This window comes from Hetaerina americana, unplaced genomic scaffold, assembly GCF_022747635.1.
Source record: "Hetaerina americana unplaced genomic scaffold, ioHetAmer1.1.p SCAF_10, whole genome shotgun sequence".
NCBI classification, from domain to species: Eukaryota; Metazoa; Arthropoda; class Insecta; order Odonata; family Calopterygidae; genus Hetaerina; species Hetaerina americana.
In genome coordinates this window covers 36,875,138-36,947,226 of record NW_027286070.1, presented here as the reverse complement: position 1 = coordinate 36,947,226, position 72,089 = coordinate 36,875,138, and the positions used below count along the sequence as shown (strand labels likewise).

Below are 72,089 nucleotides of genomic sequence, written 5' to 3'. Positions count from 1 at the left end.
CTCCCTGTCTATTTAAGCTTTTCCATGTGTACCCACCCCTGAGTAAGAGACTATTCGCACCATGAGTTACTCATTATCAAAACCTGCTTCTTAATTAGACCAAATGTTCCATCTTCCAGTTAGAATTTTTGAAGCGATCTTTCCTCGACCACATAATCCATGTAACAGCCACCACGGTGTGGATGAGGCGGTATGGGATTATGGTGTTAGAGCCATTTATCCTGATTTTGGGATTTCGGGAATGAAAAAACATTAGCTCTTGAAAACTTTTCTAAATTATTATTATTATTCGCTAATTAAGTTTTCATCTTCGAGAAACGATTTCAAGCATCATAAATTGAAATACTCAAATATTTTTCAACGCAACGGGAACGCATCTGTCTTGGATCTGCCTGAAGTTACCGATACCCTTCCTTTAGCCTCAACTCTACTTGAAACGATGTGAGCTCTCTTTTACTCTACTAGTACTGACACTTACATTGACATGAGGAAGACTTTTTTCGTAAGGATAGGATATAATGTAACGTAAGGTGCAATGTTTTCAAGCAGCTCATTCCGTATGCTACAAGGCATTCCTTTTATAGGGGAAGATTAAGGGAAAGGGGGTTGCATTACGATTGGGGGAGTGGGATCAAAAACCGGTGGTGAGGTAAAAGTTAGTCTGGTTAGTTACCGGAATTGTGAGAGGAATATTTTTGCATAAAAACTTCTTTGGGAAAATTTATTCCCGCCATTTACGTTGATTTGTAGCAATGATTGGGTGTTATTTAGTCAGACCGTTACCGGCTATCATCTATCATTTTGTTGTTCCGAACCATCCCGGAGGAAGACACTATAGGCATGTACCCCTGCAGTGTATTTAATATAATTCTGTTTTTAATGTGCTCTATCATAGAGGAGGAAGCCATTGGTTGGTTTACTAGGAAATGAAAGACTGCTAATTTTTTTATGTGTGGCGTGCATTGAATCCACTGAAGTTGCTCCCCGGCTTAGGTCTATTATTTTTCCATTGCTGGCAGAATGTTGTTCATTTTATTTCCTGGTGATCATAAATAATTATGTCATAAAATTAATGGCAACTCTGTCTTGTCTGTTATAATAAAATGAATATTTTCACATTGATTGTAAGGAATGGAAAATATTTGATTTCCGTTGACTAACAGTCCAAAATCATAAATATTGTATGCTTATCTAAATTGGTAAAATATGTACATTTCTTAATAAAGCATTGTAACGGGAGAAAAATTTTCCCTTTTAGCCGTTCATAATAAATTTTGCTTGCCTTGGAGAGGGAAGCAGGCTATTGCTGACCAGTCCATCTGTTGATAACATTTACGGTTGTATGCGAAATAATTTTCACCTGGGCAAACTTTCGACAAGAAGATTTCATTTTATAGCACTGAAAAACAGCCGATTTCCATGAGATATCTTCAATTATTTTTAAGTTTTCTTCAACAGGAACTGACATGGACAAGTTATGCGAAGAATAACAAAGGTTATCTAAGGATTTGTGGCTCAGCTTCTACTGGAAGTGGGCCTTTAAACCAATCGGCAAAAACTTTTCTGTTGATAATGTTGAAATTTGTGGCAAATGTAGTAATATATCATTAAATGAAGTCCAGTTTAGAAGCCAGTTTGAGGGCTGACATATGAAAGTACATAAGGAGTGGACATGTTGATTTAATGGTGTTCAGAGTATAACCTGGGAGTGGTTTTTTCGCAATAGTAGCAAGCCGTTTCCGGAGTCGAATAGGACTGGACAGAAAGAGCTCGTGTAATTACATTTTACATTTTTAGAATATGCTGGTAGGTTTCATCGTGGAAGTTCTGAATTACAGTTGAGTCGAGTTAAACATTTTTTCTTTTTAGTCACCTATCAATACAGGGATGCACCCAAAAGTGGTAGGACTGATTTTTTTACAAGAATTTTATTGACGATATACTTACATCGACTTAATAATCTTCAAAGTATGCTCCTTGAGCTGCTACACACTTAGTATAACGTTGCTCCCATTCCCCGTACGCCCGCTGGAAATTTTCTTTGGGGATGCCGTTGATGACCCTCGTCGAAGCCTCTTGAACGGCCTTTATCGAGTCAAAACGTCGTCCCTTGAGCTGTCCTTTCATCAGGGGGAAGAAGAAGAAGTCCGGTGGTGCCAGATCGGGAGAATAGGGCGGGTGTGGCAACGTGGCAACGCCGTATTTGGCCAGGAGCTGTCGGTCGACACTCAGAATTTTCGGCACCATCTTGGCGCACACCCTGCGCATGGCCAAATCCTGTGAAATAATGCGTTGGACGTTGGATGCAGACAGACCAACTGGTCTGCAATTTCTTCACTGGTTAAGCGTCGGTCTGTGTTCAGCAGTGTCCTCACTCTGTCCACATTCGTGTCGGTTCTTGCCGTCGACGGCCGTCCGGAGCGATGGCCGTCTTCAACGAGCTCCCTACCCTCTTTAAACAACTTGTGCCACTCAAATACTGTGGAACGGCTTAAGGCAGTGTCCCCATAAGCCTGCTTGACCATATCGAGGGTCTCAGTTACCGTCTTTCCGAGTTTCGCACAAAACTTCACGGAATAATGTTGCTCTAAATTCAGATCCATTTTGTTTTTCGACGTGGACAAAAAACTTGCTTCACTAAAAACGGTGTCCTCACTCAACGACAGCCCGCAGGCGGCTGAGGTTGGCGTCGGTCTCTTGCTAAGAGCCCCCTCCACCTTACCCTGCCAGGCAGACCCCCCTCACCGCTCCGTTCGCACCAGAGAAAATCAGTCCTACCACTTTTGGGTGCGACCCTGTATGTACATATCGGTATGTCATGGCCAAAGTGCGACTAAGTACATGCGGTTCCTGGTTTTTAATTATTAGTTTTATGCACTATATGAATTTTGGTGAAGCGCGTTATTGTCACTTTTTATCGATCTACTGAATATCTGTATTTAACACATGTGATCTAATTATTACAACACATTCCTATGCGTGTATAAGTGGATGAAGTGAACCAGAACGTCTCTGCTGCACCGCCACCAACACTTAAACTTATTTCTGTCTGAATCTAAGTCCTGTTGGCTGCTCTGATGCCTTTGAAAGTTGTGGTTTTACTCATTTTGGTCTTCAAGCAAACTTAATCCTTTGAAATTCTAGTTATTATGGAAGATTCTTGTACAAACTGTTTGATTTTTTGTTTTAAAATTTATTTGTTTATAAAGCTTTGATTTTGTTAAGATTTGTTTATAAAGTGACCTAATTATATTGATGAAAGTTTGTTTTTTAATTTTCATGGTTAATTTTAAAATTGAATGTTCGCTCCTGTGTAATGAGATGTTTTTTTCTGATTGGGGCATCAATCCGCGTCTCAAGTTTTGACTTTTGAACCGATTATTAACTGGTTTTTCGGTGCTTAATCATCAAAGTGTGGTGAAATTCGGCGTACAATGCGTGTGTAACATAAAAAAATTTACATATAAACGTACTCTTTTCATAATCTTTTAGCTGAAAAGATTTTCCACAATTGAAATCCATAATATCTACTTATGCAACTAAAAGGACGTGTAAGCTAAATAGAAGGGAGGGGGGATGGAACAGCAGTATTGTCATGACACATATGGATTAGATACATAGGTAATAGACAAGTGCGAAAGAGGTGTGCTACGTTAGCTCGATCATGTTTATTTATTTATTTTATTTATTTATCGACTTAATTGGGCGAGGTTGTGCCTTATAGTCCCTTTTTCCACCTAACCTTTACATTAAAGACATTACATTGAATTTCAATTACATACAGCCAAGCCCTAAATAGAGGAAAATCCACCTAGGCAGGAATCGAACCCGCTACCTCCAGGTTGCTTGTCGAGGAAGTTACCCCGCCGCCGACGAGGCCGGCTTTAGTTAAGTGTTAGTTAGTTAGATGTTTAGAAAATGGAAAAAATTCGAGTCGTCAAATAGATATGCGAGGGAAGGGTAAATGGCCTGAGAGGGAGTGGTAAAGAGAGATATTGAGAAATTCATGGATGGGTGCACAAGTAATCGAAAAGACTATAAAGATGAGGAAAATTTCAAATCTCAGGAACAGAAGAGCATGTATGAGACGAGGCATGAATTAGATAAGGGCAAAAGGGCAAGGATAGAGCACCTAGTACGGAAGAAATATTTGAAACAGTTATTTTTCTGAAATGACTTGAAAGGAGGCCTATATTATTATGTGATAGTGATAAACTTGAGGGTATATAGATATGGAGTATTTTTTTAACGGGTGTGGTACGGGAGACATCCAAACCAACCCTTCCTTGTTTATTCAAGTAGCAACAGACATAGTTATACAGCACTGCTATATGTTGATTAAGGGGATATCTGCTCACGCTTAAATTCCCCTTTTGCCTTCAATCACCTAAGTTATCTGATATGAGATTTTTTAACAGTCATTTACATAAACTCTCAAGTATCCAATAGATACATTATAACACATTTAAAATTACGCACTTAACTATTTACAGAATACACAGAACAATAGAATTCAGGCACTTCAAGTACAATTAGTACATATTTTCACAGTATTCAGCACAAGTACAGAAACATAGAGCATAATATACCTGTATAAACAGATACAAATAGTTTGTATCGTGCATGTATGATATATTTTGGTTTTTCGCCTAGTGGAGAGCACGTTAAATAGGAGAATTTACACTGACAATAAAATGTGTTAGATGTGTCTGCTTATATTACTTAATTACAACTTATGTGACGAAATCAAGTAGAATTTTACAATTAGTATTTAAACAGAGTAATACTATTTCGCGCAATGCAATTTTATTTTCCGCCATGTTATGCTATATGTCTAGTCTTGTTCTTTCATAACGGATACATTCTTCTATTCTGTGTTTGGCGGTGTCCTCTGTTATGCAGATATTACATAGGTTAGTTCTCGAGTTCCCAATTTTGGGGAGGTAATTTTAAAAATTACCATGGCCTGATAGCATTTGGGTAGATTTATGTGATAGGTTAATTTTTGGTTTTAATATATCGCAAATAACAGGGAAAATTTCATTTGTGTATGAGCCTTTATCACTATTATCCCAGTCAGATTGCCACTGAATGATGGATTCTTCCCTCAATCTCTTTTTTCAGACGTTTTTCCTTATTTATTGATTTTCATCAAGTTCAAGATTGAAATTTTTAGTCCTTTGTCCAGATTGTAAGTTAATTATAGTATTTCTTTCCAGGATCTCGTATTTTAAGGGTGGTAGCCCGCAAATTATACACAACGCGTCAGTGCTGACCGTAGAGTAGCTCCTACATAATAATAACAGGCAGGGCCTTTGAGCTTCTTTTAGTTTACGGTCGGTTCTACTTAGATGAACCCAAATATCGCAACCATAGGTGGCGATGGGAATTGTTACTCCTTTATAAGATATGGAGTATGCATGAGTAGCTACGTTTTCATCTCAAAGGCCCATCGAAGACTTCTGCTGCAACAGAATGGTCTCAGAGTCTAAATTGAATCGCCATGTATTCATTTGCTTCTGCACTAATAATTTTTTCGTTGAGAAGATAATTATTATTTAGGCATAGCTGATAGTTATTAAAAGCATTTATAATTGTACGAAGTCACTTTTTGGAATTGTCTAATTATAAATTTATTTTTGATTGGTTCTAAAAAGAGTTGAAATGTAAGCAATTAGGCACCATAAGGACGATTTCACTAGTCATCTGAGACACTATTTCTTGGTCACACGATCATTCGCACATTTTTACCGTTGATATAACATTTACTTATTTGTTAGTCCCCCCCGACTTTTTCCTAACCCTTTCAGGAGTCATTCCTGAATAATTGCGGAGATAAAAGGTTAAATGCCCCTCAAACGATTAAAAACCTGTTAAAGGCATTTTTATATTAAAGTTAATTGAGTGTCCCGTTTGCCAGTTCAATCAATAGCTCTTTCAATTAGCACATTCTTGCATACGAATGAAGACAGTCATTCATGCATTAGGCCGATGGAGCTTCACATTTTTGAAGGATTGTCGTGAAAAAGGGAGCCAGGTTATTTTAAATGGTCGTGAGAAAGTTTTAGAAATTAAGCATCAGCGTCAGCCTTCTAATTCTAATCTTTACGTGTATTCATGCCGTAACTTTTGCGCACAGCCTTTTGTTCCTCATGAAAATATAAAATCGATACGTTGATATATCACCATCATCATCTTATACTACATTCCTCTCTTTGAATTGATTTTCTTCCATTCCTCTTAACTTGGATTTTTCTCTGAATTGGAGCAAATCATTACAGGCGTAATTTATCCATGCACCAAAATTGTACGCTTATTTACAAGAGAATCTACACTCTAAGTACATTTTACATGATTCGTTCTATAAATGAATGTTATGAAATGTGTTCGCCAGGGCCTAAGTTACTGTGGAAATTTGGTAATAGTTTCACGATAAAAAATATGGAGCATTCGTAAATAGAGTTGATAAAGTTTACTTTTTGAACTCTACTCGCTGGATTATTTAAGAATTTTTAATAGCGATTTTTTTATAATAGGCTATGAAAATGAGGTTATTTACCCAATGTTTTCGCATTGTATATTTACTATCTTTTACTGTATGCATACATCTGTATGAAATATTGTTATGAGTGGACAAGAGTTTTTCATACAGTCTTAATGAGGAGACCCTCAGACACTTCACATTTTCTCCACCGAAGGTTTCCCACTCCAACTCAAAAAGACTCAGCTCGCCTTAAATGAACGCGGAAAAAGGGAATATGATTTTTTTCGAGCATCTAAATGCCACCTTTCAGTCTTCCTTAAAGACTGATATCGCATTTTTTCTTATTTATATTAGGACTTATATCTATCATCAATCACCCGTTAGACTGCTACTAACGATATGTTAGTAACAGTCTAGCGGGTGGAGATCTAGGCTACTGATCGGAGGGCACAGGTTTTATGTATTTATTTTGCATTGGTCCAAAAATAGCACTGCGGCCTTTATATTGGACTTTGAACATTGATATATCAATTTGACAATTACATACAGCCAAGGCCTGGGTGAAGACCACCTACGATGCGGCCTCTGGGTTGGCAGACGAGGACGTTAACCGGCCGCCACTGGGGCCGGTTTGATTACATGTGATGCCTCTGCGTAACCTCAGCTTCTCTCAAGGTGTGTGATTTTTGGATATCAGATCTTTCTGGGGAACCATATGCGACACAGTTAAAAGGAAGTGCCTCCCCTACACTGACGTGTGAATTTCACACGCCTTTGGGCTTAATATTGGTGAGTAAATTATAATTTTGTCATAGTCAACGTCTAAAATCTTTAAAATTCTCAGTTAACTCCTTCCGATATTTCAGTTTTAGACTTCTATTGTTTGCACACTCGGAGAAACTTTGAATGATTAGCTACTTAGCGTTGCAGTCACGATTTTAGCTCGAATTTTTGAGGCAGAAAAATGTTAAATAAGATTTAATTTGATTTCATAAATAGTAAATAGAATTCTTATAGACTATAAACATGAAAGAGGAATTTCACGAACACCAAAGTAAGATTTTTTAAGGCCATTCAAAAATTAATTTCGACTAATTGAGTGAATAATACTCAAATTTAATTATATCCCGTTATTGAAATTAAATTGAAGTGAACATTCCAATAGTGTAATATCTGTCTTGATTTCCAGATAAAATATTGCGTTGCCACAAATAGTTTTAAAAAAATCTCAACCCTAAAAAGTATCCAGCAAAAGAAAAGAAACCATGAAATTTCAGTCCTGACGCGGTAGACTCAAGACTATTCTGTAAAGCATATTTATTTATTAAAGTATGTTTATTTTGTGAAGTAAATTAAACCTCTGATTACAGAGACAAAAACTATGACAATTTTCCACTTAATGAAGATTTATTTCCGACTAGTTTCGATACTACATCATTTTCAACTTGGAAATGATGCAATACAGTCACAAACTTGTCGGAAATAAATATTTATTATGAGGAAAATTGCAGTATTTTTCGTCTCTGTTATCATTGAGCAGTTCCACCACATCACACCTGAATCTGTAATTTATAAACTTCTGATGATAAAAGCAATTGGAGTATCCCAGATTCTCGACCACCATTGAGATACATTTCCGGAAACAATCAAATTATGTGACACCTATTATTTCACTAAAAAGGATTTTGAGGATTCGATTAAAAAAACTATACTCAAATATGTTTCAATATGTCGTCCGATTTGATTCTAAATTTGTTAAAATTACTTTAGTTCGTGAAGGATTAGATTGAAGAATAAAATTTTAGATACGCCTAAGACTAGTTTCCTGTATGAATTTTGACCTATTGTCCTGTGTTCTAGTTTTTTAGTTTTCACATCACTAAAAGATAATGTCCTTTAACGTTTTTTCTGTTACCTGCGTCCATTTTTTCCACTATGAGCTGTGACATGATTTTACTCAGATAGAAATTTTATATCATTTCAAATCCCTCGTTTAAATCGGACATGGCTAATCAGGAGTTTATAATTATGTGGGTCCTCTCAAGTCTAAAAAGTCTTATGTTCGATAAATCTGCATAGGTACGTTGTAAATGTGCACTTGAAACGACCTAAGAATCCCACATTTATGACGAGTGCAATGAAATCAGCCTCAACAAGAAACATGATATCTGGTCGTGAGATACAGCGGCGAGGTTCGCCCTCATGAGAGGACACGGTCGTTGATTACGGTTGAGTGAGTGCCTTCTTCCCTTACCTCCCCTCCATTCAAACGGTGAATCCATGTGACAACGGTCACATTTCAAATGGGAATCGGTGAAAATAGCCGAGATATCGGCTAAATGGTGGCTGTGAAGGATGTCCTCTCCATAGAATGCCAGAGTTTAGTTTTGAATTCTATACTCCCAGTCAGGTTTTAAGGCTTTCGGCGTAATGTTTTACTCGGGGACAAGGGGAAGCAACAAATGTGGGCCGCGTGAGGCGCCATCCAACCACTTTTCTTTATTTACTATGTTAGTTTACTGATGAAAACGTTCAGTGGTGCCCTTCATTCAACGATTTCTATCTTCACTATATTCTAGCAAGTTTATTAGAAATGGTATACATCCTGCTGCAGAATTTAAGTTATTCCAGTAATTTCTTAGCAAGAAGAGCGAATGCTCATAAGAATGAAGTATCTCAAATGAAATGGGATTGAAATGACGAAGCAGCAATATTTGAGACTGTGCAAGCTCCACGATGAGGATTCAATACTACGCCATCTCTTGAGCATATACCTGAACTAACTGGTTGCGGTCGGCGCAGAGTCGCCCTCTGTTGTGAGATAACTCTACTTGGCGGACGGGCGAAAATGCGCCAATTCATGACTATTGCAGCTATTAATAATAAACGAGCATGTTTGTTAATTTAACATGAAAGTTTATTAAAGAAATGAAAATTTATGTGATAGTACTTCCTGAATGCTGTAACTCAATTTATCATACAACTATCTGCCTGTATCCTGTCCAGCGGCTTCATTTAAACAAATAAGAATACAAATATATCCTGATAACTCTACAATATCGATGCATTACAATGTCTAGAGGTTTCTTTTAGCCTGTGTGAAAACGCCAGTAAAATTTAAATGTTAGACCTAGATATCTTCAGTTCGAAACAAAATTTCAGAAAATTCAGAAAAACTTCATGGGATCAACTTTTTGTTTGTTAGTGGAAGCTTTCAGGGGTTCGATAAGCTCACAGTTTATGTAAAAACCATATCTTGCTTAGTTTTCTAGACGGTACATAATTAAACATGTGTTTACGTAGAAAAAATTCAGAATTTGTTTGCAGCAATTTCGTTCGGACAAATCATTTATCTGCCAAACGGACATACTATACATACTCGTATATGACTTAGTAAAGAATGTATTCCCATTCGTATTAGAAATAATCCATCCCTAATAAAACACCGTGGAATAGGTAAGTAGGTTTTTTCACGGCCATTTACGAGAAATTTAATCCTCTTAAAAGTTTCATGATCAAGAAAAACTTGGCTTAATATTTCCGTCATGCGAGGCTCAGTCAACCAGCGATATATGTCGGAAGGCAGTTGCTATTAGCATGGGATTTTCTTTGGATTATTTAAAAGAGATGTAAGAATTCTGACCGAGTTACTCGAAGGTTGTTGCATTGTCTTGTGAATTCTGAGTAACGCAGGTGTTAGAAATTAACTTTGTCCCATTCGTCTTTAAAATAATGTTTAAAAGAAATCGGAGATGCCAAGCCCCCTATCCAAACAAATCATATTGTAGATGTACCGTCTGAATCATTTCCTAAAACTTTATCAGTTTCGTTCTCGGAATTGTGTACTTACGAATGGAGGTAGCGACCTATTTGGTCAAGGTAGACATCAATGGAATAAATCCCCCAGCACCTGCTCGAGAGACCTCCAATCTCCTTATTGGCTTTCTTTCCGGATAGATGGAGGAAAACATGCAGAGAACATTTCAAAAGGTTGTAAACATCCTCTCGCAAAGCATCGGGGCTGAAATACTCCCAGAAAGGAAGTGACAAGTCGAGCTGTAGGTGATCTTAGAATGAAATAACGTTATCCAGGCATGAGCGACTTTAATTTCTGTTCTACTTTACTAAGAAACTAGTCTTTATTTAAGAGGTCGTCAGCTCCACGTAGCAACTTCCTGTGGGTGATTCTTTCCAGGACCTTTGAAGCTGTCTGACGTGTGGTCCGAAAGTTTTCATTTTTCGGTCCTCTTTTTTTTGGGGGGGCGGGTTAACTATCTTTTTCTTGAATCCAATTTTTATTGTTCGGTTGAATATATGTCCCAAATGACTTTGAAGTTCCTTTATTTTTGCCTCTAGCTTTTTCAGTGAGCATAACCAATGCTCTTGCTAAAAATCAGCCAATAAAAACCTACCCACATCCTTGCCTATCCCACTGCCACAAATATTCCACTGTGGGATGAGACTCATCCCTGCCACATTCGTAACCACGTTGAGACTACCTTTCCTAGCTCCTACCCTTGTATCAATCTGCATTGGATCCCACCTGCACCCTACCTGCTCTTTTGCTATTGCATCTCGAGAGTCCAACGTAAAGGTGGAACTCTTTTCACCACGTCGAGGCTGTATTCCATTAGTAGGAAATTATTTCACTAACGATGATAAATGACTGATCCATAACTTTCCTCGCGGTGGTAGTTATGGAAAGGTGCTGGCAAATCAACTCCAGTGAAATTACTAGGCACTATGATGTGTGAATAATTATTAAATAGTAGTTTAGATTAGACAGCAGAGGTCATTTTATGATAGTAATTATTTATATAATAGCTTTGAAAGTATCAAATTATTGTTTAATGATTTGAACTACTTTTTCTCGTTACAAATTTTCCAGGTTGATGCCTAAGCATAACTTTTCTTTTATTTGTTTCATAATGAAGAGTTTTAATCGCGGCAAATACTTAAACGTTTACATAGGGGAAGATGTTCAATTTAAAATTGAAATCAGTTAATTTAATGATATGGCTTTGGATCTCAAGTCTAATGGAACACGTACCTATCTGAATTTCATAGTTGGCTGTTCTTTCACTGACGTTTGAAGACTCCTTGCAGTTCATTATGCATGAATAGCGGTCGTATGCCTGACGAAAGCGCCAGCTCTTCACCGAAAAGGAGCCTCCTATGGAAGCGTAGGATATACAAGTATACTTGTATGTTTTGTTCGAGAGAGTTACACCGAGATTTTGAGTATAAATAATTTTCATAAAATATTCTGATATATATATATATATATATATACATATATATATATATATATATATATATATATATATATATATATATATATATATATATATATATATAGGCTGCTTACTAGGATGCCTCTTAAACATGCCCCCTTTGGCGAACGGCCTTTAAATCATACATCCATAAAATAGATGAACGGAAACATAATTTACGGTGGCCGGCAACCAGCGAAGTGTTCGTCGTTAGTGGTTACATGCTAGTCCTTATGCATCTAAATAAAATAAATACAAAACATACCAATGAATTTCATCTCTTTGCTCATATTTAATTCTTTGGGTAAATATATTTATTTTTATGGGTATAGTCACAACACTATACAATCTACATCACAATATACAATATGACGTTTTGAATCTGTAATGATTTGAGGAAGAGATCGCCATCGTTCCTGCTATTCTTTCGATATGCTCGCTTTTCGAGATACATCGCGTTGTTGACAGGCCCTAGGTAAATCAGAAGATATTGTCAGCGAAACATAACATTTAGACATGGTTTTTGTTACCAATGCTAATTATATAATAATCTTAATCTATTTTTACTATGTGTGTAAAAATGTCCTCAATCATCGATTTGCCTTAGACACATTTTTTTATATTCATGACCATTTTTTTTGTAAAATACTGTCTTGTCGGAAAGATTTCAACAGAATCAATGGTTTAATATTGACATATTAGTTCGATTTTTATATGAAAATTGGCTTATATTGAAATAAATAATCTTCATGGCCAGAAAACCCTTTTTTCCACTCAGGATTGCAGAAAAAAAGGTTTTCCAAATTCTCCAAAGACGATTTTTATCCGCATCGCTCAGGAATACTAAAATTTTTGACATACAATATTTAGTTTCAGGTCGTCGTGCATATGGAAGAACTGGAAGTAAGTACGAGTAAAATCGAAAAATAAACCTGATCCAAAACTCCTGATTTAGGTATGAAATAGGCACTAAACTTTAGAAATTGATATCATACTTTGCACACCCGAGCTATACTCGAATGAAGTGATTCAATGCTATGACGGTAGGCTGAAAAGTAATGCACACATGCTTTCAGAGCGCGAACGAAATGACTTTCAGAAGTGCGCAAGGTTGCACGTGGAAGTAACATTACCCATTAATGCGCATACGCACGTTTGAGGTCGTGTTCATCCAGTGTATTTCGAGAAGAGGAAGTATGGAGACGTGTTCTAGTGCTATGTCAACGCGAGTTAAACAGGATGATGTTATCGAATTTTTAACTGCTGATATATTGACTTCATCGTCGTTTAAAGCTGTTAATGATAACGATGATATTGATATGTCTACTGTAAATCGATGGGTAGTAAAATTCGTGGTTGCGAGCCTGGGAAAGCCATAGTTGTTGATGAAACACGCAGAGGACGTCCGATCACTGCCACAGACGATGAACATCGCAAACTCGTCGAAGATTTGTTTCAAAATGAGTGGCGAATAGTTCAAAAGCGTATCGCAAACCTTATTGGAATATCCAAGGAAGGATTTTTGTCGTGTTAAAGTTAGCCTGGCGCCAATGACCTTGCAACATGACAACGCTCGTCCACACACCTCGCGCGCAACTGGAGAGGCTCTGCGAAACCTGAAATTTAAACCGATTCCACACCCTCCTTATTCCCCTGATCTTGCGCCTTGCGATTTTAATTTTTTCCTCAACTCAAGAGAAACCTCATGGGCAATAATTACACCTCGGATGATGAGGTGAAGCCAGCTGTTAAGTCCTGGATTCTAAAAACGTCGGAAGAGTTTTTCAGTGACGGAATGAAAATACTTGTTACACTTTGGGAAAAATGTGTTAGCCTTAACGGTAACTATGTTGAAAAATTAATATATAGTTTTGAAACTTAAGAATTGCGCTTTAATGTACTGTTTCCCCGATCTTGCCATTTATTTTTGTTCGCACTCTACAAGCATGTGTGCATTACTTTTCAGCCTACCCTCGTAAATATCGTGATCACTGGTCAAAGAAATAATATCATCACTCCCAATGACATTATGAATGATGAAGACGATGTTTAGTCACCCAAAACGTGTACTAAATTCAAGGTATTCGTCACTAGCAAAATGGGACAAGGAAGTAGAGGACACGGACGAGAAGACAATTTTCAGGACCTCGCTAGCAGGAAGGTACTCGAAGCCCTGTTACGTGTATGACCTTGTAATAATACTATGATCGGCAGCATTGCTCTGGAGGCCACGGAAGAAATTTCCATTTGTGTCTGAACTCTGTCTTACCGGCCCCGCCGATATTATCCAGGATAGAAAATCACATAAACGGGATCGTTGCCGCATTTTTTGGGGAAGCTTAATCTCTAAAAGCGTAGTCAACTGACTGAAAGCTCGGCGAAGGTCAAACTTGATGAGCCCCACTGCTCTTCTGAAATGAACAAAGCTTCAAGTGATACAACTTCCTTGCCCTAATCGGGAATTTTGACTGAGGGGAGAGGCGGTTCGGAGCCCCCACTCCTCTTTCTATGGGACCCCTGCTACTGACTTAGCAGGAAATGTTTGCTCCCCTGTATCGGAAAATCATTATAACCTTCGACCATGCTTCGCTTCGCTTAAGTAGATAAAATAGTAAGAACGTTACGTCGGCTCAAAAACAACTTATTCCGTGAGCTCTTGGGAAGAGAGCGAACGCGTTCATCATCTGCTTTCCAGGACGTAAGTACCTGCTCATTATATTCGTTCAATACTACCTTGAATACATGACAATTCTTATAGCTTTCTGTTGACCTGAAACTCGCACATCTTCCTTGACTGCTTGCGCTCAAGCACCACGAGAAGATACAAACAGTTAAACATACAAGATTACGGGCGTTACTCACCAAACCATTCTTACTTATTATACTTTTCTACGCAGAAGAATTTGAGAATATAGCCAATGCATGAAGCGGAGCACACCCACGTTTAAGGGAATTAAAAAAGACCACTTTTTTTCTCGAGAATTTGATGTTATTTTAACTTGCCCTAGTAATGGTGCTTCTGCTATGTTAGAATGTAATACCAAATTTACTGTCACTTAATGAGTAGAAACTTGCATATGCATGACACAAGAGTGTAAGGTATGGAAACTCATGAAAATAAATTTCTAGTCAGGAAGTTGGAAACTAGCTCTAGATTTTTAACGGGAAATCATCTGTGTGTATTCTTAATACCACTCTACTCAGTATCATGTTATTCAGCAACCAAAAATATGATTATTTTTACTGATTCTATTTATCCTTATCATTTGTTTGACCACAGAAAACGCCACTTGTATATCAACCTTGACCATATGTCACCATCACAAAAATCACATTTAGTTTCTTTTCACACATGGGAAGGTGATGAGGGATAATTTGTTTTATTTTCCAAACGTTTCAAAATTGCATTATCTTAGCCTTACTACATAAGCTCTTAATTTCAATTTTTTTGACTTATGCCTTACCCTAGAAAATCAATATGACAGTTGAATACTATAGTTTGATCTCTCACATTATTCTCCCTCATCTCTATCTTATAATTGATGCAAAATGACAAATGAGGCAATCAAGACCTAATACTCCTACTAAAAGTTATTTACCTGGTCACTGATGAACTTTTCCAATGAACCCTAATCAATCTTCTGTGGAGAAAAATTCTATTAGCTGTGAAATAGTTTTCAAGTTCTGCCCTTCAAAGCCTTCCCAAGCTGAGAATAAATGTCTCTTCTGATTTTCTATGATGCCATTGTTTTAGGCCAGCAGTATGTTGAAAGAATAAGTGCAATCTGAGGGGTTGTTTTATTTCTGCATAATTTTGGAAATTTTTAATGATTGGGTATTCAAACTGAATCACTGTGTTGATGAAATTTACTGGAGCATTGAAAATCTTTGGGAGCTGTGCACCTCAGTGAACCATCTTTACTCATTTTTTTAAATTCAATGTGGAAAACTGTGATCTTTCAAGGGCAGACCATTATCACTTAAACGTTTTTCACTTGAAATGGGTGCAGTAGCATAACTTGCTTTTTTGAAAGGAATTAGGATTCAAATTAGCAATTAGGCTCCCTGTATGACTAAATCTTAGACATATTTGCTTGTGGCTAAAACCACTGGTGAATCCCATTATAATAATCCCCATCGAAATGTCCATCAATTGACTTTTGTTATAAAACTTAAGCTTTTCAACAAATTTTGCAAAACTTTTGCATTATTTTCTAATGGTTCTCAAGAGCTATATACCTTAGGAAATCTATTTAGCTTTCCCTTTATTGAAAGTTATCAACATTTTTCTAATGTACATATTATCTCCTTTTGTTCATCTGAGAATTTCAATTAGACTGCTATGATAACTAGAAAGTTAGATTGAACGGATTTATCAATGAGACAATTAAGGTAAAACATTATTGCTTTATGCCCATGAAAGCAGTCAGTAGTTAAGGAGGAATTGTTAGTATCCCGGACTATTGTATAACTATTTGGAGAACCTCTTAGGTACTTTCTGAATATTTCCTGCTTTTGTGTACTGTCTCTAATGTTGGAAATCCCAATTTTCCCTAGTGATAAAAGGATGACTTGATTTTTACTCACTAATAATCAGCAACAATGATACAACCCAATTTTACCCAGGTAATTGTACTTAAGGACTACCAAAGCTTCCATGTGAAATAATAAAATTGTAACTTTCCATGAGTGTTAATTTTTTATCACTTCTGTATAATGGTTATACCAAATCATCAGGTTCATTCATGCTTATTGTAACTTTTGGTGATGCTTGGCCATTAAAATGCCTTGTATAGAATGAATAACAGTATAAAATTAAAATGTTATCATTTTACAATTTAGCTCATTTCCACAAATTAGGCATTGCCTCTTCTTGTACCTTCATTCTTACTTGAAGGGATTAGTTAGCAGAGACAATTATTACAATACTAGTGTAATTGGGTTCCCATTTACTAAAATGTACCTAATCAATATTCCTCCTCCCTATAAAGACTCTTCGAGAAGTAGGACCTTATAAAATTGCATATGGGTAAATTCCTTTTATAACTTCTATCACAACACATGACAAATTTAACTTGATTGTAAATTGTTGATTGATGGTAAAGGCTTAGGTTTTTATGAATCAAGTTAAATTTGTCAGGTGTTGTGATAGAAGTTTCTTATAGAAGCTCGGGGTATAGACATGGGAAGGATGGGGAATTGTAGCATTTATTTATTGCCATATTGTTTTATTTGTGATAGATTTAAAAAAATATTAAAATTTACATGAGTCACATGAAGTTGAGCACAGAATAGCTTGCTTCTCAGAAAAGAAACACATTCTGATCGTAATGTGCTATTTAAAAATCTCTCCTTTTTAAAAAGTATAAATATTATCATAATGGATAATAAATACTATTATCATAATATATTCATAATACTGTTTATTTATCTACCATTAATTTGTTTGATGTGTAAGCATAGGGCATAAAAAGCAAATGCACAGTAAAAAGATTGACCGTAGTTAGAGCTCTATATCAAATCCATTATTGTTAGCCAATTATCCTTGGTTGGAAACTTTTAATTAGTAGGAGTAGGTACGTATGGTCTTAGGCAGTCAACTGATAAAATCCCTCTGTGAGTATTATAATTTGGAATAATGCGTTTCTTTCCAGGGATTGGAAAAATGCATTGCAGAATCATTCTGGTTCTCCTGATTTGGACTTTAGGAGAGTTGCAGTCTACATTGGCCTCAAGAGTTCTCTTCCTTTGCCCATTTACTTCAGCGAGTCATGGCATTTTTTATAAAAAGCTTCTTTCAGGATTGGTAAAAAATAACCATTCTGTGAGAATAGTGTCCTATGCAAAGATACTGGGAAATGATTATGGAGATTTGGTCAATGAAACACTGATCTCAGATTTCAGTTATGCAAAATTTCCAAATTTTTTTGAGGAAAAGAAACTAAAAAGAGAGCAGATGTTAGCATTCCAATTGCATGAAATGGGGTTTGATGTGTGTGAGAATTTTTTAAAATCACCAGCTACAATGAGTATTCTCACTGAGGCTAAGGAAAAGCCTTTTGATGTTTTGCTGACTGGAACTCTACTGTATGAATGTGCTGTTCCATTCGCACACATTCTTTCAATTCCTAGAATATTAATATCTTCAGCTAGTCTTCTTCCCTGGATTGATTATGCTGTAAGAAATCCACCACAGTGGTCATATGCACCAAATATATATTTGCCTTACACTACAAATATGAAGTTTCAGGAGAGACTATATAATGCATTATATTCGCTGGCTATTATATTCCATCGCGAATGGACATATTACCCAAAGTTAGACTCAATCATCCATAAGTACCTTGGTTCAGATATTCCAAGTATGTCAGATTTGGATCCCAAAGTTAATTTAGTTTTGGTAAACTCTGATCCAAGTATTGATTATCCCAGAGCAAGCCAGTCAAATGTGATTCAATTAGGTGGATTGCATATCAACACTTCTCAGACTATTCCCAAGGTAAGTGAAAAGATTGTAGCAGTTAATATTTTTGACATGCATACATGCATGTATTTTCTATTAATATCTCTTGTGGAGAATCTTTTATGCATGAATGTAGTATGCATATGATATATTTCTGTTAGATATAAAACCATAATAATACTAATCCATTCAATTCAATTAGTATTTGGGAGGGTTGAATATACTGTGAATGGTTTTTTACTGAAATAATAAATTTAACACTAAATTTCCTGTATTACTTACCTATTCATTTTAACAGAGTTGTCATTTTGGTTACAAGATACTTCTCCTATGGTCTTTTATTCTTATCAAATTTGATTCTCATCTTATCTGGTCCCCAATCTCCTTTGTTCAGCTTACTCATCTATAACTGACTGCCCAATACTGGTAGAATACTTGATGTTCATTCAGTCAAGGAAATGAAGTCATTGCTGAGAACAAATTATTATTGCAGCAAATAATTATTTTGTCTGTATCAAATTAATGAAAATTTTCAGAATAACATTAATACAAGAGGTTACAGGTGAAAAAGTTCAGATATTAGGATGGTAAGTAGTTTGGATAAAATTCTGAGGACCAATTATTGTGGCAAATTGGTAAGGATATTAGGAGAAAAATTGCTAGAGAAAATATAGTTTTTAAACTATTGATTGATGGCATCACTAAATAAAAGTGCCAAGAAAATATCAGCAAATACATGGAAAAGATGTGTGTCTGAAAATTGTCAGTGTAAAAAGAGGACGAGTATAAACATTTAGAGCTGGATATGGACAAGGGGTTAAACATTATTGTAGGGGGGAATAAACTAGAGTAGGTTGCATTGTTTATATATTTGGGTACTATTTTAGAAAAAGTGGTCATAGTGATGGGGACATTAGAAGAAATAATACTGCAATAACCTGTGTTAGAATTGGTCAAAAGGAATTTTCAAGAAGAAGAAAATCAATGGCATATGCTAAGGAAATAAATAAAGAGTATCAAAGGCTTAAAATGGAGGATACTGCTGCATGGTTCAAACACCTTGTTTCAAAGGAAGATGATGAATGTAGATTGAAGCCTTTTGAGATGTGGGCATGGAAAAATTTGAGAAAGTTCTGAAGAGAGGAAGATGACTGAGGGAAAGTCACCTGAAAAAGGTGGAGAAGTGGTTAGAGGAAATATTGAAGGGTAAAGGCATGGGAATGCATACACATGTAGAGCTAGGAAGAAAATAGACTTTTTGGGCAGAATTAAGGCAGATTGAAGGTATGAAGAATTTAAGAAGGAAATACTCATAATATAGAACAAAAAGAGGTAGTGCATGTGATACCAACTACATAATAGGTGTTAGAGATTTTTCAAAACCTACTTTTAATGGGCAGATTTACCATTTATTGCAAAAATGAATGGAGAAGAATAGAGAAAGTAAGGTTGAAAGAGATGAAGATGTTATTGGGAGTAAGATAAAATTATTGAGGGTCATTCAAAGTCCCTTGATAGAAAAATTGAATCAAGGATAAAGATATCAATATACAGGCAGTGGCATGTGGATGAGTGAAGACTTAGGTACCTACTAAATTAATTAGCACTTTGTTATACCGCAGGATTTGCTGAAATTCATGGAAGAATCAGGAGATGCTGGTGTCATATTATTTTCAATGGGGTCTGTAATAAATGATACAGAACTAAATGAGGAATACCGTCTCAACCTAGTTCAGGCATTTCAAACCATTCCTCAGCGGGTTCTTTGGAAATGGGGCCACGACAAGCCACCAACTGATCAAATGGATGAAAGTATTCAATGGCGAAAGTGGTTCCCTCAACAAGCAATTTTGGGTGAGTCAGTATTATGATACTATTATTCCATAGTAATTAGCAGTCACATAATATAGTCACATATGTCATCAAGTAGTTTTCCAAAGTTGATGATATGGCAGCAAGGGTGAAAGGTGATAAATAACAAAACTAGAATTAGCATACCACCGCAATGATTAATTGGACACATGTGGTGACCCCAATGGTATGGATGCCATTTTAGGCCACCGCCCGTATGCCACTCTTCAGCTGCCATTCAATGACTGGCACATTTGATAGCTGATGAGGTCAACCCATTTTTATCTTACTTATTTTAGTCCTGATTTTTAATGGAATGGTGGTCATTTCGTTGATTTTTTATCTAAATTTAATTAACTAAAAGACAAGGTGATAAATGTGAAGGCTTTAGAAACAAATGGGAAGTTTGCTTTGCTTAAATCCATCTTCTTAGCCTATGCATATTTTTATTGTGAACTCTATGAACCTTTTGCATCATGTGAATGGATGTGGTTGATTTGAACATTGGCCAAGACATTCTGGAAGAATTAAAGGGGGCTGTTGCAACCTCCTCCCCCACCCCCCAACATCTCAAAGTCTGACCCCTCATATATCACTGAAAACCACTGACTTCCAGAATTGATTTCAGGACAGGTGGACATGCATCATTACCTTGTCATTCTGTCAAGGATGACTACAAAGTATGGCAACAAATCTTTCAATTTAATGAACCTGATTCCCTACTATAATGCACCTCTACCAATTTTTCCAGCTTATCCTCTTTCACAACCATGTACATGCCACTCTTCTCTGAGAATTTTTCAATCCATTTTTCTACTATCTTTGAAAATTTGCCAGAAATTTTCTTTCTTTGGTCATAGCTTGTAACATAGATTGATGCTTTGATATGGCCAATTTATTTTCTCCATTATTCTTCAACTATCGCACTTCCTTTGTGCTTGTTTACTTTGATTCCAATTTTCGGAAACAAATGATTTTCTCAGTATTGAAATCATCATTTATATTTTATTTGTGTGGAATACCTTTTTTTGAATTCCCTCTCCTTTGTGTATTACATATTTATTCACTGGAGCAGTTCTACTTATGTTCATTCTACAATTTACACCCTTTTTCTGCCAAATTACTTCATACAGTACTTAAATATGGGCAATAGGAGTCCTTTTGAGTGTATTGTCTTACTCTCATCTCTATCTTCTTCCATCTCAATTCTCATTCCCCTTGTCCCTTCTGCTACACATACAGTTTTTCTGAAAGTGGTATCCTTCTAATACACCATTCTATATTCCTCAATATTTACATTAACCATGTTTCTCTATAACCTGCCAGATGTCATTTTGAAATATACAAATCAATCAATATGTCCTTTTAGTTTATTTACCTATTATATAATACTTTATTTCTATTATACATTCATTATAATATTATAGATGATCAAACTTATGAGATTTTAACTAAAACAATATTTTTTTTAGCCCATCCAAAAGTGAAGGCTTTCATCACTCATGGTGGTTTAGGTAGTACTCTGGAGGCAGTTTACAATGGTGTTCCAATTATTGGCATCCCAATATTTGCTGATCAAGAGTTCAACATAATGCGTGCTGTGCATGATGGTTCTGGAATCTGCATAGATATCAATAACCTTACAAAATCCTCCTTAATAGATGCTATTAGCAAAGTGACAGAGGATAGCAGGTAAGTCTGTTTATAATTTTTCCAGAGAAATGGATAAATATTATTAAGGTTTGATCAAATTAAATTAATATTCCACTTTCGTATAATATGAATAAGTGCTATAAACATATTACCTGCATAGGCCCTAGTAACATAGACTTTAATAAGCCAGCATTGAAAATTTCATGATAACAATGTACAAACAAAAAAAAACAGATTTTAAGCGGAGAATTGTAAAAGCTTACTTTTTTGATAGGGATTTATTTATTTTTAGATCAAATGTGGTGATTATAGGTAGATAAATGCCCTATTCCACAATTCTATGACAAAGAAATTTTCTTAAAAATTATAAACAAATTTTTGCATTTTAGCTCATTCATTTAGCCTGCCATACTGCCAGAACACATTAAAAAGACAAAAAAGTTCAGGAATAATAACTATTTGTGCTGCATAAAAACTAGTGGTATATGATGGATAATAGGTGTAATCAGATTTCATAAGAAATCATTAAAAGTGTGACTGTTCATTTCATTGCCTAACTTATTCAAAATAAGAAGAAAATGGTCAACTAAACAAGCCATAAATGAAATACAATCAATATAAATAATATACATGTACAAATAATTTGAATTGAAAATAGTTAAATTTGCCCTGCTTGTCTTTTTGCAAACCATTAAGTAAATAAATATCCTCACTCCATTTTGTTTTACAAATAATTTGATATCTGCAAGTGCTTATTTGATTTTTTTTATTAATTATTGGTCTTTGTTATCGACTTTTTCACATGCTATCAGGCTGGTAATGATAAAAAGTTGCATTTAAAGGAGTAGCACTTCACATACTAAGTTTTTATCTAATTAGTTATATAAATGAGGGAAAATTTGGCTAGGAAACTTTGTTTCTATAATATTGATTCCAAACCTAAAAAAAGAGAAAGGCGGTCATGTGGGAGGACTAGAGAAAAATAAATTTGACATTGTACGTAGATAAGGCAGTGGTGCATGGAACCATGTCAACCAGTATGTATTTGTTTGCTTTTGGATTTTGAGAAGGTATTTGATGGAGTAAATTGATAAAATTGATGAATGAATTACAGGCTTTAAATTAGATTTGGGAGATAGGTACATTAACCACAACCTGCACAGACTCCTTTGGTGCATTTGAAAGATCTTGAGACAAATGTTAGGCAGCATTAGGGAGGGGAGCAAGTTAGGGCTGTCTGTTATCACCTGTAATTTTCAAAGTATACATGAAGGTAATGGTTATGACAGTATGGAAGGAGCTAGAGGTAAGAGTAAAAGTTGGTGGAGGATCCATATATCAGTTAAGTTTGTAAATGATCAAGTTCTAGTTAGTCAGCCAGCCAAGAGTTAAAATATTTTTTGATCATATTAGAAAATCAGTATTCTAGGCATTGGATGAAGATCAATGCAAGCAAAATGAAGGTGTCGAGGTTTTGGAGGAGGAAAAAGGTTAAGTTAAACATTAACATTGGTAGACAAAATTAGGGCTGGTTTTATTGCTTAACTATCTTGTAAGTTATAATGCAAAAATTTTAGAATGTAAAAATCATTCCCCTTGACCAAAACCCAGGTCAAGGTGAATGATTTTTACACTCTGAATATGTTGCATTGTAATGCACATTTAGCGGATGACTCCATTTAAAGTCACTGCCATGGCATCTCCCACAGTTTCTTGGAATCCGTCTTGTAAGTCTTTTAGCCCATGATGATTGAAGTATAAGAGGCATTAGAAGAAGAATTGCTGTGGGTAAAAAGCTTTCACCAGGAGACGGGAGTTAATAAAAGGGATGCTGAGTAAGGGTGTTAAGAAAAGAGTAGTGAAAACTTCATTATGGCAAATATTTATTTATAGTGCATACAATTTGTAATTCAAGCAAGCTGACATGCATATATATGGTGCCTTTGAGAAGTAGGCACGATGAATGGAAAAGTTAAAATGGACAAAGGATAATAAATGAGGAAGTATGAGACATGGTAGAGGAGGAGAGAGCTTTTAAGAAAATTACAAAGGAGGTAAGAAAGGTTGATTCAGAGCATTTAGTTGGTGATGGAATGTTCAAGCTGTGAGAAAACTTTAGGGATATGTGCAAAGAAATAAAATTAAAAAATTGTAGATCTCACCAACATATACTATAGTAGAAGAGCATAGAATACAATCAGGACATATTTACCTGTTTTGTAGATTTTGAAAAGGCATTTGATAGAGTAAATTGGAGAAAACTATTGAGTATATTGCAGAAAATAGGAATATATTGGAAGGACAGGAGGCTAATCCGCAACCTGTACATGTCTCAGACTGCTCAGGTGCGAGTGGGGAACGAAGAGTCCGGATGGGTAGTGTTAGGAAGAGGTGTAAGGCAGGGTTGCCCGTCATCACTGGTGCTCTTCAATGTATGTGTGGAGGAAATGGTTAATAAAGAGGCATGGAACTGGAGGTAGGAATGAAAGTCAGAGTGCAATTTATAAAATCAGTTAGGTTTGCTGTTGACCAAGCTTTAGTTTGTCAGTCAGCCAAGGGATTGCAAGCATTACCGAGTGAATTGGATACTCAGTGTTATAAATACAGGATGATAATCACTAATAAATAATTAATTAAAAAATTAATAAATCAAAGGTTATACGATTTTCTAGAAAGAAAAAGGCTAATCTAAACATTAAAATAGTCGGGCAAAAACTAGAGCAGGTAGAACAGTTTACGTATCTCGCAAATGTTTTGGACCAACGTGGTCAAAGTAGTAGGGTCGTAAGGAGAAGAATTGCGCTAGGCAAAGAGACTTTCATCAGGAAGAGAGAGTTAATGACAGCGACGTTGAGTAAGGATATTAAGAAAATACTGGTTAAAACTTTGATATAGAGGGTAGTTATGTATGGCGCGGAAACGTGGTCACTGAAGCAGGAGGATAAATGTAGATTGGAGGCTTTTGAAATGTGAGTGTGGAGAAGAATGGAGAAGGTAAAATCGACCAAAAGGAAAACAAATGAGAAAGTACTGGGTATGGTGGGTGAGTAGAGGGGTTTATTGGGAGAAATCCTTTGGAGGTAGGAAAAGTGGATGAAAGGGGTATTGGCCGGCAGTGGGATGTTAAAGACTGTAATAGAGGGGAGAATGTTAGGCAAACAAGGAAAGGGCAGGAACAGGATAGGGATGTTGGATGGGATGAAGGGAGGAAGGAAGTATATGGAGAAGGAGACGGACTTTGTTGTAGAGTAAAATATTAGGAGTTCTTTTGCAGGAGAAACATGATTAGTTGGAGACAATATAGAGATTATTTGGTAGTTGGGTCCATCCAAATACTACCTCAACTGGTAGATTACCTATGATAATAATAGTAATACCATGACACAAGCAGCTTCATCACATATTTGGAACTGGTCGTACATATTACAATAATGTTTGGTGAAACCTACAAACATTTTAAAATTCCTTGATGCAATTTCACAAAGCTGAGCCTTATAATATTCAATTAAATATATACATTCTGCTTCAATTTTGGCACTCACCAGGACTGCAACCATAATGTGGTAAGAAGAACAACTGTTTTAAACACCACAGTTAACATATGTACACCAGGAAAATTATATTATTTGTATTAAGGAATAGATTTTTGAATGGTGCAATCAACTCACACAGATTCCTGGGAGCAGATGTGGATTTGCATCACAGTTTATTGCTCATGAACTGTAATGTTAAATTTAGAATAATGAAGGAAGAAAGAAAGATGTGGCATTAGAATAGAAGGCAAAAAGGCAGGAAAATTCTGAGGCAGCCTAACTTGAGGCGGTAGAAGAAATACAGGAATATCCCAAACAAGGGATAGCTAAAGTGGCAAATGAAACAATAATGATGATAAATAGAAAAATAGCCAGGAAACCATGGGTTACACAAAATATGAACAGTGAGACAGATGAGAGAAGGATATGGAAGAATGTAAACAAGGATAAGAGAGAAGGAAGTACCAAGAGCCAAACAATAAACTGAGGCAAGAAAATAATAGGACTAAGGAAACATGATGAAAAGAACAACAATGTGAAGTTATGTAGAGTTTACAAGACAAGGATAAATGTTGTGATCTTCTTGCAGCGTGGTGACGAAACAGGATTTAGGATCTTTAGCAATTATTGAGACGACATGTTCAACTTAACGTGGGGCCGGAAGTGACGTTTAAAAAAAACGACTTCCTACTTTTATTCTACAAAAACAAAAGCAAACACATACAAACATCGCTCAAGCCAGCCCAAAAGAGACAATGTTACCAACCTTGTACAAAACAACAGCAACTTGATTACACATATACAACACCCTCACTTAATCTAGTTGCCCCAGACATTCACATCCTTCATGCAGTTAAAATGTTTTTTCTTAGATAAACTTTTAGTTAGCATATCTGCAGGCATCTCATGTGTTGACTTAAATTTCACAAACACTTTACCATCTGTCACAGCTGTTTTTACAAAATGGAACCTTACATCTATATGCTTAGATCTTTCCTTTACATCAACACAATTGGCATTCTTAACTGCTGACTGATTGTCATTATACATGCACACAGATTCTGTGCCAAATATTTTTCTGCAATCCTGTTTCAAAATTTCCCTCAGGATTCGACACAATATAATAGCTTTCTTGGTACAAGCAGTTAGGCTGACATACTCTGCTTCCGTTGTGGATAAAGCCACACAGGATTGTTTTTTACTTTCCCATGCTACAGCCCCTTTAGCAAATTTAAAAACATACCCTGTACGAGATAGTCTATCAATCTTATCACTGGCAAAATCTGCATCAGCATAGCCCTCAAGGAACCCACCAGATTTTGAGTAGGCAAGGCGATACGTTGATGTGCCCTTTAAATATCTCAAAACCCTTTTTGCCAACTTCCAATGTTCCATATTAAAGCTATTATTAAACTTACTTAATTTTGAAACAGCAAAAGCAATGTCAGGCCTAGTACAGGTCATTGCGTACATTAAACAACCAATTAATCCTTGATAAGGTACATCAGGACATTTATCTGGATCTCCAGGAGCTACATCCAACCCAACTTCCATGGGTGTAGAGGCTGCACAAGCATCAGACATGTTAAACTTAACCAGCATGCTTTTGATGTACTCTTCCTGATCCAGTTCAATTCCCTCACTGGTTCTAGTTAACCTCATCCCTAGAATACTTTTGGCCTCTCCAAGATTTTTCAGCTCAAAATGTTTTTTTAATGATGAAACTAACTTGTTCACAGTGTCACCATTCTTACAAAACACCAAAAAATCATCCACATATACAGCTATTACACAAATATCAAGTCCAATACCCTTAACATAAATACACGATTCTGTTGTCAAATTCTTGAAACCAAGACCTTTAAAAATACTCCGACATTTGTCATACCATGCCTTGGATGCTTGTTTTAAACCATATATTGCCTTATGCAGCAAATACACCTTACTCTCCGCCCCTTCAATTACAAAACCTTCAGGCTGCTCAATGTAAATTGACTCTTTAAGATCACCATTCAAGAAGGCTGCAGTCACATCTAGATGAGTGATATTTAAATCTAGCTCCACAGACAATGCAATCAACAATCTCAAGGCAGAATAACTTACTACAGGAGAGAATGTTTCATGGTAATCAGTACCATACTCCTGGGAATAACCCTTTGCTACCAGCCTTGCCTTGAAACGCTCTATTTCCCCAGCTGCATTCACCTTTCGCTTGAAAACCCATTTACATTTTACAACTTTTTTGTTTTCAGGCAAATCAGCTAAAGAAAGGACGCCCTTCCTTGCTAAAGCTTCCCATTCTTCCTGCATGGCCTTCCTCCATTCATCCCCATTTGAAGACAAAGCTTCTTGAACAGTCTGAGGATCACAGTACAAAGACATTGGTTGATTACAGGCTGAATTAATTGATGCCAAAAATAAAACATGATCTGGAAATTCCTTTGGTATTCTATTCCTAACAGGATACCTACTTTCTCCCGGATCAATACTCTCCTCCCTCTGGCTATCATCACCTGAGCTTGAATTTTGCCCACAATAGACACGACCACTTCCTTCAGTCTCAATGTTTGAGGTATCATTATTACCCTCACTACTTGTGCTAGTGTTTTCATTAGTTTCAGCCTGATCATTTATGCTGACCTCTGTCTGGGGCTGGGAGGTGAAACACACGCCCCCCCCTAAAAGTTCAGGCAGAATAATTGTATTCCTCAATGTTTTCCCAGTTAAATGCTCTTCCCTGAAACTGTCCTCAAAAAACACTACATCCCTCGCTTTTGTTACTCGTCCAATGTTTTCAGGATTCGCCAGGAGATAACCTTTGGATTCCTCACAATATCCGACAAAGTAATACCGTTTGGATGTGGCATCTAGCTTTTTTCTCATGGCCTTGGCCACATGAGCATAGGCAATACAACCAAACACCCTCAAATGACTAAGGTCAACCTTATGACCTGTCCATCTCTCCTCAGGTAATTCATTCCCAATTCCCTTAGCTGGTACTCTATTCTTTAAATACACAGCTGTTTTACATGCTTCAACCCAATAGCTCTTAGGTAACTTGCACTCGGATAACATGCATCTAGCCCTCTCTATAATGACGCGATTTGCCCTTTCAGCTAGCCCATTCTGCTCAGGATTATATGGTATCGTTGTCTCATGTTTTATTCCCTTTGCTCTAAGCTCTTCTTGCAGAGCCCGCCCCATGTACTCACTACCATTATCCGTCCGCAAACACTTAATCCTGTTCCCCGTTTCATTTTCTACCCTAGCCTTAAAGGTTACGAAACATTCTAGGATAACATGTGTTTCCTTGCCTTTAATGAAGAAGGCAAAAATTTTTCTAGTGCAATCATCAATAAATGTGAGCATGTACAGTTCTCCCCTATTGCCAGGAGGGTCCATTGGACCACACAGGTCTGAGTGCACCAAACTCAGCTTTTCACTCACCCTTTCCGTTCTCGGTCCCACAGTGAAAGGTTTTTTAACAAGCTTTCCTTCTACACATGCCACACACGGTTGAAGAGGCTTATTACATGGATAATCCAGACCACTGGCATGCCCCCTTAATGTCTGCATATTTTTATGCCCCAAGTGCGCTAACCTTCTGTGCCATAATAGCTGAGAATGATTCCCTTCAGTAGTTGCAGCTAATCCCACAGCACCCTCCCTGACAACATTGTCACCTGAGGTACACTGTTTTAAATCTAGACTGTACAACCCATTCTCCTCTGTTCCCGAGGCTTGAATGACTCCCTTTACATGTAAAGTTTCAGCATCAAATAGTTTGCACCCAGATGAATCAAATAAAACAGCAGTACCCTTTTGCACTAACCTATTTACAGACAACAAATTAGTTGAAAGATCTGGCACATAATTAACATTTGATATGGTGGCAGTACTTCCCTGAATCAAATCCATTGATGCACTACCAATACCTGACACTTTGATTTTGTCATGGTTAGCAACTGTTACTTCGTCACTTGCATCTGGTCGAAAATCTGAAAAGTACTCCGTAGTTCTTGCCATATGGGAATTCGCCCCAGAATCAATGTACCATTTATGACTCCCCACTTCACAACGAAGGGCTGTCAACCAGGCAACTGGATTCCCTTTCTTGGCACCCCCACTTGATTTGCTGTTCCCGCACGACACCTTTGCCCCTTCCTCGGGACAATCGCTCTTGATGTGCCCGATCACTCCGCACTTAAAGCACCTGGCCTTTCTCGGATCGAAGGTGGACTTCTTGTTCTGCTTACCTCTGGCCCCGGACGTACTCGAACTCTGCTCCGAGGACGATGAGCACTCTCCCTGATGCCTCTGGTTCCGCTTGGCATAGAATACAACCTGCTGCTCCTTGGAATCTGTGGCCCGTTTGTACCCTTCCTGCAGTAGCCTCTGCTTCACTAGGTCAGACTTGATGACCCCTGTGACTGTATTCTCTAGAGCCATTCGAAACGGTCTGTACTCAACCGTCAGGCCCCGCAGCATCAAAACCGCGAGCAGCTCGTCGTCAATCTTCTTGCCAATGCTTTTTAGTTTCGCATCGACTGTTGTGAAACGTTGAACATAGTCCTCCATATTTGTGCACGTTCCCAAATTGATGTCGAACAGCTGGTCTATAAGGGCGACATGCCTGTTCACACCCTTATCTTCATAGGTGTGCTGCAGCTTGTCCCACATACCTTTGGCCGTCTTGCACTCCATGACTTCCATTTTCGGTCCTTGTTCTAGTAGCAAATATATTTTCGCCCTTGCTCGCTGTGACTGCTTTCGTTCATGAGCTGACGCGTCCATTGCTACTTCACTCTCCACGTAGTCCCAAAGGTCTTCGTGAAGCAAGTACATTTCCACGTCCATTTTCCACTGCTCGTAATTCACCGATCCTCGCAATTTATCAATTTGAGGCAATGAACCTCCGTACGTGATGTTGTTGATGACATTTGATTCCATTGTACTTGTCATCCAAACACGAGGCAACAATTTACGAGTACAGCTCGGTTGACTACAAGGCCGGAATCAGTTTAATTGAACCTAATTATCTCATGCAAACTGATCTCACACTCCTATTTCCACATTCTGGGCCCATAACCTGTTGTGATCTTCTTGCAGCGTGGTGACGAAACAGGATTTAGGATCTTTAGCAATTATTGAGACGACATGTTCAACTTAACGTGGGGCCGGAAGTGACGTTTAAAAAAAACGACTTCCTACTTTTATTCTACAAAAACAAAAGCAAACACATACAAACATCGCTCAAGCCAGCCCAAAAGAGACAATGTTACCAACCTTGTACAAAACAACAGCAACTTGATTACACATATACAACAATAAATCAACATTCTATGGAAGAAAATTAAGGAACTCTCTAGATGTGACAAAGGCTATTCCATATGCTCTGGTTTAGAAGGAATGGGTAAAATATTAATTAAAGATGAAGCACTTCTGGCAAAATGGAGAGAATATCTTTATAATAGAGCTAAATGACAAAGACAATACCCCAATATGTCTGTGTATAGAATGGGAATACAATGTTCATAATTAAAGTAAATAATACAAAACCCATTGTGTACTTTCTGCCTTCCTTAATTTCATTAAAAATGCCTATTATTTACCTTTTCCTATCTCTTTTTACCAGGATTTCCACTTTTATTGCCCTCCTCAGCATTCAATTTTCTCTCAGTATCTCCTGTATCTACTCGCCCTACCATCTTCAAATTTCTTCCAAAAGCCATTTATCTGTCCCTAGAATGGCTGGAATGTCATTCTTTGATTTCCTTTCCATCCATTTTACTTTTTCCACTCTTCTTCACACCCACATCTCAAAGACTTCCAATCTATGCATACCCTCCAGCCTTAATTATTATTATTTTATTTATTGGTCATTAAGAGGCCTTGTCAAACAGAGCACATTAGATATATAACACAAGGCAGCACATTAGGTATATGACACATTAGAAAATCATTTCCGTTTTTCTATGAATAAAATATTCATTCACTCAGTACAGAGCTTTATAGTCTGGCCATAAATATGGCCATGCTTCTGATCCATATAAAACTATACTCCATATTTGCACTGGTCTCTGCTTTACATCTTTACCTAAGGTGCCAGTCATCAACTCGCACCTGTTTGTAAATGATTCTTAACTTTATGCTATACTTTTAAAATGCCCCCACCACTCTGTCCACCCTCATCCAAAATACTTCATATGTAGAGGAACTGTTATACCTTCATTAGTTTATGTTTCTGAACTTTAATGTTTTTCTTAGCCTTTCTATTTCTTCATAATTTCATTATTTTCTTAAAAACAATGTTCGTCCCTTACCAATTGCACTGATTTATCCTACCCTCTAACAAATGATTTTAACCCCTTTTCCGGCTGGCTAACTAGGAAATACCACATACACCGCAAGTCTCACTGATTTGAAGAGTTCCCCACTCATTCTAACTCCAGTCTCCAAACCTTTCCATCCCTCTCTTATCATTTCCTCTGCCATACATATATAAAAAAGATCAAGTGATAATGGATATTGCCATCTTACTCCCCTATCTAATGCTACCCATCCCAACTCATCGTTTGCTCTCAACACAAGTGTAGTTGGAGGCATGTACAAATTCCAGATTAGTTGTCTATGATAATGGAATTGAGAATTTGTAAGGAAATGAGATTTAATAGAGCTGTGATAATAGATAACCTCCTTCTAGGACTATTTCATAATTTGAGAAAACTGAAATGAATTGATTTTACAATTTCATTCCTAGCATTTGAGGAAGGAATTTGGCCTGGAGGCTGTTGATATGATGGATACCCATCCTGATGGAGGTAGAGGCAGAAAAGTAAGAACTAAGGGACTATAAATTTTATTTTGCTCATAGTAGTGCTGTAGCAATGCACTATATGCAAGCAATGAACATGGCAATGCATGGCAATATTACTTAGGATCATCATCAGAGTGATAGAGGATAAAGAAAATGAATCCATACCTAGGAGAAAATAGTTTAGGATTTGGTAAGAGGATAGGTATTCTTGAAGTCATAGCAATAAAAATGTCACCATTAGAAAAGATAGTAATAGTGTGATAGGATTAATAATATTGATAATATTATTACATCTTCATTGTGGCCAGGTAGTTTCTTCTTCCACCAATAAAGAGTATTAGTGGTAGTAGTTTTAGGGGAGGTGCCCAACAGCTGAGGTCATTTGTGCCATTAGGGATGGACAGGCGAGGTTAAAGGGGGGAGAGAAACCTGGCATCGGCATTAGCCTACTCTTAACGAAAGTCACTAAGGGGTCCGCAGTTTAATGTCCCGTCTGACTAATAGGACATTAAACTGCTTACTCACTCTAAGTCTCCTCCACAAAGCAACTCAAGTAGGGATGTGGATAACACTGAAAAAGATCTGCCACCTCTGGGATTCAAACCCAGGCCCTCTAGGTTGGAAGCCAGCATGTTAGCCACTGCAAAATCCTGATTCCCACCAATATAGAGTGTGTGAGTTCCAAAATGGAGTGTAACCAGATATCTGCATGCTTTGTAGATTTTGAAGTGTCTGACTGGGTAAACTGGGAAAAATAAAATAAAAGGCATAATAATAAGAACATATTGTACACATCATAGGAAAATAAGCAAACATCATGACAAGAAACAAGCCACTTATATCTATAGTTATAACAATTATGCCACAAATATAGATGAATTACTTCACAGTAATAAAAGACTCATTTTAACTACTTTTTAAAATTTTCAGGTTTCGACAGGCAATGTTGAAGAGATCCAAAATCCTGAGAGATAAGTTCTGGGACCCTGTTGAACTTGGTGTTTATTATGTTGAATATATTATACGACATAAAGGAGCACCTCATTTGCAAGCCGCAGCCACTAATTTAAAATGGTTTCAACTTTATCAGATTGATGTGATTCTTGTAATATTAGCATTGCTTTTGTCAATCATGATGTTAATTGCAAGTGTACTAAGAAATATTACCGCTTGTGTTTTTTATGACAGAAAGAAGTCAAAAAAAGTGAAAAAATATTAAATAAAGTATTAAGGAATAAACACTCCAGTGTCTCTATTTAGTGCATATAATTAATCTTTATAATAAACCATCCTATCCCCCATAACCAAAATGCAGCATCATAAGGTATTAAACAAGGATAGCAATTTCATGAGCAACATGGTGAACTAATGGAAATATTTTCTACAGCACAGTTATAAAATACACGTCAAGCCTTTTTTTTTAATTTTCTACATTAGTTCTTCGGAGAAAGGGGAAAAAGTGACAAAAAATTCCAGCAGCATAGCTGTTGGCAGGCTGTCTGTCATTTATTAAAGTTTTTATTTTGAATTGCATTACAAAAATTGAAGGCTCTCACATTTCACTGTTTCAACAATCTGAAAATCTAACGGTTCCGTTGCCATTTACAGCTCACAGTTAAGTTCTTTACTCAACGTACGGTGAATTTTCCATACTATATTTAAGAACCCATGTACCAAGGTATTGATTAAACTCATTTAATATTTAAATATTGAAGTGGGTTGTAAAATTTTGGTGCTCGGATCCAAATTTTATTCCATCATTGGATAATAACTGTAAACAAGAATAATTTATTACCACCATAGCCACCTGGTTCCTGCTCACATAGCTGTATCCAAGGTGGTGCTCCCCATGAACCATTTAGCTTTTATTATCGCCTACTCTCATTACGGGTGCCTATTCCCGGTTGTTTCCTCCAGAGTATGGCAGAATGTATTGCCAATCAGAGATTTATGGATTGAAACATTACAAGAATTTGAGTTTGAAATCATGAGCAACATGACGTGGAACGCTGCATGTGTATGTGCCACTTACGCCAGCTTGCGGAATTTTACACCTTCCTCAGCAACCGCATTTTTCAGCGGGCATCTAGAGACCTGCAACTCAGACCTGAACCTTATAAGTGCCCAAACCTGAGGTCATTGATTATTGATGATCCTGGCAGGGCTCTATTTAATGTAACTCATGCAGTACTAAAGAGTCATCAGTTAGCCTCTAATATGATTATATTAAAGGCTAATTGATATCTATTCTAAACACTAGTCATTTTCATGCACACCTGTGCCTGGTTATGGTTCATGAATGAAGAGTTTGATATGATCAAAACTTTTCTCCTGCAGGTTTCTATTGCTTTCTTCCTGCCGTCATTCCTTGCTCCTTAAACCGTAGTCCCACACGTCACTCCCATCTCTCTTCCTATCATCCTGCTTCCATGACTGTTTCTATGCTGTTCATAACTTAACCCCAAATCAAAGTTTTAACAAGCCTTTTCTTATGAAAGGTATATTTATCAGCACCAAAATGTAAAGCAAAGGCACTATTTCATTGTTGTACTAGGAGGTTTTATTTATTTTTAGGTTACAATTTTAGGAGTTGAGAAAATAATATACTTTGCTCTGTGTGTTAGCAATAATGGGTGAGTAAAGATTTAGAGGATTTACTGGCAGATACCATCAGACAGGTGGAGAATCACTACCTCAAACAATAGAAAAAGAAAAATGAGAGAAGTTGCAGTGTAATGTGCATAGCTCTTTGTATGAAGGAGGGTGGAAATCAGGTTGGTTTAGTTAGAGATAGGCGATTATACAATGCAAGGGCATTTTTAGCAATTATAACTAATGTTACCTTCCTTTAACGTACTTAACTGCCAAGGAAACCCCCTGCACTCGATGTTACATCTTTATCTCTAATCCATCCTTTCAGAAGTTGTAGGTATTAATCAGATAATCTTGGGAGGCTATCTTTCTCCCAAGGTTTGGATTTTGAAAGTAGTGTTCCATGCAGGGAAGTTATTTCCCTTAAAAACTAATATAATTTTCTTCTAAAAATCTAAATTTTAAATACAAGTATTTTTAATTGCAAATTAAACCATAGGGAACTATTTATTGATGAACACCTTTAAGCCATTAAAATCATGAAAATGTGAAAATGGAAATTTTAATTTATAAAATAATTTTGGATGTGATGACCCTTTTCTTTTGAATTTTTTGAAGTTTTGGTTGTTTTAAGACCTGAAAATCTTCAGATCTATCTAAAATTTACATGTATCCATCTTTAGATCATTAGTATGTTTTGTTGAGATAGGTATAGGTTGCAGTGCAATTTGATTACAAGATCTGTGTAATATCCTGACATATTTTAGATATTTTTAGATATCCGGGCATATTTCGATATTTTCTCCTGAAAATTGGTGTCGGGAATGTACAATTTTTATTGAGGCCAACTAGGAAAGAAATAAATATCAAATACTTTTTAATAGTATATGCTTTGTAGGTGGGTCGCGGTAGTCCAGTGGGTAGAGTGTTGGACTGCTGACCAGAGGGTCCCGGGTTCGTTTCCTGGGCAAGGCACTCAGGGCACCTGCAGCTCCACCCAAGCTTAAGTGATTTTTTGGGTCCCAGATCTTCCTGGGAAACCATAACAGGGAAAGGAACTGCCCCCCCTACACTGATGTGTGAATTTTCACACGCCGTATAGGGCTTACTGGGTGATCTATACCATCACCTAAATATGGCAGGGTCATTATCATTGTATATATTCTCTTGTATCCTTAATTCATAATCCTGGTACTTTTACCATTTTGGTCCAAAACACTTCTGAGATACGTAAACTCTACCACCTGCTCAAGTTTTTTCCCTATAATTTCAAAATTTAACTTAGCCTTTTTCTTTCTGAAAAACCAAATAACCAGTGTTTTATTTATATCTATTCTCATCTCATATCTATTGTACTGAATTTCCAAGTCACTTACAGTGCTTGCAACCCCTTGCCTGACTGACAAACTAAAGTTCGATCATTAGTGAACCTAACTGATTTTATGAATTCTCTGCCGATTTTCATTTTTTATCTCCAGTTCTTTCCATGCCTCTTTAATCATTTCCTACACATTTAAATAGAACAGCACCAATGATAATGGTCAATCCTGCCTTACTGCCTTCCTAACACTGCCTATCTGGACTTTCCTACCTCACTCGCACCTGAGCAGTCTGAGACATGTACAGGTTGCAAATTAGCCTCCTGTCCTTCCAATCTATTCCTATTTTCTGCAATATACTCATTATTTTTTCCCAATTCACTCTATCAAATGCCGTTTGAAAATCTATGAAACAGGCAAATACTTCCTGATTGTATTCTATATTCCTCTCGATTACTGGTCTCATTACTGCAATGGCATTCAGCATGCCTTTCCCTTTCCTAAACCTTAACTGATCATCTTAGCAACTGACTCACTGACAAACAGATGCTGCGTGGACTGCCTCTTGTCTAGCTCCTAACCTTTGACCTATCTGGCATGATTGACTGCCAGGAGCAATTATCATTGCTCCCACTAGCAAAGCTCTAGGGGTTATTAGAAGGCTCAAGCCCTTCTACTACGTCAAGACTGTAGTCCATGGGAGGAGGGTTCACAATGTATATCTTCTAAATGTTTCCTCAATGCAAATGAAATACAGTACTTAAAGAAAGAATTTACATTGTAACTCCCATTCGTGAGCTTACTTTGTATATTTTACCCAATAACAGGTACAAAAATTATATATCTACCACAGAGCAACATCATTCAGCTTGAGTTCTGCTTTTCTTAAGGGGTATGTAGGGGGGTTGTGAAATGAGGGGTATATGGGTATATTATACATGTAGGAACATGGGTACCTTAATAATATATCCTAATTCAAAAGATGAAACATGTTCATCTTTTAGGCCACCTTAACTTAAGACGGGAGCATAGATGGTTCCTAATGGTTGAAGTTGGGACTCATGGAAAGATTGAATTTCAAAGCCACATGTCCTTGTAAAAGATGCTATGATGTGAAGCCTATGTTAATACTAAGTCATAGTCGGTCTATGTAAGACTAATTCTTAGTTGGTCTAAGGTATATAAAGCTTAAGGGGAGAATGGGTAAACTTTTGGGAGCTGGTTTGTTGGTGAACAGATTAGAGACAAAGTTTGCATTGTGGGATGTACTAGTTATCGACATAGAAACATGGTTATTGATACCTCTATATAAAACCTTGGAAGAGCATATGGTAGGGGGGTGTTAGGTCACCATGTGTAAAATAGAATAAAACCAAATGCAAAACCAACATATTTATTCAAACCTACATCCACATAAAACCTACATTCATGCAAAAAATTTTTTAACTTACATGCTTGCAAATACATGTACTATCAACAAACATACACATTCACCTTAGAATGTAGTAAAAATGTATCTAATAATATGCAAATAATAATTGAAAAGTAAGAAGGGGATTATATGGAAAGATATAGATGAGTCATTGAAACTGAATGGAAATATTGGAGAAGAGGTAGATTGGAGGGCCAGGCATTGCAATAATTAAAGATCAATAGTATAGTTGATTTCAAATATTATATACCACTTTCTCTGAGGCAGCACTGAGAATAACATATTTCCTTCTGTGGGTCCCTGCTGTGGTATCCTCCCTACAAAATCATTTAAGGGTATGAATTTCTTTGTAATGGAAATCAAGACAATTTCAAAAAATGTCCCACTTTCTTATGCCCCAATTATATCCAACTTTTTCTCATTAATGAGGCAATACTGAAGATGGCATATTTATTTAATTCCTATGGCCGTTGCTGTGGTACATGTATCTTCCTCACTACTATGTAAAGACTGAAGGGAAGAAGTAATGGAAATAAGGGCATAACAATTGTAACCAGAATAAATGATTTTAGCATACAATTGGAAAACTTCAATTAATTTGCTATCTGCAAATTACATGTCTTTGATATTAAGATATTTTATGAGATATTAAATAAACACATAATTTCATTAATGTATAGGCTCAAAATCTTTTCAATTTCCCTTATTTCTAATTTTATGTTATATGATCCCTCAAACTTAATACTGCAGAGGGCACTTTATTTCATTGGAACTATTCTTGATAGTTAGCAATCTATTATTTTAGGTAGGCTTTGTGTAGAAAAAGACTAAGCATCCATAACCACAACCCACTTCTAAACCTCTTCTTACAAGACAAAACTTGACATCTAATCACAAGAATATACTGCTCCTCTATTCCCCTTACTTCCTTCCTGCCATTATTCTGGCCAGTATTTCTAATATTTTCTCCCCCTACCTCATTTTCCAAACCTCCTTCCTCTGATACATTCCTCAACATCCTATCAAAAATCTATGCAAAAACTCTGTATCCACAATTCCTACCTCCTTTCAATTTCTAATAACAGTCCTATCTCCTCCCCCATCATATCTGGCAGTTTCTTTCTACCCATTTTCCCTTTCCCATCCTTCTCCTCGCCCATTTCAAAAACTTTCAATCTATTGTTATCATTTTGCTTCAACAGTTATTTATCCACTCCATTTGAAAGCATACCTCGAATCAAAATTTCCAATGATCTTTTCTGAAGATTGCTTCTCAAAGTCATTGTCATCCATTCACTCTTTTTAAAAGCTTCTCTGCCAAATGTAATTCTTCCAATGTCCCTTCTAATGTACTTTCACCATTTTACTCCAGTACACATCAAGCTGTTCCACCTGCTTTAATTATTTCTCTCTTATGTAAAAAGCTATATTAGTCATTCTCTTTCTTGAAACTCTCATAACCTTTGTTTTTTTTACATTGATTCTCATTTCATACATAACACCACAAATGATTGAAACCCTTTGGTTGAATGGCTAACTAAAAGTTGATTTCTGCAAATCTTATTTCATGAATTTTCCCCCAACTCTCTTTCTTTTCTACAGTTCATTGCATGCCTCTTTAACCATTTCGACCCCATAAACATTGAAGAGTATTTTAAATAGTGGACAACTATTTTTTACCTCTTTTCTGAACACTTCCCATTGTAAATCTTCACCCACCGCTACTACCTAAAGTATGAGAAATATACAGGTTCTAAGCAGCTTATTCCTGAAACCTTCTCCTAATTTCTGCTTACTTGTACCTTTTTAATTTACAATTTGATGCACAATTTAGTTACACTCAACCCACTCTATCGAATGCTATCTTGAAATCTTTGAAACACAATACATACAACCTGATTGTTTTTTATGTTCCTCTCTATTAGTACCCTGATTACTGCTATGGCATCACATGTGCCTCTTCACTTCCTGAACCCAACTTTATCATCTCCTAAGTAATCACTTCCCCATTTTCTAATTCTCTTATTGATGATCACAAGTACCACTTTAGCTGTGTGTGAAATCAAACTATTTGTTCTGTATGCCTGCCTTTTCCTATTTTGTGATGGAAGTTAACCCTGATCTGATGAAATCTTCTGGCCAAATACCCTCTCTATAAATTATATGAATTAGTCCATAAAAACCTATCCTCCAATGCTTTTCCATCCCCATAAATAAGTAGTTTTATTATTACTATTGCACACTCCAGTTATTATAAACAAGCGGTCTAATCCTTTAGGTAAGTTTTGGTTATTCACAAACTGAGCTCTCATCCATTTTCCTAGTCTCACTTAATGAGGCAGAACTAGACACTCCACCCATCTACCTCCACTCGATTCAGCATGCTTATCCTTTTCCTTCCCCTTTGATTGCAGCTAAGGTGGTACTTAAGACCGTCTATCAGAAGATGGAGCCAAGGACAAATGATTATATACGAATGATCATTTTGGTTTCAAGAAAGGGAGATGTATGGTGATACCTTCACAGCAATGAGGTCACTAATAGAGAGGAAAATATAATATTATTGGGATGTGTTGTTTTATTTCATATATTTTGAGAAAGTGTTTGATCAAAGTAATAGGATATAATCAAAGAATGTATTTCAGAAAATGCAAGTATATTGGAGAGATATGAGACAACCCCAACATGTATATACCTCAAAATGTTCAGGTGTGTGTGGCAGATGGAGAGTCAGGAAAGGCAATGCTAGAGAGGTGAGTTAGACAGGGATGACCACAATCACTTACTATTTTCAATAAATATGTGGAGGTAATTAGAGGCATGGGTAGGGACACAGACAGGAGTATTCTTCAGGTCCCTGAGTAAGGGAAAAGAGGGGAATCCATGAGATAAGTTGGATTTGAGAACAATCAAGCTGTATTTATCCTGGCAATCAATGTAATCAAACAGAAGTTATGAAGTTTTTGAGAAATGAAAAGCTATGATAAAAGTTAAAATGGAGGGCAAAAACAAGAGAAGTTGGGACAGTTTACTTATCTCGAGTGGGTTTTGGACCGATAAATCCAAAATAGTAGGGACTTAAAAAAGAAGAAGAGCTGATATAGAGGAATAAGCTTTCACATGGAGGAGATTATTGATGAAAGGGATTTTGAGTAAGGATATCAAGAAAACATTGGTGAAAACTTTTCTATGGAGAATGGTGCAGATAATAATTAACAAGGTGATAGGCATAGATTTGGAGGCTATTGAAATGTGGATTGTCAAGTGGTTAATGAGACCCTGGAGGCAAACTTATATGCAGAGGGATTACAGAAGCTGGTGCAGCATTACGAAAAGTGCTTAGAAATGAATCACAATAATGTAGAAAAGTGAAACAAGCTTGTATAAAACTATAACTAGCATAAAAAAATTTTTCTAATGAATATATTTTTGAAGACCAAACGGCCCTTGATGTGCGAGTATGCGCTGTACAAAACAATATCTAGCTGAGTCAACTGAGAATGATAATGGTGGAAATTCATTAAAACTAAGGTTGGAAAAAGTATTAAGGCATGAGTCTATTCATCTATGCAAGGAAAATTAAGGCATGAATGATTTTAGGACAAGTAATTTGAGTCAGATATTTAGTGAAGGAAAATAACAATACAATGTTCAGAATATGGAACATCAAAAAATTTGGTAATATCAAATATGAGTATGAAGATTGAGTGCATAGCAGTAAAGATTGTAAAGCATGAAAAGATGCATAATGCATTTATTTCATAAAACAAAACCTTAAATAAAACAGAAATGGCAAAAGATTATTTGTTAGCTTAAAGTAGATAAAAAATAACTTAGCTCTGTTAAAGTTTAAAATTGGATGATGATCATTGTAATTGCAAGTGAAGAAGAATATAGATTATTAATAAGAATAGGGAATATTGGGATGTATTATAAGGCAAAGAATCTTACTGTAGACCATAGAAGAAAGAAACCTAGAGTGGAAGAATTACACAGGATGATGAACAATATACCAGAAGAAGTTGGTGAGAGTAAAGTTCAGTAAAGAGATATCCAATGAGCTGTAAATGAATGAAAAGATTGCAGGGGAATTGGATAGGTCAGATAGTAGCTGAAAACCAATCCTTGCACAGATAACATGTGACAAAACTACGATATTATATGATCTGGCATGGCATAAATTCATTTATGTGTTCACTTATCCACTTATTCATTTCCTGAAGCTTCTAAGGTGTCCTCTAAGGCAGTGGTATAAGGAGTAAGGAGTAAGGTCTATGGTGTTTGTAAGAGTAATTGGTGAGAGAATCTTTAAGTATAGAAAATGACTGAAGTCAACTCCTGCCCACTTATAACTGTTTACAAGCATCAAATGAAAATCAATTATTGTTCCAACATTGTAAAAGGCATTTCAAAACAAAAAGATTGTTTTCAACAATAAGGCAAGAAACTGACATTATTAATGTGTTTTGCACAGGTACACAGTAGTATATCAGCCACATATTACTTCCCATAGCTGGAAGAATAGAAAAGGCAACATTTTGTAAATCATTTTATAATGATTCAATAAGTGAGGCCACTGCCATTGGTTACTTTACTTTTCATGTCACTTATTGTCAGGCACTCTTCATTGTGATAAACCTGGAATTGTGAAGGAAATGAGAAGAATTGTGTGAGGAAGATTGAGAATTAGTTTACCTTCACAAAACATTTCAAGATTCCTTGGAAAGCAACCATAATAGAAGTATGGGTAATATTGCATATAATAAACTCAAAAGGGACCGTAGAAGGCAAAGGAATATCTACCCTGCAATCCCTTCAGTGACTCTCATCCATTGGAGGGTATGCATGTCACAAATCAACATAATCAGGAATAACAAGAAGGAATGGAATGGTGCATGGGGAAGTACTGCCTAATAATTTCTCAGAAGCGTAAGACAAAAATTAATTAAAAAGGAAAACTTTTAAAAGAAGAAGGGATAACCTTATGGGTACAATTTTCAGATGACAAGATGTCCTGATGAAGACAGCTGTTGCTGAAAAGTATGAGGGAAGAACAACAGTGGAAGACTCCAGATATGAGATGTAAGGAAAAAGTAATTCCAGATATCGACAATGAGAAATATGAATACATGAAGAATTTAGGCCTTTCGAAAGACCAAGAGAAGTGGTGTTTATTGCTTTTGATTGTGATTGTTAACACATTTAACTGACAATTTCAACCCCTAATCTACCTCCCTCTCCACTGACCTATCATAATATGAATCATTTGCTTGATAATGATGAATATTCTCGAAAAGAAATACTGATGATAGCTATCCTCTAAAAAATGTATGGTGCTAATTATCATCCAGCTCAAAAAATAAATTACCTTTGTTGTTCAACCATTCAAAAAAATAAAGGCAGAGCATGGAGTGATAAGTATACAAAGTAGATACCAAGATAAGTGTATTAAAAAGATGATTTTGCAAATACAGACAAATATGAACAAGTACTATGAATACCCTGCATACCTCCAGGATTTTTATTTTGGAAAAATGCTATGATTAAAATTTTCAGCAATGTTTTCATAAAACAATGTCACATCAAGAGTTGAGTGAATTATAAATTGAAATCTACAAACTGTTAAATTAGTAGGTTCTTGATAATGGTACTGTAGGATTGAAAGTATAGTTTAAATATATTAAGTTGACATTCCAAAGCACAAAGTTTTTTAAATTCAATTTGTTGTCTCCGTCATAACTTTATGGAATTTCCATACCATATTGAAATTATTGACTTTGTAATTTCACACACTTTGTGTGTGTTCCAATTTGTTTAATTCATTTTGCAAAAGTACTACATATTTTTATTTGGTCAAGTTGAGAGAAATGATGATGGCTGAATTGCCAAACAGATACCGAACTTTGCAAGGCAACAAGATATGACTTCCACTCTTTAAGTTGCAAAACCAATCAAAGGGAAAAATACTTTCTCTTTAGTATTTTATTCCTCTTTGGGTATAGAATATGGTTTTTTTATCAAAAATTTTGATAATAGCACTGTTTTGCTCCTGTAGTAAGCAATAGAGCATTTCCTGAATAGTTTTTCCTAAACATTCCCAAATAAATCACAAATGTAAACAATGTTGGTCATTTATTTTCATCTCATATATGATGCTGCTGTGATACGCAAACTGTCTCTTGGTAAACTCAGAGTCTATAGGCCTCAAGCACAAGTAATAGGATAGAGTCATTCAATGTGCAATATAGCCCTTTCTATTTTATGCGGATATTTGATTTTACAAACAGAAACTAAGTGTTTTATAAAAAGTGAAAGTTTTCAGGAAGTAGATGGTCATACAGTCTCACATTCAAACTTAGTCTTAAATTATGATTCAGGTACCAGAAACAGGACTATTGAAAGGAATTTAGGCCCACCTCTGACTGAGGATATGATACAAGAATGGAGGAAGCATTAATTTGATTTAAAGAATGCAGATAGGAGTGAAAAAACTTAACCTTCAGATGCTCCTAAATGAGCAAGAAATGAAGATTTTAAGAACTGTATGAAACACAGGAAGAACAGGATGCATGATTCAACATAAATGATTTTTATTGAAGGGAGAAAATTAGTGATAGGTCTATGTCTATCGTCAATTTTTATGGTACAAAGGTCTCTGCATGGTTATCAGAACTTAAATAGAACAAAAACCACCACTTGAATATAAAAGCAAGTTGATAGGATTTCACAGAGAAAATAACTATGTACATGATTTTAGAAGCAGTGATGATCAATTTCTAGGATTATATAATTGTTAAAATTATATCAGCTAACTCTTTAATGTAGAAAAATCATGGTGCTAGTGCATCTAACAGGCAGGGAAATATGGCATGTGTATCAAAAATAAATATTTGAATGAGGATATTGGAACTTCAGAGGATTATTATAATAATTAAAAGTACTATTCCTATAGTAATATCATAACTAACATTTAGAAAAAGCTATTTCTTAGTTCTCACAGATAGTAGAATACTTTTTGATATCAATAAAAGTAGTCTTAGACAAAAGATTTGGTATTTTTTTACACTTCTTCATAATAGATTCAACCTATTCATTGTGTTTTCTGTCATTCTCATTAAGGCCGGGCTCTCTGTCTCTAATATACAACTTGATATTAGTTTTTGTTTTCCCAGACTTCAGCCATCTTCAGTCTTATAATATTATTTTACATTTTAATCTTCATAAAACTTTTTTCATGTATTCCCCTCTTGGGTCTTCAGCTTTCTCTTCATATGTGCCTTGAATCTTAAATCCTTGACCTCCTCTTCAAATGCGCCTTCTGTTTTCCTGCATCTTTGGCCTCCTCTTCGAATGTGCTTTCTGTCTTCCCTTATCTTTGGCCCTCAATCCAAATTTGCCTTTGGTCTTCCTACATTGCTGGCCTCCTTTTCAAATGTTCCTTTTGTCTTCCTACATCTTCTGCCTCCTATTTAAAAGTGCCTTCTGTCAAATTACATCTACAGTATCTTCATCTCTTGATTCTTTGTCCTCTTCTCCACTGCCAGGAAGTCCTCTCTGTCAGAGAATTATACCCCAACACAAATGGCTACAGTGAAAGCTGTGAGAACTAAACACGTTTTAAAGAAATGAGGATGAAAAAATATCTTGTCGCCCTGGAAATGAATGAGGCAATTATAATTGTTTTTCATACATAGCTCTTCATTACGAGTAATAGAATAATTGCCTATGTAATAAAATTAAATTCTGGTTCATTACGAAAGGCACCAGACCAGTCAATAATAAAGGAATAGTTATCAGAATATTTATCGAAAATGCATCCAAGGATTAAGGAAGATTGAAAGTCATTTGTGTGTGTTTTAAGCTCATTTTTGAGAACATCTTTTTTGGAGCGATTAATTCGTCTAGAAAGAACTAGTGTCATTTTTTGGGAGTTCTACTGGTGCGCATCCTTAGGGGACGCGGAATCTTTACCACAAAACAAGGGAGAGAGAGGTAGAGAGCAGGGGTATTAGCACTTTTTATCTGAGATACTTTTTTGAAACAAAGATTGCGGCGAATACAGTTCTAGGTCTCTACGTCGCTGGAACAGTATATAATTTAATAGAATAATTATATTTTGCTACATGAAAATGCCAAATCTGTTTTGTCTCAAGTAGTAAATAAATTTCTTGTGTGAACTCGGATATGCAAAATTCTCAAGCGACCAAAAAGTGAATACAAGAAGTTAACGCTCACGGAGCATCGACTGTATTTTTCAATCGGGAGTTCACCGGTAAGAGAGGTGATATGGGGTAGTATGGAGGAATATCTTATGGGCAGTGCATGTAATTCATCATTCGTGCTGGATATCACGACGAGATCCATGAACCTGAGAAAATGTATAAGTGTATCAACTTCACTATTACTTCGTATCATCGCAGGGTCAAACCGGAAGTACTGCAATGCAGGAGCAACCCTCGGCAGGTATGAAGAGAACCCTTACGATCCTGCCCAGTTTAAAAAATCAGTTAAATAATTAGAGTTTCGCTATTCGAACCGTACCAGGCATTAAGCTGATAAGAACATTTAATTCACTTTGATCTTAGTCATAAGGCCGAGAATCGATGTCAGTAGTTTCCTATCCAGCTTACTAGAATTTACGGTGAGCCTCGCAAAATATGCGTCCCTTCTAATGAGGTCAAAATACCGCAAGCATGAAGTATTGGTGTTAATAAATAGGCCATGTTCAATGAGAAACTGAGTGCTCAGTGTCAAAATTACTGGCATTGAACAAATAGCCTACCATCGGTAATTTTACAGCATTTAAACTATACGGGTCATCTCTCCTCGGACTTCACATTTGCAAAAGTAATGTTCCGCAAAGGTCCGTTCCGTGAATTTCCATCTCATGTCATGATAAAAGGAGGAACTGCTAACTACTTACCAACTTCCTTCTCTAGCTCTTTCCCTTTCGTGTTTCGAAACTTCCGTAAGTTGGGTGGAATCTTCTTTTCTTGCGGAGAAAAGAAAAGAACGTATGGAAAATGTATTTTTGTAGATATATTCGAAATATAAACGCTTTTCGAATATGAAATTACCATTTTAAGAAAAAGGGTGATTCTCCCACTCTTAATTCATTCTAAAACTATGAATTTCATCTGACAGAACTAAGATTTATCAAATGATTACGATCGAAACAAATGTTACCATAATTCATTGTTCAACTAGATGTGACAAAAATGTTTCAGTATATTTCATTAAAATTCTAAAAGCGCGGGATAAATAATTTTGCCATGTGGTTCCATGCGATAATATTTATTCTTTTCAAATAACGCTGTACTGATTTGGTTTGTAAAATATATAAGCATTTAAAACAATTCTAGAAGTTATGTTGGAGCGAATTTTATTCCGATATTTATGTCTTCCTCTGTCGTGAATGTAAATACTTAAACCAATGATATCCAAAGAAAATATGACCCTTACCAACTACAAGACGGCACAGCGACAACTCCCTTGCATCTCCCAATAAAACTCAACCAGAAATCCAACTCTATAGTAACCCCCTCTACGATTCCGCCAACTTCATTCATTCCGTGCAGCAGCCTACCCCGTCTATGCTCGCACAACGTTTACCCATCTGCGCAGTCGTCAAAATCCTTTTACCAATCAAAATTATCTTCATCCATCTCTTTTTATTATCAGCCGTTACTATGATAAACAATATCAATGAATATCTCCTCTAAAATAATAAAACCAAGGTGCTGAATTTTATCCGCCTCTAACAAAAAGCGAAGAGCAGTGATCAACAGATGCACAAAGAAGACACCTGAAAAAGTGCATTAAGATGACTAATCACACTGAAATTAATTAACATGCATTGATACCTATTTTTGAAAAACTCAATTGACATAATAATTTTGAATAAAATGTGTACCCATTACTTTCTCAGTAACAAACTGATTACTTTTGTGATAATTATGAGTGTTTTGGCGTACCTTTTGTTAAATTTGAACATTTAGTAATATTTTTCAATCTGCTGCATTAAATAACTTACATAATTGGATTATTTTAACCGTCAGCTTCTGTAATGGCAATTTTTGTAATATCTCAGGGGCCCATGAGCCATGAATTTTTATCTATACATGAATTTTCAATTGATAAAGTCAAAATGTTGATTAAAAAGAAATTCAAATTCAAGCTAGGGTATATCCATTGGCGGACAAATGGGAAGCAATGTGCCTAGGGACGCAGAGAGAGATATGTTCAATTCCGGCCTGCTTCATGCCCATCAACGACACAAAATATGAAAACAATGAGATGCATGCTCAATTCTGATCGATGCCTGAATGTTACAAAATAGTGCAACAATCCGAAAAACACAGTGTATCGCATTCTTACAGATTTGGCTTTTGGAAAGGTATGTGCGAGGATGGTCCCCAAGGTGCTGCCTGAAGATCCGGAGGCTCGCGTGACAATCTAGCGTGATCTCTTGGTATGTGTTAAGATGAGTATCGATGTAAAAGTGACCTACAGCTTTTCCTACGAGATCAATTTACACTGCTCACAGCATAAGGAGTGAGATCAGATGTTTTTGACTTCCGATAAAGCGAGAAGATTTCACTTGAAGAGAAGAAAACACTTTCAAGACAGGGAAACTTTTTCATTTTTTACCTTCAAGTGTAATGTTTTACTTAGCATTTCTTCTCGAAAGCAATAAAACCTTTGATTTGTTTACTAATATTTCTTTAATTACTCGCACAATTCCACTCCTGCATAAGGCCTTTCCTATGCGTCCCTTTCAGTTGCCTCCAAAATTAGGATTTCAGGGATCCCCATCTCAATATCCTCCCTTGCACTTCCCGAACGCCTTCTATGCTATATAATACTATTCCATTCAATAAGAAAGTGGCTTTTTCTTCAATTAATTTTTCTGCGTTCATCCAATTAATATAACATAAATATCATAGGAGTAATAAAATCTAAATACAAATATCAACCTAAAACATAGCAGAATAACTTTTAAATGTATTATTTTAGATCTAAATATTAAAGTAGGAATAATAATCGTTTCATAAAATTATTAAGAGTAATTAAAAGTAAAAAAAAATAGAAAAATATCCTGCCTTAACCGACACAATTGGCCCAACCGCCAGCATGCACAAATATCCGTACTTCGAACCCTTTGGAGTTTCTGCGGATGCAGTTGCAGTATATATTGGCAGCGGGACAATTAAGGCAAGATAGGCACATGGTCGACACTTGCCGCGGCGGCTCACGCCCAGTTGATCGATAGCTAAATAGCAACTCGGCTACCGACGCTCCGAACGCTCCCAACCACAGTGTATACCTAAAAGGGAATCGGAGAATTGCCGAAGATATATACCTAGCATCTTCAGCAGGATTGTGTTCGTGTGAATTAACGTTGGTAAGTCATTTTAAATTTTAATTGTTCTCTTAAAATATATTTTGAATATTTTTCAAAATGATATGTTAGACACCATACAAATTACACAGAACCATTAATTTAGATTTCGGTTTCGAATCGGCATTAAATAAACAATGCCTAAATCTAGAGCTTTATTTTCATACATCAAACCACAAAATTGCGTCATTTCCTCCGCAGTCATACACCACCACTTGGCTTCGTATATCAGATTATTGAAGGTTTTGCCCACCCTCCACTTCCTCCGCCTTCTTGCTGGCAAACAACTCGTGTTTTCCCTTTCTTCAAGGCCAATCAGTACTCACCATCATTACCGCTCTTTCAGTGAATACAGGGAACCTTTGGCTGATTGGCTAAACACTTGATCATCTGAAAACCAAATTGATTTGAAAGTTTTGAATTTATATATCATATATATCTCTAGACACGTATGTGACCTAAATCACAAGGAATAATGAGCAACAAAGAGGACTTCAGGATTCTACAAAAATTCCAAATAACTACGAAACGAAAACTGAAGAGAGTCATGTCAAACGAAGCCATAGAAGTCATGGGCTAACACATGAAGCTCTGGGAAGGAAAGAAGATATCGATTGTACCATATTCCAAGAGGTTTATACATGAAACATTATCTAATTTTTACAATGCGAGTAAAAATGTTTTGGTGAGTCTAAATATTTAAGTCGCGGCTCAGCATATCGATTCAATTAATATAAAAAAGTGCACAAGTGTTACTGCTCAGCTTACAACCACCATTTCTACTATTCCCTACTGCGCACAGTTTTTTGATTCTTTTATGCTTGGACCTCGAGCGTGTAGTGCTGTTTGCCCCAAAATGCAGTTTGATAGTTGATGCGACCCTCGGGCTGAAAAGTTTGGAGACCTCTGCCCTACAAGAAGGCCCAGAAAAGGAATCTAGTTGATACTATCGGTATTTAACTTGAGACGTTTTATAAGTAACATAATTATAAGGCATGACATAGCGTCAAAAGTCTAAATTTTTCAAAAAGTCCCTGTTCAAATTAAAAATATTGTGATCGTGAGTGGCAATGGTGCATTTTTTCCTAAAAATTCAGGTTTCATGAGTGTGAACCACCTGAATATCGACGCAAGTAGACATTAATAGATCAAATTCTGTCATTAATATCCATTTTGCTTCACCATCTTCGAAATAAAATAAATATTAAACATGAGTACGTTTAAGCTGGAATCTAGTGCCCTAATGAAAATAGGCATTCGACAATTGGGAGGTGGGCCACGTGAATACCAAACGACAGCTATCCTCCACGTTCACAATTTATATTAATAATGTATTTTAATTAATTTAATTCGCCTTTGGGAAGTATTTAATGGGAAAAGCCATGTTTACAGAATTAGTTGATGTTTGCATTGAAAATGTACTGGGTTTTAAAAAGCTTCCCTGTTTTCTCCGTTATTACAACCAGGATTTTCCAATACTCGTAACTCGGGTAACAGTCATGAGCATTGAAAACTCTAGGCATTTTTTTCAATGGAAAAGATGAATAAAAGGAGAATTTTCGTTGAACTTGAGATTTCTCAACTGATCAATACTCAATAGCCATCAGACCGGAATCGTAGTGCTCACACCCGTATACCGCTTGAAATCTGGAAATAGACGAAAGACATTGAAGGCTCAGAGGTTGATAATGCTTCAACCGTGGTGAAAATATTTATCCAGCGCTCAAATCCCCTTGCAACACATCAGCCCATCGAAGTTTTGATTCGTCATCAATCGTTAAACTATCGTATTTGGCTGTCGTTTCCTTAGTCTCTCACGTGCCAAGTCTACTCTTACTTCTCCGTGGAGTTGCGGGGACAAAAGGAGTAGGTTCTGGAGTCGTTACGCAGAGTGAAATGGAACTCCCATTAAGGGCTCTCCCCAGACCGCTGGGGGACCGCTCCCTCTCCTGCTACACCCGGCCTCCCGCGCCCCTCCCCTATGCCTCACTCTCCGCCACCCTATGCCTATTTGATCCTGAAGCACGGGGCGACATCGGTCGGTTGGAAGAGGAACTTCGAGCCTCGACAAGTGAACGAGGCGTGGGCGCATTACACTCGACACGCAATCAGGGGTGGTTGATGGCTTCCAAGATAGCAATTTTCACTCGGGCGCATCATAATGCAGAAAGTTCCCTTTTCTCTACCCTCCCAGCACAACCATCCCCTCCACCCGCTCTACTCTCTATCCCCTCTGGGATTACCCCTTTTTCCCTCCGCACCTTGAAAGGCATATGGAATCAAAACTCCGTGATACTGAAACGGGCGAGAATTTCTCCCTTCCTCCATACCATGCTTTTGTCCCATTCCCTTTACCTCTTTCTCCTCCTCCTTACATCACGGGCCATCTCCCAAGGAGTTCATTTTCTTATTTTCCGAAAGCCTTTCCCTTCCGTCGTTGCCGCTGTGCTTTATTGTTTCGTCGCTGTCCATATTCCCTCGACCCCACATCTGTTTGTCATCGTCTTGTTTTCTGTTGCTGCTGCTGGGAGGAGACAAGGAACAATGAGAGTGAGATGGTCTTGTATTTTTTGTTCGTTTTTATTTACGCAACAATAACGACTTCTAGCTTGGAAGGAGAATGTTTCGAGGTTCATTTTGATGGTAGGCGGTGAATGAAAATAAAAAAAAGAACCTGTTCGAATATCGGTTCCACCATGAATGGGAGGACAAGAGTGGTAAAAAATGATTACGCGCGCGCGTTTTTCCTCATCTCGAAGAATAACGGGCGGGAATGAAACTTGAAGTGCATTTCTGAAACCACCATTTTTAAGAACGATTTTTCCTATAGTTTCTGCATGCCCTTCAAACAATAAGTCATGGTTGCAGTAAAATGGTACCAATAACATTTTGAGCAAGAGCGGAGGGATATTTTTTATTTCCCATCTCTGAAAAATACCTATACAAGCATTCATTACATATGATTTGTGGGCATCATGTATTCTCTCTTAAGCTTTGGAGATATCGGAATAAAACGAAAAATATCTATTCCTGTCATAAATACCGTGTCTCCAAATTTACATCTAGTATCTCCGAAAGATGAATCTGACGCAATTTCTCAAAACCGTATAATAAAATACTCTCAGAGAACTTAACGCGAACCACATAAATTTTACTTTTGAGTAATTCACTACATATAGGACGAAAGTGTAACGCCATGGCTTATGGATTAATAAAGCTGGTACTAATGTTGAAATGTTCATCGCGCTTTCTTTCAAATTTACAAACAAAAAGAAGTGGATCTTACATAAAATAGTAGTGACAGGACTATAAGAGAGATTTTTAGACTACCAAATGAACGAAAGTTGTGGGCACTCTGAAAATAAGCAATATTCAAAATGAAGAAGCAATACAGACAAAAAATTGGACGAAAGACTATCATTTTCGTCATGGATTTCAGGAACGTTTTTATAAAAAAATCCCAAGTGATGTTTAAGAATAAAAATAATCTGCGAATAAATTGATCTGACATCTGCCTGTAAGTATGTAAAAAAGCAACAATCTTCATGCTAGACCTTCCTGATGACAACAAAAAGCAGAAAGGAAATATCGAGATGCGTTGCTTAACATGATGTAAAAAATTTACAATACCTGTACAAATGAGAAGCGGGAGAAAAGAGAGTTTCAAAATAATATTTTTGGTGGAAGACAAAAGAAGATAATCAATAAAAGAGTTATACCGACGCAAGGATAAAAAAGTTTTTCTCTGGAAAGAAAGAGATTTATTTATATTTCTTGCATGAAAGATAAAAATAATTAACAAATAGACTCCAATGAAAGTGATATAACAATCGTTAAAGAATCCAAGAAAGACGAATGTGTGTGCGTAGTTGCCTAAAAATGCCAGAATCTTGCTGAATATGAAAGAAAATTTTACCAACCGCCATCATTATTCATCCGTAAAGGATGCACCTTCGTAATCCAACACGCATGGAAATTTTTAGCGTATAAATAGTGAAAATATACTGCTGAATGTAGGAAAAGATGGCAGCTCATTGATCGCATTGAAAAAAACGTAATTGGTGATGTCCAACAGGAATAAGGGTCTCATGAAGGCAGAAATACAATGAAAAATGAATGAAGTAATTACAGAAGTGGATTGTCAAAGATACATTAAGGTGCATCCAATAGATAATTAAAAGTTGTCGATGTGGAGCTACGAGGAAATGAAGTAGACAATTGAGAACGAAATTAAACTGTACTAGACCTATTTTCAGATTGTAATCTCCTGGTGGGTCTTACCTGTATGATGAACTGTTTTCAATTATTGGTAAGCAAACCCTGAAAAAAGGAAGCGGGAATCTAAGAAAATTTGGTCTCCTATTACGCCTATTGTGTTGGAAAGACCCAATTTACGTCCATTTGTCTATGTTGGAAAGACCCGTTACGTCCATGTAAAAGGGTTAAAATAAAATGTATCTGATAGAAAGAGCTGACATATAAGCGAGTCCACTAGTTCACATCGAAGTTAAAATTGATGTGAAGATAACATTCCAATTAGATTTATAACTTGCGGTTCGTAAGAATTTGCGTTGGGTGTGTCTGTTCACGCGCGCGGAATACCTTGATGACTTCGAAAAAAAAAATTCAGTCTATCTTTGAGTATGTCATGCATGCATATTTTGTTTCGAGAAAAGAGGTGAATCTAATGGCACGGAGTTTAAGCAGTTTGAATGATTTGCACCACATTGGCCCTTAATTGTGATGCACAATATTCCAATGGACGATAAATCATCCCTTGCCAATTACGTCGCTCTCCTTGGACTGAACCAGTCAAACATTCGCCCAGCGCTGACTTTACGTACCTGAGATCCTGAGATCAATTCAGCTTGAAAATTTTCGCTCCTTTAGTTACACGCGAAAGGGGGAAGCCGAAAGGGAACTTTTGAGAGATGTTCTCGGGGATGCGGCCGAGTAAATGACTCCAGCCTATTTAGAGTGACATGATTTGTGTTTCAACCCCTTTTGTTTCTTTTCCTCTCACCCCAAAGGCGCATTAAAACGGTCATTTTGAAAGGTTGGAACTGGTATTAAGGCTTCTATTTTTTTTCTCGATGACACTCCACGGCTCCATTAATCGAATTGGGCAATGTCAAATCGGTTCTTATTTATTGCATCAGCATGGTCATCAAAGGTAATCGTATGTCCTTGAGTCTCTCTGACAAATGATTTATTTCGGAAAATTAGGGGAAAATGACCACGCGAACACAGGATACCAACGTGGGGAGCTCAAAAGCGGTGTTATCTGCATGTTCGTGAGCCGTGTAATTGCTGTTCGCTCTTTGTCATTGGATCCCTTTCAGTCTTAATGAGAGAATTTGACTTTCAATGGATTTTTGATGAACTCTCGCTTCGGGACCCATTACGGCCATTAGTAGGTGAAATAGGTTTTCTAAATACGGTATTTAGAACAAATTATGACTTCCATGATTCAAAATGAAAAAAAAAATCACAAGGTTTCCCTTTACTCTCATGAAAGATAAATGACAAGGCATATGGCGTTTCCTGTCGTAGTTAAATTAAATCGCTCAATATATTCAATAGCTCATTAACTCACTCTCGTCGAAAAAGGCTGACTGAAGCAGAAGCAGCTTTTATTACTATATGTAAATTGCAACCGCTTTAATCGGAGTAATTAATGCAAGGCGCGCAGGGATTATTCAGTTGCACGAGTTTCATGTCCCTAAGTAAATGCTCACTATTTTCTATCTGAAATATATGTTGCAATGAAAGGATGAACTAGTTTATTTTAGCTTCATCAATGGCTATTGTGTAGGTACCCAATTTTTTTTACCCATGATATTTAATAGACTTTGGCATGCATGAGGAATTTTTTTAGCTTTTTATTACGTAGATAGCGAAGGTATTTTGAACGACATCATATCATTAAAATTCTTTTACGGGTGTCAAAAGGGGATATTTCCAATTTTGACGTCTGATTGTGTCTGACGTCTGAGTTTTGACATTTGAAAATGATATTTTTGCAATATATCGGAATACATAAATAAATAAATAGATAAATAAATATTTACATATATATATATGTAAATAAATATTTACATATATATATATATATATATATATATATATATATATATATATATATATATATGTATTGTATGGGCTTGTGTGTGTGTTTATATATATATATATATATATATATAAACACACACACAAGCTCATACAATACATACAGGGATAGGAACTTGCCTCCCTACCCTGATGTGCGAATTTCAAGCGCCGTCGGGCTTATTACTGGGTGAATTCTACCATCATCTACCAAACCGACCTTCGGGCTTAATACTGTGTTAATGTAAAATTAAATATATATCTAATATCATAATTATAATTCTAATAATCTAAATAAAAATATCTAATATATATATAATTAACATTATATATGTACATATAATTCTGCATGCTACACACCCACGTATAAAAATACGCGTGAGTGTCCACGCGTATTTATATGCGGAAACATGCCCATGCGCGTCACTCTGTACCCCTTTGGTGTAGGGACATCATCTTGGGTGAAGGTTATGAAAGGAAATGCAATCTCTTCTACTCTTCGAGAGTATATTTTTTGACGATTCAAAATATTCCTTCGCTCATCATCGTGACCAAACCAGTGTAGCATACTTGTTTCATTCATTTTTATTGGCGGTGAACATTCCTATATAATCAATTTTTTCTATTTAATCGCCAATTTAATACCACATCCTTCCTCTCTCCACTACAATTATCCTTTTGTACTCCATATCACCTTGTTTATTCAGAATTTGCACTATTATCTAAGTTTTGATTTCGTATCTACAGTCCAGCTCATAGGTGTATACTGTTTTATGTAATCCACATAGTAACAGCAATATGCCAGCAGGAAGTTGCACGCCTTTTATACTATTCATCAATCTTTCACAAACGTTCTTCCAATAATATAAATATTTTCTGCATAGAATCGTCCTTTTGATAAGTTATTTCGACTTCTTCTCTCACTATGCGATCATTCCTTCCATTCTCATCATCCAAACGCGACTACTTTGAATTTAGACGCAGTTCATCTTAATATAATTCTACCCGTTACCTCAATGAAACTATTGACGACTCCCTTCAGATCGCAGATCTGTACATCTTCGTCATGGTTTTTCAGCATATACGTGTTGGTATTGGAATATGGAGATTAACTATCAGGTTAGTTTCGTCTGAAGGATTACTAATTATTTACAATCGCCTGGTCTGGTTTCACCAGACCAGGCGATTTAGTTAAGATTCATCCGTCGAATGCTGGCGAATATGTTTCATAACTGACCGATTTTTTGCCTAAACCTTTAGTAGGAAATCATATGGGATGGAATAAAAAATAAAAAGATAAAATTGAACGACATTTATGAAATAATCCCATTTAGGAAAACATTTAACCTCTATGATGTTGATTTCCTCCATCAATGGGATTCAATAACACCATCCTATTAAGAATGAAGTGATGATTACATCTTCTCCACGATGAAATATGCATATATTCTAGTATGAAAACGTCCCAATGATCGAACACTGTCAAAATCAAGTGTGATGGTGCAAATATACTTACTCAGCCTACAGCTGGACCAATCATGTGCATTCATCACATAGTATATTTACGGTTAGTTATATTCGTCAAAATGGTGATTACTTGAGGCCTTTACTAATGCCCTCTTATTTATAAAAGACACAAATGATAAACTTGAAACATGGCCAAAGCACAGATAGAAATTTGATCAACGATATTCGGTCGTGCCGGGGAGAGGGTAGGTTTTATAACAAATGAATAATGCCACGCGATGGATACAATGACGAGGGACGCGTGTTGGGTGGGGAACTCAGACTGAATTTTTTTCTCCTCACATTTTTGCCGACGAGAGGGGAATTTTCGATAGATTCCGGCGTATAAGTTGTAGGGATGTAAATTACGTGATCCAAACATCGTTGGGACAAATATTTTGTGATGGGACTCTAATTTTGGTGAAAGTAGGAGATTGTAAAACTTGACCGCCATGTAATAGTCTACTAACTAGTGGAGAGAGGGACGGGAAGAAGACGGTGTAGGGGATGTGGCAGGGGATAGCAACGGCGACGGTGGAGGAAGGGTTCGCGGGTGGATGGACGAGGGGTTGTGGAGAAGAGGTAAAAAATGACATCGGAGACTCCTGGTCTCGAAGGAAACGAAACTGCTTTTTTCTTCCTCTTTGGGCATTCCATCTGGTGACGTCGTCATCAGAAACCATTTCCTTTGCCATTCGTTGTTCGCACCGGAGAGCCGCAGGCCCCTTTCTTTCTTTTAGCCATTATTTTTCCCTGCTCTCTCCCTCGCCCCCTTTGATTCCCTTTCACTTTACTTTTTTTGCCCGTTTTACTCGTTCTCCGTAAGCAGGGGGGAATGGAAGCGCCAATGTATCTCCGTCAGCTCAAAGAACACACTAAATATTGTTTTTTTCATATTTAGTTATAAGTTAAGGTAGAAAAAATCCACGAAGGTATTTTTCGTCCTGTTTACTTCATCTAACGACGTTTTGAGGTTAGAGTTAAACGTAGGCTTACAAGTTCTCAACCAAATTCCTTATCCTTATTGCGTATTGAATAAACGCAAAACATTAAAATTAAGCAGTTATATGAGCAATAAGGCGTTTACATAAAAAATCATTTTCAAAAGTAAGAAGCTAAAACATATGGTCTGATATATACAGGTTCCGAAGGTAAGGCAGTTAAATTTCCCGCGCAGCTTCTATTGGTTGGAGTGGAATGAAACCACTTGGAGTAGGTAAGGGGGGGCTTGAGCTTAAGGGGGATTGAGCTCTGCCGCAAAACCAATCTGAGGGATTTCCAAACCGTGGAAGTAGCAGGACATCATTGGTTGTAAATCTTTGCGCGCCGACCGTGGCGCGAAAAAATGGAATCGGCGATCGAGCTACGTTACGCGATTACTAAGTTTTGTGCTAAACTGAAAAAAATCTCTTGAGGAGACGAACAAAATGACTCATGATGCTTACTGGGACTCTGCTGTGTCCTACTCACAAGTTTCGAGGTGAACTTCTTCCCGGCCTCTAAGGAGGGCCGGGAAGAAGTTCACGACGAGCAACACTCTGGGCGGCTGTCAACCAGCAAAACCGACAACAATGTTGCTCGTGTTCGACACTTGTTGTACTCTGACCCTGGATTGGGTATCAAGATGGTTGGCAAAGAACTGAAATTGTTGTCTGTCTACTGTTGTGTTTCGCATTGTTACTGAAGATTTGGAGATGAGGAAAGTGTGCGCCAAGTTCGTGCCCAAGGTGTTGTCAGACGATCAAAAGACCAACTGAGCGGAAAATTCTAGTGAACTTTTGCAACACATTGAAAATGAACCTGATTATTCGGTCAACGTCATCACAGGTGATAAAACCTGGGTTTTTTAATAGGACCCAGAAGCAAAACGCCAAAGCTCTGAGTGGCACACCGACCAGTCTCTCAAACCCAAAAAGGAAAGAATGAGCAAATCAAATTAGAAAACAATGCTCATTTTCTTTTCCGGCAGTAAAGTAGTGGACCATAAGGAGTTTGTTCCTCAAGGACAGGCAATCAACACTTCCTACTACGTGGATGTGCTGGAAAGACTCCGAAAAAGGGTCATCAGGGCGAGAAAAGACATCTCCGCTACCTGGCAACTCCATCACGACAACGTGCCTTGCCACAACGCGCTACAAGCCCACGAGTTTCTGGCCAAACACCAGGTGCCAACGCTGCCCCGCCACTATAGTCCTAAAGTCACCCAGCACCCTTCTTTTTGTTCCCTCGGATTAAGGCAGCCCTGAAAGGAACCCGTTTTTCGTTAAAGATCCAATCATCCGTGACGAAGACCTTGCGATAGGTCCCCGAAGACGCCTTCCAGGGCATGTGCCGGTCATGGCAGAGTCGCTGGAAAAATGTGTAGAGGCAAAAGGATAGTACTTTTAAGAATTTTAAGTGTTTGCGTTAATCTGTTAAATTACTTAAAAAATAATAGCATTAATTTTGGAACTCACCCTGTAAGCATTATACAGAAGTGATAAGAAAATGACACTAATTAAAAGTTGCAGTTTTATTTTTTTACATTAAAACTTTGGTAGTCCTTTGGTAGATCAAATACCTGGATAAAAATTGGGTGATATCATTTTTGCTGATTATTAGCGAGTCAAAATCAAGTCATCCGGATTTCCAACATTAAAGACAGTAAGCAAAAGCAGGAGGTACTCAGAAAGTACCTAAGAGCTTTCGGAACGCAACCTGTATTTTTACTTTTGCAATACTGGGGATGATATGAGTATAATGTCATTCAGTGAAGCATACATGCAAACTTCATAATCCGACCCTCTACTTGCCCCTAAACATGCCCCTGACATCCGTCTAAAACATTAAATCATGGAGAAATGCTCAGAATTATCTGAACAGGTACTACGTAAACATAAATACTATAAGTAATTGCCGCATATTAAGATAGATTTTGCAAAATCTGTTTTAAAATGGTTCAAAGCAGGTATTTCTTTCTTTTCAGCCTTGCTCATCGTTAAATGAGTACCAACCAACATAAACATACAATAGCTCGTAGCTATAGTTATTCAACTTAATTTGACTTTTGGAATTTCAGTGAATGTCTACAGGCAAATGATTTCAGTTGTTTGAAACTGATATCATCAGGTATATTTATATTACATGGGCATTTTTTAACGGGAGTAATACGAGGGTATGAGAATTCTGTCTGGTATTTGTGGATATTACATTGATTTCTCTGGATATGCTCTTATGCTCCCATGAGTTTGAGACCTCTTTTTTGTGGCAACAGGTGAATCTAAAAAGTCTGCTTTGGGTGTTTAGGGTCTACTAAAACAAAATGCATACGAATGGAATGTGATATGGTAGAAGGGGAAACATTAACAGTTTCAAGTTTGAACCGAAAAATTGGAAGTCCTTGTCTCACCTCTGAATTCAGTTTTTTCGAGTTAAATAAGAATGGAAAACTGAGCATGCGAGGGTAATCCCAGGAGTACCCGACCCAACAAAGAAAACACAAAAATTTTGTAAACAAATTTATTTATTTTTCAACATAATCTCCTTTCAGCTCTATTCACATCCAAGCGATGTTCAATAAGTTCGATACCCTTTTTATAATAAGAGCTCTCTTGCTCCTCAAAAGAGCCATTAACTGCCGACATCACTTTTCACGGTTGGAAAATCTTTCACCACCGAGCCATTTTTTCAAGTTTGTGGAAAGAAACTTATCCGAGGGGGCTAAATATGGCGGATAGGATGCATGAGGTAGTAATTTAAACTTAAATTCATGAATTATGGCCATTTCAATAACGGATTTGTGATCTGGTGCATTGTCTTGATGAAACAACACTTTCTTCTTAGCTAAATGCGGCCGCTTTTGCTTGATTTCTTCGTTCAAATTTTGCAATGAGTTCGCATAGTACTCGCTCCGCTGATAGTTTTTCCTTTTTCAAGATAGTCAATGGAAAAAATCCCACGCACATCCCACAAAACCGATGCCATGACCTTATCCTGTAGATGAAACGGTCTTCGCCTTCTTTGGAGCTGGTTTTCCTTCTTGAATCCATTGTTTTGATTTTTATTTGGTCTCGGGTGTGAAGTAATGGACCCATGTTTCATCCATGGTTATGAAACGGCGCAAAAATTCTGCTTTGTTGCTGTGAAACACCCAATTGAAACATCGTCACGACAATGGTTTTGCTCGAGTTTGAGCAAACGTGGCGGCACCCATATTGCACACAGCTTTCTCATGTCTAAATGGACAGCTAATATGCAATGTACCACACTTTTTGAAATCTTACGACAAGGCTAGCTCGCGCACTTTCAGTCGACGGTCATCCAGGATCACTCTGTGGATTTTCTTCACCGTTTCTGGAGTCGTCACCTCATTTGGTCGACCAATGCGATGCTCGTCTTGACAGCTCGTACGGCCTTGTTTAAACATTGCTATCCAATATTTTACTGTTGCAAACGCAGGAGTAGACTCACCCAAAGTAGAATCCATTTCAGCTTTTATATTGGTTAGGCTGAGGCTTTTCAAAAATAGTATTGCATCACATAACGATGACCAGTGTTCTCAATTTTCACAAATTCGCTGAAAATGTTTACTATTGATGGCTGCAAAACAAATACTTAACAACGTGGTGTCTTAAAACTTGAAACATATGCTTAATTAATTGCATACTTTCTATTACAGTGATATTTTTTAGACAACTACCGCTCTCTCTAGCCCAGGCCGGGTACTTATGAAACCACCCTCGTATTGTGCGCTTTTTTAGGGTTTGTTTGATTTGTTCGATTACTTAGGGTCCATAACTTTAAGCTTCCTGTTGAATAAAAGAATTTTTTTAAATTGACTCTTGTTAAACCCGCAATTATTAATATCTTTTTGAGCTCGCAATTATGGATGTATGCAGGTCAATACTAGTTAACTTAGAGGCCTAAGTAATACGTCAGATTTTACCTTTCATGCTCGTGCATCCTTAAATATTTTAAGATTATAGCTTTATATTTTGTTGTTATATTTAGCGATACAGGTTGTAAATTTGTAATTTATGCAATCCCATTCAGGATATTTTCTTCTTCGTGCCATTCTTGATGAATATAGATAATAATTTCATTTTAAAAATATAAATGTTTATTGGAAAGGAATGCAGATGTTAAAATCTGTGACGTGAATGACCACAGCTAAAACTTTTTAGAAAATATTCATAGATTATGAACATGATACCTTCTTCAATTCGGTCATTGAAATTCGGATAAATTTATGCCTTTTTAAAACTCTTATACGACAAGCATGTAAATGGGTTATACCTGATACTCTTCCAAATTCTGTGAACAAACAAGAGATAAAGTGAACCTTACTCTAGGACAACTAAGCCAATCTACTGAAAAATTAAAATTTCCAAAACAGCCAGTCTGGAATAATAGTATAATAGTTTAGATTGTCTACCATAATACAAAAGGATTTTTATTTCTCTGTCAACCTACGTATTTCAACGTACAACTTCAACAATATTTGACTCTTCTCTTGCAAGATAAGCGTTACTACACTGCGTTAATCACACTTAACATGCGCCAAAGCTTTATCCGAAGTACGTATATATTTATCTTAAAATACAAAATATTTAAGCTAAAATATATTTGAAACTTTTTCAGCAAAGAGAATGTTTGATTATATTGTAGATAATAATATTATCCAGAAATAAAAAATAAAAAGAAATATGGTAGCTGCATATGGGGGACGCATTTTGCCTTTTATCCACAGTCACTCAACCATATTCTGAGCTGGAATTCAAAACATATTTGGGAATTGTTCAAAAGTTTGGACGATATCAAAAAGTAGCTATTTGAAAAACTCTTCGGTGCGTGAAGAAACTAAGGACCGATAAACGTTCAAATAAAAGGAATGTGAAAGCTTTTAAATTTACTCTCGTACCCTGATGAGAATTCCTTTGCTTTGGGACATCTGATGCAGCTGTTGAGGTGAACGCATAGGATAAATGGTGTGCGATTTTTTCAAACTGCAAGATTATTCTTTTTGATGAATACTTTTTCCGTGAATTTTCTTTTTGATTTCTATCAACAACTAAATGTATGCTTCCGAATAGAGAAACCTCAAAATTTATAATTATCCTTTTTTTTAGCAAATATCCAGAGCATCAAGTTATATCACAGTGAAAGTCAGCACATCAAGGCAGCCCAGCATTATTGGCGCTGGAAGTTCACAAAATTGTGTTTTAAAGATTAATAGATACCCCAAAATTATATCCATCATATTTTATGGTGGATTATCATATTCTTTTTACTGCATTTTAAAATCACTTAAATAGCTTAGTATAATGTAGCAGAACATCTAAATAAAACCATCCAGAACTTTTATTTCCTGATATATTCCTTTGTTTAAATGGAATTTAATCCAATGTTCAAGGGCTATTATTAGGATTAGGGAATATGAAACCGAATACACAAGTTGCATCCATAGATGAGACACTACAGCTGTTTTACGTCTGAATTCAGGTTGGGGTTAACATTAGATACTCGATTGCACTTCTGTATTCATATTTAGTTAGTGTCCCGCTGCATTGGGGCAAGTTATTATTCAAGGGAATTGTTGAAAAAGGTAAACAAAACATGTAACTTAATGTATGAGTTCAGTGGTATGGATCGCTATCCCATTATCAATACGACAGTAATGGCTGAGCCATGCAAATGATTTCAAAAAGTAAAATGTAGTATTAATGTTTTCCTGCTGATAAAGATTTTTGCGTAATTAACCACACTCTGCCTTAATAGGTTGTGGACTCGAGATTCGAGGACCCTCTTAGGTGCGGTCAGTTTTACTTAGGAAAAGTATTTTGAAAGCTCTCATTCTGATGGACTTTTTTGTGTTTTCAGCAGAATCTGTGTTTCCGTCGGAATGAATTTCAGAGTAAGTATAAAGAATCTGAATGGTGCAGAAAATGGGAGTCGATGGAAACGGCAAATTTAAATTAACTTGAATCCTTCCAACAAGCAGGGAAACTTCCCTACACTGAGTGACAGATGCTGTTCATGGAAGAAAATATTGCGGTTGTGTCGGAAAATGAAATTTTTGCACATAAGGCAGCAGTGAAAAGGTTGAATCTCTGTCATAAAATATTTCCTCTAGTAGCATGGTTGATGCTGACCTGTGAAAAAATGCAACATGGGCCACTGCCGATCTCAGGATTATTGGTGCAGAATCATGTGCTTTCAATTAATGTGATCCTGTGATTCCAATCAGCGTTGCTAGAAATGAAACTGGAAATCAACACATGTTGCATCAATAGAATGAAAATAACGGGCACCCGGGTTAGCTATCTAACACTAAAAAGGAAATTAGACAACGAGTTCAAAACTGAAGAAGTGTTACCCTCGAAAACATTGTTGATAGTCTATTTTCGTCAGGAAGGTCTAACTGCAATTGAAGAAAAGACTGAACCATAGGATTATCAGAGTATTGGTGTTCATGCTAACAACTTTGGTCATTGAATTATTGGAAGAATTATTTGAGGATGCAATGCAGCGCCCTTATAGAGTTCTAAAAAGGCCAGCAAACATCCTGCATACCTTCAGGAGTACATGATGCTGTGTAGAGATCAACCCCATCACCTTACAGCAATGAGTTCTGAGCATGGAGATTTATGGTATAGCCGTACTGAAAATGAGATGACATTCCTGGACGACAATTGGTGTGTGGACTTCACTCATGAGAAGAAGGCGATGGATAATCGATGGATTCTGCGAGTCAAAACAAAAAGCGACGGAAATGCCAACTGCTGCAATCCACAGTTAATAGTAAAAGGGTATCCTTAGGGTCCGGGCATCGTCTATGGTGAGACTTTTAGCTTTGTAGCAAGAACAGAATGGTTTGAGGCGTCACTTTGTGGAAGCGATTCAAATCGGAGGAGAAAATACTCAGTTATTCCACATATATTTTATCACACACGACCTACGTTTCAACTTACAAAGTCATCATCATGATGATGACTTTGTAAGTGTAAACCTAGGTTGTGTATGATAAAATATAAGTGGAATAACTAAGTATTTTATTTTCTGATTTGTAGCGAGATTGGAATTGACACCTTGGGAATATTAAAATGTTATTATTAATAAAATAAATTAAACATTAAATTATCATTTATTATTTTTTCTTTCTTTCTTTTTATAGTAGTAAATTATTCCACCCTGGAAAATCGAAAATTGGGTTAACATTGAGTAAAAAAACACATTATTTTCAAAGAACCGCAAGAAAGTTGGCAGTCCCATTCTCGAATGAAAGAAGAATACTATGTACGTATTTTACACAAAACCTTTTTATTTGGCACCACTAGGTTCAACGCATAGGCGTCATCCTCAGGTTCTCCACCAGAGATTACATCTATATTTTGTATGCGTCACTAGTTGTAATATGCGGGACTAGTTGTTCTAAATAAGAAAAAATCGTAGAAAATAAATATTATTCTTCTTTCATTCGAAAATGAATTTCCACGTAGTCAAGCCTGACAATATAGTCTCTCCCATTCATTCAAAAATGAATTGGGGAAAATTTCTCTTTCGCCCTTAAACGCTAAAAATTCTTTTACTAGGTTCAGCACGGAAATAGATTCACTAACTGGAATCCGTCGAAAAATGGTTCGGAAACTCTGTGATAATGTAATGGAGAAAATAATTGTAGTTGACATTGGATGCCAATTACAATTATTTTTCTGAATCACCTGGAAGTATGAATTCAACTTTTTATCCTTTAATACTATTTTTTCGATTATCACAAAAATAGACTCACGTTGTATGATTTATTAGACAATGAGTTGTAGACGCGATGAAAATTTACTGACGCACTCGGATATATCCAAAAGGGAAGGAACCGTCCGATGGGGAAATAACGTTTCCCCCTTTCCCAAAAAAATTATTTTTGCGCTCGAACCCTTTCTGAATGACGGGATACAGAATATACTCCAGTAGGCCTTTTAATTCCCAAGTAATTGCATTTAATAACGAAAAGATAAGGTTGTACCCCAAAATCATATGAATTTAGATAAGTTTAGAGTGAACGGCAAATTTATACCTATTAATTACCACGAATATCATTCCACTCATAGCGTCAGCATGCAAAATATTTTTTAAAGTTTTGGAGGCATTACAGCCTGGAATGCTAAGAATTCATATTATCCGATCGCTAAGTAAATCAATTTTCCCTCTCTGATTCATCGCAGTTGGTTAGAAGCTATGTGTGATAGGAATTCGAAAATATATTCTCTCCTCTGATGGCCAATAAATCAATTATTTCAGTAAATATATCATTGAATTACTGGTAATTATGACTTAAATGTGACGAATGCGCTTTTCCTCCCTTCGTAGAAAATCAATTCTTCAATCTGATTAATTCATATACTCCTCAATATATGTTGAAATATCAGAACTATTCTTGCCATGTAGTACGTTTTTTTTAAATATCTAGGTAAATTTGTATTTTTAACTCAGGACCAACGCAAAATAGCATGGATATCGTGTATTAATAGCCTGGAATTCCGAAAATACTCTATTTGAGAGGAAGGAAATTGATTCTCACACTCATTTCATAAAAATTGGATTTCAGAACAATTGTTAATTCTTTCATTGTCGAAAAATAACTTTTTTTCTAGCAAAATTAATCTCCACTTAGAGGCCACCTCGGAATTTAATTTATAAAATATATAATAAACTAGATATTTAAATAAGTAAAAATGCATACATCATGAACCAAATGCGGAAAACGTATTTTCTTCTGAATTCGCAAAATTGCTATTCTCGCTCGAGCCGTCCCAAAATGGGTTTTAGACTCAGTTTCGTCAATGAATTGTCACCACTGGATAACATCGTTGGATGAAATAAAATTGGTTTTTTAATATGCACGAATAATAATTTTCTCTATCACATTAGTTTCTCTGAACGATTACATAAAAAATAAATTCTCCACTCTCCGTTTTTCCAAAATGAGTAGTGGTATGTGAAACAAAGCTTTTAACGGCATTCAATACATTTGATTTTTACATCCAAAAATTGATTCATCCATTCGAATCATTTTCAAAATTTTATTACCAATCAATACTGACGTTGAAACCTGAATGTATATATTTCTTGATCGACAATTATGTCCATTCTCTCATTGTAATCTTTTCCCTAATGGTTTAGGGGCGACTATTTTGCTTGCAATATTGAAAATATTACCTTTTCCCACTGAACGAAAATCCGATTCTCCCTCTCCAAAATTTCTTAAAATGGATTGGAGGTCATATATTGAATGCATTGGCTACCGAAAAGATTATTTATTTTATACCCATGAAAATATTTTCTCACATTCGAGGCCAGCTCAAAGCGGGATGGATTTAGAAACCTTAAAAGTTAATTTCACCCATTGCGAAGAAGATCGATACTTCTACTGGTCTAATTCCCGAAATGAGTGGTAGGCCATAAATTATTTCAGTGGACATCAAACATTTATTTTCTTTGATCTCCACGAGCCTTAACTCATAAAGTCGGAAACCACTCTAAATGGGATGAGAAAATGTATTTTGCCCTCAGGAATCGTTCACTGATATTCCATTTCAAAAAGAAAAAAAAATATTGTCCCACTGGAAACCATATGGGTTGGAGACCACTTTCTGTATCCTGGAAGGAGAATATGTTTTTCTTCCAATTTCCAAGGAAATGGTTTCCATTGATTTACCACCCCAAAATACGTTGGAGACCAAGCACTTCAGCTTTAAATGCCGAAAGATTAATTTTCCCCATCTCAAAGAAAATTATTTGGATCAATCCAGAAATATATTGAAGAATATGCAACAGCATAAAGATGCGGAAAGGTACATTTCTGGTTGTCGAAGATCGAACCTCCCTCTAGGTTACATCTTAGAAATAAGTGGACAAATTATGTGAATTCCTTACATGCGGAAAAATTATGTTCTCCTATCTCCAAGAAAATAGCTTCTTCCACTTGCACTTTTTCAGAATGCATTAATGAAATTTTTCAAAAATTCGATAGACCAAATAGAACCTAAAACTTTATATACTCCAATTGCTTAATTACACCCATTCGATTAGTTTAGTTTCCTTTGGATATTACCAATCTCCCTCCTCAGCCTCGACGGGCTTATGCGTTCTGATGACCCCTAGAACTGTGCTCTAGATAGACGGAAGGGTAGGGGCCAGACGACAGGTAATCTGCGCAGCGTTCGTTTCTCAGGAAAGCGGATGCAAAGGCGTCTGACTCAAGTCAAACTCTATTAAGGAAGGCACTTCGAAGGAAAGAAAATTTTAATGGAGCCAAATGTAAAAATGAGTCCTAGTATGAGTACAAGGCTGGATCCATAGGACCGAGTGTTGTGCCCGGCAATCCTCAAATAGATGAGTGGCTGAAAGCAGAAAAAAGACGCATGAGAGGAAATTCGCAGTGGTAATGTGGACTTGGATTGACGGAACGATGTTAAGAACAGGGAAGTTGGTAACATCAAGCAATAGATGTAAAGACGAAACATACAGGGTGTACAGGGTTCGTCCGGAAAATAAATGTACTGAGCTCAGGAAAAAAAATTTATTACACTTTTACATATCTTAAGCTAATATCCCTCAAAATAGGACCCTTGTGAGTCGATACACTTGTTCCAGCGGCGTTCCCATTCCTGGAACGCTCCCGCGATGGCATCATCGGGAACCTCTCGAAGACTCGTCGTCGACCTCTTTTCTGCCCTCCACGAACATCTTGTGCCACCGAAAGATCATGTTTCTGGACATGGCTGACTCCCCGTAAGCCTGGTTAATCATACCGACAGTTTCGGTAGACGATTTCCCAAGCTTTACCGCAAATTTGATGGAATAACGCTGCTCCAAAAACTTCGGCATCGCGTTCCGTGACGTGGGTCGAACGTGGAGGTTCGCGTCAACAGAGCTCCTCACTACACCACAGCTCAGAGCCGACTGCCTTTTTCAGCGTCGCTTGCCAACATACCCCCCTCCAATCGCAGCCCGTCAGAGCGGTGCTGGGCGCGCCTGGAGCGGCGCGCCCAGCCCAGGAGTCAGTACACTTATTTTCCTGTAGACACGCAAGAAATATAGCCTATGCAAGGTGAGCTGGAAAAATTCCGGCTATTACTGGAGTGATAAAGACAGATTTCTACGTACATGTATAGCTGAGAGGCGATAATGCAAGTTAAGATAGCCATAGTACTTTTAATAGTAAGTTGGTAAGAAGGAAAATAAACGTGTTGTAAGTGAATGACAGACTATTATTAGTAGAAGCAAGAGATACTCTCTGATATTCTCGAATTAATCCAGGTGTAAATTGCTGACAAGCAGTCATACGGAGCAAGACGTAAAAAGTATTTCTGATACGTTAAACGCAATAATTGCAAATGTACCTACCTTGAAGAAAACAATTAATAGTGATGAAGGATTGGAAAGCAATGGTTTGCAAAGGGAGAGACAGGAGTGCGGTAGGACGTACGATTCAGGAGAAAGGGAGGTCCTTCTTGGGGGAGACTATAGACATGAGAAGACATGAGAAATGGCTGAAATGACACTAACACCTCGTTAAAAATCTACAAGAAACGCAGGTACTCATAAAAAATCAAGGGTGGATACAGGGAGATACCGGTTCAATGCTATTACGGTTATGTAAAGGATGGAAATAGAGTAACTAACACAAACAGTTTCTCGGGAGCAGATGTGGATATAGATCTAGATTTAAAATTGTCATGAAGAGCAATGTTAAATTCAAAATGAGAAACGGAAAATGTTTAAGAAAATGAACTGTAGAAGACTTAACTAGGATGAATTGAAAGGAAGTATCTGGAGGCAGTTGTTAACGTTGTGAGAGATGACGAAGGAAAGCTTAACGTAAAACAAGTATGATAATTTCTTAAAAAATAATGAAAACCGGTGAACGTAACAATGGGAATGGTAAATAGAAAAAATGATTAAGAAGCCATGGGATAAAGAAGACATGATTAGGAATATAGTATGAATCAAGGAAGAAAATGGAAGAATGTGAACAATGAATTTGGGAGAAGGAAATATAAGGAGCTTTACAATGAACCGAGGCTAGGAACTCATAGAACAAAGCAGAAAAAAAAACAAATCGTTTACCATCAGGACAACGCACCTGCCCTCAGAAGTGTCCTGGCGATGGGAAAATTGAGAGATTGCTCGATGGTATCAGACTCGACTGCGTGGAAATTCATCTTGAATAAAATAAGAAAACTAGATTTCCACACACAGAACTAGAACCGCACACTTTTCATTCGGTACTACTATTTTCAACGCATTTATGAGTTATCTTTAGGTACCTGAAGAGTACGCCTATGCGTTGAAAACTAAAGTCCTGCTATATCCACCCTATTCCCCGGATTTGACCCCATTGGACTTACACATCTTCCGAAAACTCAAAATTCTCCTCGCTGATCAACGTTTTTCGTCAAATCAAGAGGAAATTGCATCTATACTTTGCAGCACTTCCGAAAGAATAACACGGATAATGGTGCAATGCAATAATATTAAAGGCGATTTTGTAAAAAATATTAACTTTTAAAAAACATAGATTGTCATTTTCGTCAAAAGGCAGAGAATTTTTCAGATCGCCCTCGTATTGCACTTAAAACTTTTATTTGGGCGATTATAAAAACTAATAAATTTGGCTATCTAAATGATTTAAAGAAAGCATTTTTGTCCTCACTTTCTCTGAATTGGCTCTTTAAGTGATACTATACCATGAGTATGGACAAATTAAAATGCTGGATGAATATATGTGGATATTATCTTTAACTATTGCTATAATCACATGGAGTCAAATCGATTAATAAGAAATTGAGATTTTTGGATAAGACAGTGCCGTGTAAATTTGGATTAGAAACTTTATTGGACAAATTTTCGGGAAAAAAGCTTAGAAGAAGACAGTACCTGGATGAAAATTGAGTGAGAAGATAAATGGAGGAACATCACGGATTAAATTTGCGAAATAAAGAATTAGACGTTAAGACATAGACATATAAATCGCTTATGTGTTCCTATTGTTAACGTAAACTTTCTTTAACCAAGGGTACTGTTCATTTCTGCACCAGTTAACACCTGGTACAGAAATGAATACCGACCACCGATGGTCACGTCGAGAGACGGAAAGAAGGGACTCATGGAAGACCAGGGGGAATTGACTGGATGGAACTGGTTTCAGGGCGAATTCTTCCCTCTACTCCACCTCCCTCCCCCGCTGCCACCCCACATAACCATCCAGCTCGTCCTTCCCCTTTCTCCTCCGGGACACCATTTCAACTCTCCTGCCTCATCTGCGCCGGGGATTCCTTCCCCTCGCTCTCCACCTTACTCCATTCGCCGAGGGAGTGTATTTCTCGAAAGATGGGGACTGATATCTTGGCGACTTGTATCCGAAGACCGCAAGAGACACGTAATTAAGGTTCTCTTTCTCGCTCTCCCCGTTTCACCATTCATCCACCCCTCCTCCTAGTACGGCCCTTCCACGTTTCGTGCTTCATTTTTCCTCGAACCGGTTCTTTCTCCGTATTTCATCCTTATAGAGACCCAATCCCATTCCCACTCGAACTGTTGACGGAAGACGCAGCGTGGCTTCCAGAGTACTTTATACTTTTCTCACGAATAGGACTTTGTCCTCTGGAGGGAAAGGATTTAATTATTTAGCTTTCAAATATGGAATATTTGAAAGCTAATTTGGAAGAATTGTGATCTGCATCTACATGCACATGATTTAGTGCATTTATGTTCAGTGGATTTAGCAATCAAAGTAAATCGTCAAAAAATATTAATTATGAAGGATGGATGTTCTATCACTATGAAAACAGGAAAACACTAAGGAAGCAATTATGAAGGCAAAGAATGAGTGATGAGATATGTATATATATATATATATATATATATATATATATATATATATATATATATATGCAAATATATAAATGTGTACATGTAAGTGTATATATATATTTATATATATACATAAGTATCAACACAGTAGCCAACTCGGTCGGTTTGGTTGGTGATGGTAGAGTTCACCCAGTACTAAGCCCGACGGCGTGTGAAGTTCACACATCAGGGTAGGGGGGCCAGTTCCTTTCCCTGTACTGGTTATGGTTTACCAGGAAGATCTGGTACCCGAAAAATCACATAGCTTGGGTGGAGCTGCAGGTGCCCAGGGACTTACCCGGGCATTGAACCCGGGACTTTCCGGTCCAAGGCTCTACCCCCTGGACTACCGCGATCCATATATATGTGTATGTATAAAAAACATAAATATATACATATACATACATATTTATATATATATATACATATATATATATATATATATATATATATATATATATACACATACACATATGGTTGCCTTGCGGCGAAATGTAACGATAATCGTAGTCATAAGCATAGGAGCCCTTTAGGTGATCGGGGATTAAGATGCAAAGCGTGTGGCTTCAGACCAACCTTCATACCTTGATACCTTCTCTGTTTTACGTCCTTCTTAATTTGTTCTATGTGTATGTGTCTTGGTCTTCCTCATGATATCTTTTCTTCTATTTTTTTCTATTATATTCGTAATCAATCCATTGTGCCTCAGTTTGTGTCCAATCCATCTATTTCTTCTTTGCCGTAGAGTTCTCCAATAGGTCCTATCCT

The 72,089-nt window shown here is 36.8% G+C and overlaps 1 protein-coding gene and 1 non-coding gene across 2 annotated transcripts; one reads left to right on the top strand and one right to left on the bottom strand.

Annotated features, from left to right (window-relative positions):
- Positions 1-14,363: 14,363 nt before the first annotated feature.
- Positions 14,364-33,293, top strand: LOC139698553 (UDP-glucosyltransferase 2-like). The gene is made up of 5 exons (XM_071597395.1): positions 14,364-14,455; positions 17,412-18,256; positions 19,843-20,074; positions 21,544-21,763; positions 33,005-33,293. Exons 2-5 carry the CDS (start codon positions 17,423-17,425, stop codon positions 33,291-33,293), a joined length of 1,575 nt encoding a protein of 524 aa, XP_071453496.1. The 5' UTR covers positions 14,364-14,455; positions 17,412-17,422.
- A 12,536-nt stretch (positions 33,294-45,829) lies between these two features.
- LOC139700378 (U2 spliceosomal RNA) lies at positions 45,830-46,022 on the bottom strand. Its single transcript, XR_011703676.1, has one exon. It is a non-coding gene; the product is annotated as a U2 spliceosomal RNA (small nuclear RNA).
- Between the last annotated feature and the right edge of the window lie 26,067 nt (positions 46,023-72,089).

Coding starts and splice junctions, on each gene's coding strand:
- LOC139698553 (XM_071597395.1), top strand. CDS start 17,423: ATGCATTGCAGAATCATTCTGGTTCTCCTGATTTGGACTTTAGGAGAG. Junction 18,257..19,842: donor CTTCTCAGACTATTCCCAAG/GTAAGTGAAAAG, acceptor GTTATACCGCAG/GATTTGCTGAAATTCATGGA. Junction 20,075..21,543: donor CCCTCAACAAGCAATTTTGG/GTGAGTCAGTAT, acceptor TATTTTTTTTAG/CCCATCCAAAAGTGAAGGCT.